The following is a 70249-nucleotide window of genomic DNA, read 5'->3' on the forward strand; positions in this document are numbered from 1 at the left end:
GCACCATGCAGTATTTGTCCTTTTGTGACTGAGATATTTCACTCAGCATAATGTCCTCCAGGATCACCCATTTTGAATAATATTGCATGAGTTCCTTGTTTTTCAATGCAGCATAGTATTCCACTGTGTGAATATACCACAGCTTCTCTATTCATTCGTTTGTTGATGGGCACTTAGGTTGTTTCCAACTCCTTGCTATTGTGAACAAAGCCGCGATAAACATGGGTGTGCATATACCTGCTTGGGTGTCAGTTATGGTCTCTTTGGGGTATATTCCCAGTAGTGGAATTGCTGGGTCGAATGGTATCTCTCTTCGCAACTTTTTGAGAAAGCGCCATACCGCCTTCCACAGTAGTTTGCACCATTTTACACTCCCACCAACAGCGAATAAGGGTTCCAGTTTCTCCACAACCTCACCAGCATTTGATATTTGCTGTTCTGTTAAATTTTGCTATTCTGACTGGGGTGAGATGATATCTCATAGTTGTTTTGATTTGCATCTCTCTTAGAGCTAGGGATTTTGAACATTTCTTCATGTGCAGTGTAATGTTTTCATCTTTCATTTATGTTGTTGAATGTATCAACACTTCATTTCTTTTTTCTGTGTGATATTCCATGAGAGGACCATATTGTATTTGCTTATTCATGTGTTGATGGACACTTGGGTTGTATCCATCTTTCAGCTCTTGTATTCACAACAGTGCTGCAATAAACTTTTGAGGTCATTCAACATATTTCTACCCCAGGGCCTTTGCTCCTGCTGTTCTTTTATCCTGAAACACCTTTCCACCATTCTTTCGTCTGGGCTTGTGCATCTCCTCTTCCAGGTCCCAGTATAGTATCTTTTTTTTTCCCTGGGAAGCCTGCCCTGATTACTCCTTATCACCTCTGGGCTGCATCAGGAACCCCCTGCCCCAAAGTTCCACTCTCACTATGTGATGAATGAATACTAGGTGCCTCCTAGGGACTTGGGGGTCACAACAAGGAAGAGGGGTCAAGTTGAGAACTGCTTTAAACCAACTGTAACTGTGGACCCTTTCACATGCTAAGTGTTCAGGACACATCTATGAAAATCATGAGGGTGCCAGAAATGCCCTCACTTCCAGACCTTTCCCCACTCAATTCCTTCTGCCCTCATCTTTTCCCTCTGCTGACCTGAATCCTCTTTTGTCTTTCTGTTACCATTGCCACCACCTCCAGGAAGTCCTCTCATCGGCCAGGAGGACAGATCTGTATTCACGCCTGTCTCCCAAAATGTCCATAAATGAAGTGCTGCCCCTTTCTGGGCATCTGTTTCCCGGTCTGTGGAGCAGAGGCAGTGAGTGCTGGAAGGCTGGACTGGAGAGGGTTAACTGAATCTCTCTGAGGTGTTTTATAGGCATACACAGTGCTGCCAGTCTGGAAGGGACTACTTCCCTGATTAGCAGTCTTTTTTATGTTTCTCACCGCCTCTTCCCGGAGCAGCTGGAGCCCAGTTTGAAAGGGATGGTGTGGCCTCCACAAGCAAGAGCCCTAAGCTGCCCTTTGGATCATCTCCATTGGAAACATTAACTTTACCCCCTTCTGATAGGGGGGACACGGGGGGGGCTGCCCATTTCACAGGGAAACTGAAGTGCAGACAAAAAGGGGGCTTCAGGTACATGGGCCACCAGACTGTTCCTCTGTTCCTCTCCTCTGGCTGGAGAACTCAGGGAGGGGGGAACCCACAGGGAAGGGTCCTGGCCTGCCACCCCAAGGAAGACCAAGACCTGTACATAGGACTGAAGGTCTCCCATGTCCACCTCCCATCACTTCCCTTCAAGCATCATCACTACCAATAATCCTCCCCCTTATACAGGGGAGGAAACTGAAGCACAGAATCATGTCATCAGCCCATTTACCTTGTTGAGAAGGGAGTGGAGAGTTGGTCTAAAAGCCGGATTCCTAAACTTGTAACCATCTACTGTGACTCTATTTCCCCAGGTGCGAACTGGGGGGAGGGGCAGGGACTGGCATTCGTTGCAGGACAAATGGCAGGCGCTCAAAAAGTATGTGGGAGCACTCAAGTGGTTTTTGATTGCCCCACTCACAGGCTCCCTGACTCAGTTTCCCCACCGGTTCCAGTTCAGCCACGAGGCTGCCTGGCTGGGCAGGCGGGTGGGACGTTGAACACAGAGGCCAGCGACGCCCCGCCTGTCTGTTTACCTTGGGCTGAGCAGCCGGTGGGCCGTCCTGCCGCCACCGCTGGATAAATAGCCCCGTGGCCTCGTGGGCGGCAGAGCGCATAGCGGACGCAGAGCCCAGCCATGGCCCGTGCCGCCGCCACCGCCGCCTGCGTTCTTTTGCTCGCGCTGGGAGCCCTTGGCCAGGGCCAGATCCCCCTCGGTAAGCCGCGCTCGCTTAGCACCCTGACGCCTGCTCCTGGGGGTTGGGGTGCCAGACCCACAGGAGACCGGGTGGGGGTGCGTCTCCAGGGGGGTGCTAGGAATGTTTGCAGGGGCGCTCGGGCAGGGGGGGCAGAGGCAGAGAAAGCAGGCAGTGGGGCAGGAGGGAAGGGGGAGGGGTGGCGAGCGGGATGCCTTGCCTGCGTTCTGGGGGGACCTGAGGAGCCGGGTGGAAAGTCCGTGCGGTGGTCGGGAGGGGTGATGGGGAGGGTACCAGGTGTCCCCGCACCCCGACGCCCCACCAGCGTCCCCTGTCGTCGCAGGTGCAGACCTGGCCCCACAGATGCTACGTGAGCTGCAGGAGACCAACGCGGCGTTGCAGGACGTTAGGGAACTGCTGCGGCAGCAGGTGTGGATGAGGGTTTCGGGGGTCAGGGTCCAGGCCCGGGACTATAAGAAAGGAGTGAGAGAAGGGAAGAACGAGGAGGGAAATAGAAAGGGGGATACGGGGTGGGGGAAGGTAAGATTTGTGCGCATGGAGGAAAGGCGGTTGGGGAGACTAGGGATGGGGGACAGTCTTTGGAAAGGAAAGAGCAGGGAGTGGAGCAAGGCAATCTATGGAGAGGGGGTCCGGGGAAGGGAATGGGGATCCCAGGAGGAGTCTTAACATCTCTCCACACCGCAGGTCAAGGAGATCACGTTCCTGAAGAACACGGTCATGGAGTGCGACGCGTGTGGTGAGCGCTGCGGGGTGGGTGGGGGGAGGGCCGGTGGAGACAGACAGACGGGAGGGAGGGGAGACGGAAATGGTGAGTTGGGAAGAGACGGTGAGAGAGAGACAGCGGCCCTCGCCAGTAGGTGGGGACGTACTGTGTGAAGGAGAAGCAGAAGATGAGGTGGCTCGAGGATGTGGCGAGGGGGACTGCCCAGCAGGACGAGCGGAGCCCTCGGCTCCCCTGTTCCCTCCCTGGGGGCTCCTCTGTCCCCCCCGGGGTCTCCCTGTCTCCCCGGAATCTCCCTGTCCTCCCCCCAGGTCTCTTTGTTCTCCCGGGGTCTCGCTGTCCGGGCGCGAGAACAGAGTTCTGACTACCCTCCCGGACCTGCGAGAGCCTGGCTACTCTGTCCACCCCCCCATCCCGGGCAGACGTGGTCCTGCCCGTCGTGCCCCGCCCCGTGTGGTCCTAACTGACCGCCCCTCTCCCGGAGTGTGGTGGTTACCGCCGGGTCCTCCCCCTACGTCTCCACCCCGGCAGGCATGCAGCCCGTGCGCACCCCTGGTGTGAGCGTGCGCCCCCTGCCCCACTGCGCGGCCGGCTTCTGCTTCCCCGGCGTGGTCTGCACCGAAACCGCGAGCGGCGCGCGCTGCGGCCCCTGCCCCGCGGGCTTCACCGGCAACGGCTCACATTGCACCGACGTCAACGAGGTACGCCCGCCCCGATCCCACCTCCCGGACGTCCCCTCCACCACGGGGGGTCGCCCACCCCCACGGCCGCCTCCACTGCCGAGGATCAGCGCTCTGACGACCCTCCCACCGTTGAGGCAGAACCCCAACGAACCCCTTCAACATCTGGGGGTGACCATCCTGAAGATACAGCCCCTGAAGTGATACCACCCCCAAGACCTCCCTCACCACCCAGGGGCGCTCTCTCCAACGACCGTCCCACCTCCGGGGGTCCTCCACCCCGACCACCCCTCAACCGCCGGGTTCGGCCTCCCCGACGACCTCTCCCTCCAGCCGCTGGGGACGCCCGCCACCAGAGTCCTAACCCCTGAGGACCTAGGCCACCATGTCCAAGAACAACCACTGCCAGGAGCACCCCCCAGCCCCAAGGAACCCAAGGCGGTTCTGATCCCCGGGAAAGCCTCCTCCGCCCCCATGTCGCCCCTGCCCATCCCCTGTACCCCTGCAAATCCAGACTAGATGACTTTCGAGTTCGAGCCTGGAAGTGCCGAGGCGCCACGCTCTGACCTTCCGCGCCCCCTTCGCCCCTAGTGTAACGCCCACCCCTGCTTCCCCCGCGTCCGCTGCATCAACACCAGCCCCGGCTTCCGCTGCGAGGCCTGTCCGCCTGGGTTCAGTGGCTCCACGCACGAGGGCGTGGGGCTGGCCTTCGCCAAAGCCAACAAGCAGGTGAGGGACACCTGGGGCGCCGGCCCAACTGTGCAGGAGGAAGGGGCCTGTTTTGCCCAATGAACGCATCCACTGACTTCAGTGACACCGGGCAGGAGGGGCCTGGGGCTCGGGCCCTGAGGGGCGGGGTGGAACGCGGAGGGGCCTGGGGTGGGGGCGGGGCTCTGAGTAGGCGGTGATCTCTGCGTCTGGTCCCCAAGGTGTGTACGGATATTAACGAGTGTGAGACTGGACAGCATAACTGCGTTCCCAACTCCGTGTGCGTCAACACGCGGGTGAGTCCGGTGGAGCTGGAGGAAGTGAGACCGGGACCGGGTGGGAGGGCTTGAGGCACGCGCTGACCGCCTGCGTTCCCGCGCAGGGCTCTTTCCAATGCGGCCCATGCCAGCCCGGCTTCGTGGGGGACCAGGCGTCCGGCTGCCGGAGGGGCACGCAGCGCTTCTGTCCCGACGGCACTCCCAGTCTGTGCCACGAGAAGGCCGACTGCGTCCTGGAGCGTGACGGCTCGAAGACGTGCGTGGTGAGTGCCGGCGGGAGGCGGGTACAGGAAGGCCTGGAGTGGGAGGGGCTGGAATGGGATCCTAGAGATCTGGAGGTAGCGAGCGTGTAACCCACACACTCTCGTCCCGTAGTGCGCCGTAGGCTGGGCGGGGAACGGACTCCTCTGTGCCCGCGACACGGACCTCGATGGCTTCCCAGATGAGAAGCTTCGCTGCTCGGAGCGTCAGTGCCGCAAGGTGAGCGGGGTGGGGACTCCGAGGTGGGCGTGGCCAGGCAATGGGACCGGCGGGCCTCTGGTGGCCACGTTTCTCATAGTCTTCCCACACTCCCAGGACAACTGTGTCACGGTGCCCAATTCAGGGCAGGAGGACGTGGACCGGGACGGCATTGGTGACGCCTGCGATCCGGATGCTGATGGGGACGGCATCCTTAATGAGCAGGTGGGAGCCCAAAGGGGACCGTGGCGAGGAGTGGGCTCGGTGAGGAGTGACTTTTGCCACATCAGTTGACTCCGCTCTCCGCTGACCATCTGCAGGACAACTGCCCACTGGTGCGAAATCCAGACCAGCGCAACACCGACGGCGACAAGTGGGGTGACGCGTGTGACAACTGTCGATCCCAGAAAAATGATGACCAGAAGGACACAGATCAGGATGGCCGAGGCGATGCGTGCGACGACGACATTGATGGCGACCGTGAGCGCTCGGGGAGGGGGTGCAGGAGTAGAGCCTGGGGAGAAGAGGGGAGCTCTCTTGGGGCGGGGGCGGGGTCCCTGGATCAAACCAGTCCTTGAGGTGGAGAACAGCTGGCTGGAGAGGTGGTCAGATCTTGGGAGAAGGGCTTTCGGAAGGGGAGGTGGTAAATGTACAGACGCTGCTGGGAGGTGTCTAGGGGTGATCCTAGGGTTTGGGGTGAGAGTCAGAGGTTTTACAAATGCAGAAATAGAGTCTTGAGGAGTACCTTCTTGACAGAGTGGGAACCCAGCTGAACTGTGCCTGTGAGTGAGGACAAACGCCCCACCCTGCACCCCTCACCTCCACTCATTCATTCATTCATTCTGCTGTGGAGTGGGAACTGACTCAGCTGACCCTCCATTGGGTTTCAGAGGCTGTAAATGGAAAGAAAGGTTACCTTTCTCTTGGAGAGCAGCTAGTGCATTCTAACGGCCTTTGCCTTAGCAGTCCAACTCCCTACCTCCAGTCAGCCTAAAGCCCTGGGAAAAGGGGGTTCTGGTGGCGTAGTCTCCAGAAAATTGTTTTTAACCCTAAATCCCCATGAGATTGGGACAAGGAAATATCCTGGGGGTAATTTTTCATCTATAGGAAGCTGGGGATAAGGGGCTCTGTTATCAACTGATTTGCTGCTTGCTCCTGCCCTGCTGAGGTCAGGTTGGCCCACCTTGATCTCCAGGACCTGACATCGCCCCTTACACTCCCCTTCCCCCAGGTATCAGAAACACAGTGGACAATTGCCCCAGAGTGCCCAATACAGACCAGAGGGATGCTGATGGTGATGGCATAGGGGATGCCTGTGACAACTGTCCCCAGAAGAGTAACCCTGACCAGGTGGGGGTGCTACATCCATGGAGTTAGAGGCTGGGTGACCCCAGGTTAGACCATTCCACTTTCCCCATATGAGCAGCCCTTGGAGGGCTCTAAGATGAAATGGATGGGGGGGGGGGATTGTATACCAATGAAGGAATTTTTCTTTTACTTTTCAAAGAGAAGAGCGAACTGGAGGGGAGGGGGTGGGCAGGGAGAAAAGTGCAACAATGAATGAATGGAAATCCAAAATCTCTGTAAATGTTCATTAAAATGAAGAAGAAGAAGAAAATGAAATGGATAGGCTTCTGAGATCCTCTGTCCTCCTCCCCAGAGAGATGTGGACCACGACTTTGTGGGAGATGCTTGTGACAGCGACCAAGACAAGTAAGAAGACCTCTTGGTGGGGAGGTGGGAGGTCAGGGGAGGGTCCGTGGTGCCTTTTTGGCCTCTGGCTCAGCTGAGTAGAGGTCTCATTACTCCTCTGTGTCCCCTAACTCTAGGGATGGAGACGGCCACCAGGACTCCAGGGATAACTGCCCCACAGTGCCCAATAGCGCCCAGCTGGACACAGACCACGATGGTCAGGGTGACGCCTGTGATGACGACGATGACAATGACGGAGTCATCGACAGTCGGGACAACTGCCGCGTGGTGCCCAACCCGGGCCAGGAGGACTCAAACAGTAGGGCAGGGGACAGTGGGGACAGGGCCTGAGTGGGCAGGGACTGCAGCTGTCCTGGGCGTGGGGGGAGCCTGAGCTGAACGAGCATGGTTTTCTAAGCTGTACGGTCATGGGTCAGTCCTTTGCTGTGTGCAGAGCCTGAGCACGAGTGGGTGGGGCTGTGCGTGGGAGTGAGGGGGGCAGTGGGCCCACAGAGGGGCATGTCCACGTCCTCCCAGGGGATGGCGTTGGGGACGCGTGCCAGGATGACTTCGATGCCGACAAGGTAGTGGACAAGATCGACGTGTGCCCGGAGAACGCAGAGGTCACCCTCACGGACTTCCGGGCTTTCCAGACAGTGGTTCTGGACCCTGAGGGCGATGCGCAGATTGACCCCAACTGGGTGGTGCTCAACCAGGTAAGGGCGGGGCTGAGGGGCTGGAGGGAAGGGCGAGGGGCGCCGCCCCCAGGGCCTGACTTTTGTCTCTAACCCACCAGGGCATGGAGATTGTGCAGACCATGAACAGCGACCCCGGCCTGGCTGTGGGTGAGACGCTGACCTCTAGCTTTGCGGGCGGGACCGGTGCTAAATGAGGGGGCGTGTCCGAGCCTAGAGGGTGGGGCGGTGGGCAGAGCCCTGGCGCGGGAGGGGCGTGATTATGCCCAGGAGGCGTGTCCACATCTGGATTGGAGAGAGTCGAGGTGCTGTCTAGGGAAGAAGACATGAGTCTCGGTTAAGTGGCCCTCGGCTATCCGAACCCTGGAAGGGCGGTGCCATGAGCAGTTCTGAGCCTCTGTAGGGTTTATTAGGGTCTCTGAAGGGACAAGTTGGCCTCTGAGAGTCCTAGCTCCTCCTCTCTACCCAGGTTACACAGCCTTCAATGGAGTGGATTTTGAGGGGACGTTCCACGTAAACACAGTCACAGATGACGACTATGCGGGCTTCATCTTCGGGTACCAGGACAGCTCCAGCTTCTACGTGGTCATGTGGAAGCAGATGGAACAGACATACTGGCAGGCAAACCCCTTCCGAGCTGTGGCAGAGCCGGGCATCCAGCTCAAGGTGGGGGCGCACTAGCGCCTGTCTCCTTGGGGCCCCCCCTAGGCACCTGAGACATACCTCTAGTCCTCTGCAGCCACTGTCCCTATAGTCTCTGCCAGCACCTTGACTCAGCTCCCCAGGGACCTCCCCTCCAGAACACTCCCACCTCCCACCCTACCCCACCCCCCAGATCTCAGAAACCTGTAGGGTCAGACTGCTAGACCCTCAGATCCTTCTGTAGACCTTTCCACTGACACTAAGCCTCCCCAGTCCTCCCATAACCCTCAAATATGATCTCTGGTCCTCTGAAACTTTTCGGGTCCTGAGCCCTCTTACAGAGCCTCCAAACCTTCCAGATATCTCCTATATGTCCTCCATAACCCATTTATCCCCGAAATCCTCCAGCAAACCTCCCCAAGTCTTCTAGAGTCCAGTTCGGGATACCCAAGACTTTCTGAGGTTACTGAATCTTCCTACAGACCCCAAATCTAGACCATGAACTTTGCAGGACAGAAATCCTTTCATAAGTGCCCAAGCCACCTTATCCTATGACCCACTCAAACCCTGTTTACACCCAAGGAGGCTCCTGGGAGTCCTTTATCTAACCGCCCTCCCTAACCCTTGACCTTCCACCCTTCCATGGCCAGCAGTTTTCTGCCTATCCCGCCAAGTAGTGTCTGGGGTTTGGTGGTGGTGGTGGGTCCTCTGGCCTGCTTGGTTTCTGAGCCACTCCTCCCTGTCCCTGGCGGGGCTGACAGGCCGTGAAATCCTCCACGGGACCCGGGGAGCAGCTGAGGAACGCGTTATGGCACACGGGGGACACAGCATCTCAGGTGCGGCTGCTGTGGAAGGACCCTCGAAATGTGGGCTGGAAGGACAAGACGTCCTACCGTTGGTTCCTGCAGCACCGGCCGCAAGTGGGCTACATCAGGTGGGGACCCCCTCCCCAAAAATGGGACGGGTCATGCCCTGCTGTTTTCTGCCTCCCTGCCGGGGTCCTCGGTCTCTTCTGTAAATGAGAACGAGCCTTCCTTTGCGCTGCCCACCAGTGCAGATGGGCAGCATCTTCCCTTTTACTTTTCCAGTGAGGAAACGTGCACTCAGGTGTGTGTGTAGGCTCCACCCACCTGACACTAACAAGCTCTTTGCCTAGAGGGAGGGGTCCTTTACCGGAGATGGGTGGGCTCGTGGGCTCGCGGTTGGCCAGACTGCGTCTCATTGAACCCACCCCGCTGCACAGAGTGCGATTCTATGAAGGCCCGGAGTTGGTGGCGGACAGCAATGTGGTATTAGACACCACCATGAGGGGCGGCCGCCTGGGGGTCTTCTGCTTCTCCCAGGAGAACATCATCTGGGCCAACCTGCGCTACCGATGTAATGGTGAGCTGGAAGTGGGGAGCCTGTCAGGGTGGGGCCCAGCGGACAATGCCCTACCATGCCCCACCTCCTCTCCCTGACCCTGTAATCACGCCTCTCCTCCACGACCTCACCCCCTCTCTTGCTCCTATAACCATTACCCCCCCATTCCCTCTCACAGACACCATCCCAGAGGACTACGAGGCCCAGCGGCTGCGGCGCGCCTAGGGGTCAGGCAGGATTCTCCATGGGACAACCACCACCCCTGCCAAGGCTGGGGTTAGTCCCTTGGTCCAGGAGGAAGGGGAGAGAGGCTGAGAGAGGAAGAAATAAAGCGTGTGTGTGTGTGTGTGTGAGAACGCTGCTGTGGTCTGTCTGCTGGAGGGCTGGGCCAGCGGTCCCATGCATCCCTGCAATCCACCCTGTGGATTATGACTTTGATTTAGGGAGGTCCCTAGGCCTGTGCCATGGCCCTCATGGGGTGTGTGATGGCCACACCAGGCCCTTCTGGATCATCTGCCCCAGTAGGAGGGAGAAGTGGGTGAAGTTTTAAGGGTCCACCTCTGGCTAGGAGCTGGGCCTGAGAATTGGTGATGGGCCCGGGAGGGGCTCTTGCATGTGGCTCTGTTCACACACGTCCATGGCTGGTCACTGGCCTCTGCAGTGTCTAGGGGGAGGGAGAGGGGAAGGGTTTAAAAAAAAGGAGGAGGCAGAGACGAAAACAATGGAGTTTTATTACATTTCATTACAAAGATGCAAAGGTACAAAGACAGAAGCATCCGCGCCAAGGGAGGAGGACGGCCGGCCAGCCCCGCCGCCAGAGTACATGCTGGGGTTGGGGGACAGGCCGCAGGTTTGCATATATCAGTGGGGCGTCCAGCCCCTGGGAGTCCTACAACGGGCCATGCTGGGAGTCACCTCAGCTTGACTTCCAGGCTGATAGGCTTGGCATCACTGCCCCAACTCCCAGACCCCCCTGGCCATCCAGACTCCAACCCCTGCTCCCCACTTGGTCTGAGCCACTGACAGGGCGCCGAGGGTATGGCCTGGCACAGGCTGGCCCTACCCCCTCCAAGCCCTTAGGAATGAAGTGGGGTCAGGTACCACAGTGCAGGCCTGGGTGTGCATGTCACCCACTTCCCTGCTCCTGGACTGTGCCAAAGGAAACAGAGACCACAGCTAGTGCTGGGACGAGGCCTGTGTCTGCCTGGGGGTGGGAGGGGAGCCTCCTTATCACTGACCTTTGCCCAGACAGGGACTCCAGGAGCTGGCAAGAAGATGCTCAGGAGACGGCCCCCTACAAACACAAGAGACCCCCCCAGCAGTGGGGTCTCAGGGAGAACTGGGGGTGTAAATCACTGTGCCACCCAAGGGAACAATGGTCTTTGACCTCAGCGCAGACCTAGAGCTCTAAGCCAGGGTTGCCTGTGTCTAATTCTGTACTGAGGACTGCCACATTCCATCCTGGCTCTTGTACCCCAGGTCTCCTTACATCCAGGACCCTGTAGAGGGTTCTTACCTCCCAACCCCTATGAGGGTCCCCCACTTATGGCCCTGGCAGAAGGTCATGTATCTTCTGTCTGTTGGGTGACGGAGGCTGCTGTTCTGATGGGGAGAACATGGATAGATCCCCTCAATACTGCAGGACATTACCCACTCTAGTCAGCCCATGGTACCATGGGGTACCAAGGCAACCTTCTCTGGGAACACAGGGACTCAGATTCTTGGATAGGGCGGGTGGGTGCATAGATTAACGTTTGGTCATGAGTGACATGGAGGACCAGGGATGGGGGATTCTCCCATGTCCTTGAAGCCTCTGAGTCCCCTGACAGGCATGCTGAAAGGCGCACTGGGCCCAAGAAATTGAACAAGGGGCAGCCTTGCACCAGCATCTGCCCCCAAGACTCCTGCCCTGCTTCAGCCAGTGCCAGACAACACAAAGGTCCATCCGCACAACAGGACAGATGGACAGACAGGCATGGACCTCTTAGCCTCTGTACGTGGGTCTCACATTATTAAGTAGCCATCCAGCCTCAAGATGATCCACCTGAAGGCATGCTCCCCTCAAAAACCTCAATCTACAAACACAGACATCAGACACACCTCTTCCCCAGCTCAGGGCTGCACGAAGGGATAAAGTACAGTGAGAGGCCCCTCCACCCTCTTGGGGTCCCTGGAGGTAGAGAGGGGTCCTTGTGGGGTAAAGGCCCCACAAATGGGCCTCCCCTTACACCCTGTGGCCTTGGTTCTAGGCAGGTCTGGGAGACCCCTGAACCTCCACAGAAGTGCCCACCTGTGCCAGTCAAGGGCCAGTTTCTGGGAGCAGCCAGCTGTAGGACTTTGTGAATTCTGCACAAATGCTGACAAACTGGCCACCCTCTGAGGGGTTTCCAGTGTCCTGAGGGGCGGCACTGGCCCTGCCCTTCTGGGAAAGGAGTGTACAAAGAGGGCTGTGCCACGTGTGCTGGCTTGTCCTCATTTGTAAGAGTGCCAGTGGGGAGTCAAGGCATCACCCTGCGGTCACCTGTTATCTGTGACACGGGAGTGGCATCTCACTGAGGGCCTGGGCCCATGCTGGCAGCCCCCCAGGGCAGGAGTAGGAGAGGAGCACAAATCCTTCTGCTAGTATCATGGGGGCGGGAGCCCTAGTCCCCGTTGGCCAGCATGCCACACAGGGAAGCAAGTCTGTCACCCCTACAGACCCAAGACTGGTGGGGAAGCTGAGGCAGGCCATGGGGATGGCGCGTGCGTGCACATGCTCTCTCTCAGCAGGCTGCCGTCCAGGGGGACAAGCAGGAGGGATGTGCATCCAGGCCTGCCCTGAGAGAAGACAAAGGCGACGGAACTATATACAAGATTCTAGGGACCCCTGCCACCCCACCCCCCACCCCACAGCATGTCAGGAACCAAGCATTTTCACACCCATTCAAAGGGCTGGTTCCTGTCTGCAGGTTCATCTTAGAAGGTCTTGGCAATTTAAGAGTATTTAATAGTGATACTAAAAAAAAAAAAATAATAATCTCCCATTATGCACCCTGGACTTTGCAGGCCTAAGAGGGCACAATCCCTTTGGCACCAGAAACCCCAGGGCATCACCTACCAGTTGGTCTCAAATTTCCTGTGCCCTGTCTGGGAAGTTTCACTTGACCTTGGTCTCCTCCACAGAAAAGCAATACCAAGATGGAGCTGAGCCATCAGTTAACACGACTCAGGGCACACAGCAGGATGCAGGTCCCCGAGATCAGCGCTCCCTACACTGGGCACCTCGGGTAGCTGTGGCTGGCCAGCTGAGGGTAGGAACCAGCGTGGAGCCAGGCGGGTACAGAACCCTTAACCTGTATTAAGGCCGTTGTTTAAAAGTTCTGCATACAAGTCTAATCATCATCAAACTCTATTTACAGGTTACATGTAGTTTCTGTTTGTTTTTTTAAAAAAGGTCCCCCATCTCTCATCCCTGGCCCCTGCCAGGACATGCCTGCCCCAAAGATGACAGCAAGGGGGCTGGGGGAGGCCAGCTCTCAGAGGGAGATGGTCATGGGAACTAACAGTGTCATAGGGAGGAGGGCAGGAGTGAAGGATGGCCAGGCCATCAAGGAGAACAGAAGTTGGATCAGTCCACTCCCCTGGACCCTGCACAGGCGGTGCCCAACACCACAGGGTCAGCTAAGCAGAAGGGACAGGCGCATCAGGCAGAGGTGGTGCGACGCAAGGGGTGGGACGGGCTCCAGTTCCGAAGCAGCTGCAGAAAACAAGGCTGCCCTGCAGTCCCGGGCGCGGTCTGCAGTGCAAAGGGTCGGAGATGGCCCAGGGCCTGGCCTTAGCTAGAGGTCCATCACCAGCCTCAGAAGGCATTTTTAGAAGCACCTTCTAGAACAGGCACCAGCTCAGCCCTAGGCTCTCAAGGAGTGGTAATCTTGTCGGCCACCTCCTCTGCCTGAGACAGGGAGTGCCACCAGGTCTTTGCGGACCCTTAACCAAAACCCGTCCTGTCCCCAGTCCCCAGAGGCGTGCTATATTGGCGGCTCCAGGTGGCTCAGACCCAACATTTTGGACAACCTGGCATGTACCCACTTCCAGTTACAGTGAAAATATACACAAGGGGGCTGGGGCCAAACATGCTAGCAGCCAAGGGTTAGCCAAAGTGCTTGTTTCTTGTCTACAATCGAAATAGAATAGAAATATGAACCAAAGAAAAAAAAACGCTACTGAGATCCCCTGGCTGCCCTGCCCCACTTCCTTAAAGAGCAAGAGGAAATTGTCACAAGACCAGCAATCGAGGACAGATAATGAGAAGACTGAAAGCTGCTGAAACCCCGGGGATCGCTCCCGCCTCCCTGAGCGGCTGCCTTGCGGTCCTCCATTCCTGGGTGGGAGTTTCATGCCGCAGCGGCGTTGACCGAGGGTGGGCCAAGCCTGCGGGGCTCAGGGAGGGTGCTCGGTCACTGCTGCCAGGGACACTCCATCCACCTTGCGCTTCCACTGGGCGGAGCCCGGCATCTTGCATGTGCTCAGAAATATAAAAGACAGCGGTCAAAATAGTGTTTATTTTGCTTTGGGTCCCGGGCCCCTCTCTGGCGCCGGCTCCCTGGGGTGGCGGCCGGGGTGGGGGGAATGGGGGGGTGGAGGAAGGCAGTGAGAGCTGGACAACAGTCGGAAGATGCACCTCGAAAAGCGCCCCCGGCCTGGTGGCCCGGCACATGCTCTTGGTATCTTACAGGGGCCTGCTCGCACCCCAGGCAGAAGGGGGCAAGAACACGCAGGGGAGGGCAACAGGCAGGGGGCTCAGCCTCCAACCCCTACACTGTCCCAAGCAGATGGCCCAGGCGAGCAGGCAGGGTCAACCAGAAGGTGGCCGTGAGCAGGGGGCTCAGATCTCTAACCCCCACCCAGCCGGGCCCTCGGCCTCACGCTGGGACAAGCGGGCGGGGTGGGGGGGGGGACAACCGGGAGGCGAAGGGCGGGCAGGTGGGGGCGCTTTGCAGCATCGCAAGCTTAGAATCACAAGCTCGGCCGGTGCATGGCGGCGCTGTGGGGACCACTGACCGCGGTGGCGGTGGTGGCAGCGGCTGCTCAGAGGCGGTCCATCCGGAAGGTGTCTTCAGTAGCTGGGTCAGCCAGGACCATGTCAGGGTCATTGAGCATGTGCAGCCCGTCCAGAGTCAGGGGGTCGATCTTGAGCTCATCTAGGGGGAACTGAGCGTCGGCGTCGAAGCTGACGTCACCAACCCCGGCCAGTGAGCTGGTCAGTTCTTTAGAGAGGCTGGGAGGGGACTCTCCGGTTACTGGGGAGAGGACGGCAAAAGGCACAGTTGAGTCCTGGATTCCTGGGGGCCAGCACCCCGCCTCTGCATCCCCACCGCTGTCAGCTTTCATATCGCTGACCCTGCCTTCTGGCACACTGCACGCTCCTTGTTATCAGACCTGGGTAAGCGTGCTGTAGGCATGGAGCGGGTGGAGGCACACCCCACAGGGTATAGGATGGTCCCCACCTAAAGGACAATCCAGCCCAGACTTCAGCAGTGCCAAAGGGAAGAAATTGTATGTTAATAATTTGGAAAACCCAAGTTTGCTCCTAATTAGTTAAATGGCATAAATGAAAATGATCCTACAACAACAATAACAGGAATAAAATCAGCTGTCACTGAGTTGACTGGAACTCATGGTTGCCCCACGTGGGTCAAAGTCGAATTGCACTCTACAGGGTTTTTAATGGCTGGTCACCAGGCCTCTCTTAATACAAAGCACTTCTGGGTGGACACAACCTTCCAATCTTTCCGCTCACAGTTGTGCACTTAGCTGTGCGTACCACCCTTGGTGCTCCTTGGAGGCCAAAATATCAAAGCCCTGTCTCACACAGTTTGGGCATGTTGCTAGGACAGGCTATTCCTTGGAGAGGGACATCATGCTTGGAAAGCTGGACGGTCCGTGAAAGACAGGAACACCCTCAACCAGACTGACACAGTGACTGCCTCAGTGGGCTCGAGTATGCCAGAGATGGTAACTGCACAGGCCAGGCCAGGCTTCAGACCTGGCTGAACATCAGATCGCTACGGGTCACCATGGCTCAGACTCAATCCAACAGCACCTACCAACCAACACCACCCCAGGGTTCCAGGAGCTCCCCTAGTTCCTGTGATGTCCCTATCAACCTAGCTAGTAAATGTAATATATGTCACATCCTAGCATGTCAGGTCAGATGATTATGAGACAGGTTTTTTTTGGTGTCAATGGAATTCCAGGGTCTAGGGGTTCAAACCTGGACCAATACTGAGCCCAGAGAACACTCAGCAATGCCTGGGGGCATCTGTGGTTGTTAAAAACTGGGGAATTCCTGGCATCAAGTGCATAGAAACCAAGGAAGCTGGTCAACACCCTACAGATGGCCCCACCTGCGAGAACGACTTGGCCCCAAACATGCGTGTTGATCTCGTGGGAGCCCTTCTCCACCCAGCCGGCCTGTGTGAACTGGCATGTGTGTCTGAGGACAACAGTGTGAGTATGCGAGAGGTGCTATGAGGAGGGGACAAGGACATCCTTGTGGAACATAAAGCATTGCATGAGCTGGCGGAAGCCCATGTTCTCAGTAGATATTTTGAACCACAAAGCCAGAGGTGCTTTACTAGAAATGAGGCTTTAGGCCTCAGTGTTCCCATCTGAGAAGTGGGCATGAAAACTATTGCCCTTCTGGTCTGTGGGGACACCCCCAGGGGCTTGATTCCAGTGTTGTCCCTGGCCACACGGGGCTGTAGCAGGAGACCCTGCAGGAATCAAGGAGGGTAGGTGGCTGTGTGTGTCTCACTTTCAACTCGAGCAGCCCCGATTTCTCAGGAAATAAATTTTTTCCCTCAACAAAGCCGAGAACACCCAGGGAATGTGGGGAGGGGGCTGTGGGAGGGTCTGAACTCTGCACTGCTCACGGCAGGTGACAGCTCTGACATGTCAGCCCATGCTACGGTTATGCATGTTCTGGGTTCTGTCTGTGCTTACTTGACCTGCAGGGCTCTGAGCCCCTGGCCTGGGGGACACCTGGCCTAGAGCACCCCCTGGTCGTCTGTCCCTGGGGTGGGTGTGTCAGGCCTCCCCAGACCCTCTCACCTGTGAGGATAATGTTGGGGATGCCGCCATGGCTCGGGTACCCCAGGGGTGCGGCGTCCTGCAGGCTGCCGTGGCTGCCCGTGAGCCCCATCATGGCAGCCTGCGAGTAGCTGAGCGTAGAGCCGGGGCTGTACAGGCTGCTTGAGCTGATGGCACCTTCCACCATGTTGAACTGCTCCAACTAAAGGTAAAGGAAGGCCGTGAGCTCGGGGACCGCGGACAGCTGAGTATACCCACACTGTGTCCCCCACTCAGATGGACGAGGAGCAAGCCACACATCAGTCCTGGGACCTCACCTACTGCCCCTCCCCAACTTCCATGAGCATGCCCTGCAGTTCCAGCCCCACGTAGTCTCCTCTCCTCCCCTTCTCCCAGCCCCCTCCCTTCCCCTGGCATCAGGCACTGGGTTTTACGACCTGTCTGGGTCCCATCCCACCATTCAGGGCTCTCCCCACTTCCCACCCCAGGTTCCTTGGCACCATGTGCCCGCCTTTATCTCTGGCTGAGGCTCACCTGGTGGGACAGCGCATTGGCCTGCCTGGCTGCCATCTGCTGTTCATAATATGAGTCCCCAAAGACACTGCCCAGTGTGGAGGAGTGCTGTGGACAGACAGACACTGCTGGGGGGGTGGAGTGTCTCTGGCAAGGGAGGGTCCCAGGGACCCCAGAGTTCACTTAGGAGTGGAGGAGACGGTGATACTTATTTACAAGGACCCATGGCTCAAGACAGTGGGAAGAGGGCACATTGTATGCTCTCAGGTGACCACATTTCCAATGGCTTGCTGTTTGTGTGTGTGTCTCTCTGAACTGTTTCTTCATCCTCAAACTTGGGGATAGAGTGACACAGGAGGAGAGCAGCAGTGACTAAGGTTGGGGCCAGAAAGAAAGAAAGAAAGGGTGTTTGGTGGCCCCCTCACTGGCCTGAGAAGACACTAGACAGGCAGGTGTACAAAGCCGACAATGTGAGCACAGATAACCCACAGGGGACAGGAGACCCTCTTGTGTTCAAGACCCTGGATCCCCCACAGCTACGTTTCTGCCATGGGAAGCCATCTGCCACCCCCACAGGAGCCACAGAGAACATGGGTCTATCATGTGTCCAGATGTCTCCACAGAGTCAAAGCCCAGACTCTCAGCCTTTGAGCTTTGTTCTTGGAAGATCCACACAGGTGTTGCTACAGAAAGCCTTGCACGTTCTGACAGATGCTCTAGAAAGACCTGTGTTCACCTGCTGATGTTTGAGAATTATCTTAATGTGACAATGGCCAGAGCCAGAATCTGGGGCCTTGGTTCACCAGAGAGAAGACACACTGAACTTGGAACTCAGCTAGCAGCTCTGGGTCGTCAGCAGAGTGACAGCAAAGGAATGCCCACCCCAGCGAGGGGGCCTGGGTGTTCCTGGGGTGTACGATTCCCTACGCCTCTCAAACGCAAAACACAGAGAGAGGAAAAACTGCAACATGGCAAAAATTCTGTTAACGGTTCACTGTGTTCCCCAAAAATACGTGTTAAAGTCAGAGAAACACAAGGTCGTAGGAGAGGCGTCCTGATCTCTGTGACTTCTGTCCTTTAGCATCCGTCTGAAAGTTTTGAAATCGGGATCAGTAAGTTGTGGCTGGGTTTCTCGGAGAGAGAAGGTGGGAGTTGGTGTCTCAACCGTCTCAGCTGTCACAGGCCTCTTCTGAACTCAGGCTGCACTTCCTGGGGGAATGGACCACTGAGCACTGGTCCCCCGCTTTACGGCTCTGTGTGTAGTAGAAAAGAAAACTGCACACACAGCTGGACAGAGAGCAACATTCTTGCTGTCTGTGTGGGGCAGCCAAGCCACTGCAGGTTTGGGCCCAAGAATTAAATGACCATTCAGGCAGCCCAACCTGGTTCCTGTTGTGCCACAGGGAAGAGGGATATGACTGGGGAACCAGTAAATGCTTTCTGCTGCCCCTGGGGGTCCTGGTCTGGTTCAAGGATACCCTGATCCCTCAACAGTTTCTCCAATACCTCTGACTATGTCACAAGACCAACGTGTTGCAGGGCCAAAGATCCTGGAAATGGTGTGCGGAGACCAAGAGTGTGTAGACTGACAGACACTGGACTACACCCTACATCAGTGTTTGATGGGATGGGGTGCTTTCCCCCATCCACAGAACCAGGAGGCAGCACAGGGCTGGGTCTGGCAGCCCACTCCAGTCCACGATGGAGGGAACAGGTGGGGGTCTCTGAGCACCCGGGGAGGGTCCTATCCCCGAAGTGCTTCCTCTATCAAGCAGAGCAACAAGACCACTCAGGGATCTGCTGAGGGTCTGGGCACTGCAATGGTTTCTGGGAGCTTCTCACTCCTGGGGTGGGCTGGGGGGGGGATCCAAAAGCCTTTCCCTCCATTAGATGAGTCTGCCAAGGCCACAATCCTGACTGGGGGGTGGGGTGCAAGCTAAAAGCTTCCATAGGGCAGTGAGGTAGGGAACTCTGGGGAGACGGGCTGGCTCAGAGATCTGGATCAGGTCCACGCTCACCAGGGCAGCCACATGGGGCAAGAGACCCTGGAGCTGGCAAGACGTGGGGCAAAGTCCTGCCTCCCAGAGCCTGGGACAGCTCTGTTTCTCTGAAATGATGCAAGGATGCCCGAGACCCCAAAGCCCTGTGAAAACAGCCCAGACTTAGCCTTTTCAGCTCTACCAGGTTCAGTCAGGATGGAGAAGTCAGAGGGGGTGGGAGTGCGGCTATGCTTAGGAGTCTCACAATGGGGTGTCTTCTGGGAATTCATTATACATAGCCTCAAGGGGTGTCCCTGGACCTCTGAGCAAGGCACTGAGGCGCGGTTAACACGGGTTCCAACAAAGGCCTTTGACTGTCACTATGTGAGCACAAAGCCTTTGCCCTGCCAATGTCCCACAGGGGGCTCAGAGGCACAAGCAGCTCTGGGGATGGCTGCTTGGCAGGGACAGTGCCTGGCCCTCCACTCTCCAAGGGGTACCTGGCCTGGGCCCCTCCTGGGTGCTTTGTTCCCATCCCCCCATCTCCTTGTTCCCACCTTCCACCCAGTACCCAATCGTATCCCTCCAGTTCTGCCTGCCCCCAACTCAAGATGCGGATGAGACAGGCGCAGACAGCAGACACGGGGTGGGGGGTGTGTGGAGGGGGGTATGTGTGGAGCAGACAGGGTGAGGAGGTGTGATGATGAGGGTGGCAGCGTCCTCACCTGTGGAGAACTCCCAGGGGAGAAGCCTTGGTTGGAGACGGGAGAGGTGGGAGACTGGTTGGCTGGGGAGCCGGCGCTTGTGCGGTACTGCTGCAGGGACGGTGCCTGTGGGAGAGGGGTGTCAGCACGGACCCACCTGGCCACAGCCACCAAAGTGTCCTCACTAGGCTCCCACGGCCTCTCTAGGGTTTCAAGAGGTGGCCTATGTGGAGGCTGGTGCGGGTGTGTATCTCTCCTGGGGTTCTGGGCAGCAGTCACCCCACCATGTAAGCCCACCAAGTTTCAGGATTCCCTTTTGGCATATGCTGTTTCCTTGAGGGTGCAGTGTGGGAACTCTGAAGGTCAGTCTATGCCCTGAGTGGGGCCCTGCTTCCCGGCTTTGGCCACATGGAGCTTCGTCCCCTACCCCTGGGGAACTGGGATGAATGTGTGGGCAGTCCAAAAGGGGATAGCAATGAACAAAACAAGTCCTGATGACGCTGAACCCTCGAGACTGTTGTCAGTCACACGTCTTAAATCCTCCTGTGTCCAGTCATGACCAGATATTTATTTCCCAGACCCTCTGGCTGCTCACCACCTCCACAGAAGCCAGACTCAAGAAGGGCTTGCAGGGCCCATATGGGATACCTGACAGCTCAATGGCGGACAGCCCGTTTGCTGTTAAGTCTGAGAGTAATAGTGCCTACCTGTGCCTCAGTTTCCTCATCTATACAGCAAAGCCACAGTTTTGGCTGAGGGAACTGAACTTCCTTCTACCTGGACCTCCTGTAACCCAACTCCCCACCTCCAAGCACCCCCGCCCCAGGCTCACCGAGGCAACATCAATCCCCAGGGGCGGCTGGCCAGGGCTCTCAGCAGGGGACGGGGGCAGCGAGGACGGCAAGGTGACCGGGAGTGGGGGCAGCTGTGGGCCACGTGGCAGGCTGGCACTGGGCATCAGGGGGCCACCTGGGGGTGTTGGGGGTGGCTGCTGCTGAGAGGTGGGCGGTGGGGGAGGTGGCGGCTGGGGCTGCGGTGGTGGCGGGGCACCCGCCTGCGTGAAGAAGGCGTAGGGCAGCTGCTGCTCCAGGGACAAGGCGTCCATGGTCATCGCCTGGGAAGGGACAGACATTCCTTATGGAGCTGCTGGTCACTGTGGGCCACCCACCCTCCTGCCCAGCAACTATGTAACAATGGGCAGGTGGAAAACCACGGGCCATGGAGGCTGAGGCCGGGCCAGCCCACACTCGGCATTCAGCAGGCCAGGGGAGCTCAAGTCCTCCCGCCCTCGCTGCAGCCACTGTCGGTGGTCCAGCCCCGCCATCCTGACGGCCAGTACACAACAAGGGTCCTGAGGGTTCCCGCCCCTACTCTGACTCTCATCCACTCTGGGTGCTGAACAAGGTGTGCTGACAAAGGCAGTCAGTGGGCGACCACTCGACCTCCTCATGTTTGAAAGGAGAAACACGGGCGGGGTGGGGAAATGGGGGTTCTAGAAAGGCAAAGAGATTAAGGATGGCACGACGTGAAACGTGCAGTGATGTCACTGAGCTGTAGACGTGGCGGATGCATTTACTGATGCTCTGTATCTTTACTACAATCAGAAAGGGAGATAAAAACCAACCCACAAAAAGCAGAGGAGAGAGCTCTGTGTGGGGTGATGTGTGGAATGTGGACATTGAGTGTGAAAGCTGCCGGCCCAGGGTGAGCAGCGACCTGATGCCCAACTGCAGCCAAAGTGGATGCTTTGATATGAATGACAGCAGTCTGGAACAAGGGACGCACTGCGGGGAGGACTGGGGGAGGGCGCAGAAAATATGCAACAATGAAAAAAATGAAAAGAAAACATTTCTTATGTTAAAAAAAAACCCTCCCCAAAACAAAACAAAGTAAATGCTTTGAGAAGCCAATGGGTGATTTGTGAACAAGAGGCCTCCAACCAGGCAGGCTGTCTTGAGGGGTGGGAGGAGGACCAGCATCACTGGGCGAGGGGCCTGGCCCAGGGGAGCCAGAGCACAGTCCTGGGGCCACCAGGCCTCCTGACCATCTGCCTGCACAAGACCTGGACCTGCTGTGCAGCGGCCAGACGGATGCATGGGGAATTCTACTTTGGGGGGATGGTGTCACGGTGCTGTGTTTAAAAATGACAATGGTCCTGTCGTGGTCGAGCAGACACTCGGCCAGGGTAACCCATGGGTGCCAGGGCACAACTTTGTTTCTCAGGGTTTGATGGCTTCTTGATCATCTAGTGTTTCTTCGAAGGTAGCTCTAGTGGCCTCGAACGCCTAACCTTTTGGTCACCCACTGAACCACCCAGTGGTCCCCAGAACCTTCAGCCTCTAAGATTTCCCTCCTTTCTCTCTTCCCACTCAGTTATGTAGTTTAAGGTGTGTGTAGCGTCCAAGGACATCAGCTGGTCAAATCATGATGGGATGCAGTCTCTTGGGGGTCAGTGGAAACCCCTAGTCCAGGGACACTCAGCAGGGGACGTTTGTGATTCCTATAGCTGAGGCACTAGGTGGACTGCTGGTCATCCCATGAGCAGCTCAACGGGTCAACTACAGCACCACCCAAGGGCTCCCCCTACTGTTAGGGACTGAAAATGCAGGAAGTAAACAAGGCAAGTTGCAAGTATGCAAAAAAGGGGCAAACACTCTGATTTTCTGAGTATGGTGATTTCAATTTGACCCTGAAAAAAAGCGGGGTCAATGACAACCCTGCAGGTCTGCCTGGCTTGGGGGCCCTGCCCTGGCCTGTATGGAGACGGTCAGCAGTGGAGTTTGCCATCACAGGAATTGCTATTCTGTGTCCCATGCATTTGACAACATCAATGGTAAGAAGAAAAAGCATCTAGGGACTTGGGGATTCTGTAACCCGCCCTCATGTCTCCCATCCAACTCTAGCCCCGTGGCCTCGCACCTGAGTGATGGGTGACAGTGGGGACAAGGTAGGTGGCACCTGCTGGGCCTGCTGCCGTCTGGTATCCGTGCTCAGGGACAGAGAACTGACACCCGGCTGGTGGTGCTGTGGTGAGGAGCCCGGTGTGGTCATTCCTGAAAGGAAGGGAGGGAGGAGAGGTGGGGACAACCTCTAACCATGGGGTTCCCACCTCCTCATGCTGATTAAGCACTCCCTGCCCCAACCAGTTCATCTTCTGTTCCACCCTGCTGGCTCTTCCGACTGCTGGCTTGAAGAGGGGGCAAGCCAACAGGCCAGGGTCATTCAGAGCTTCTCTGCCTGTGGGCTATGTGATTGGTTCAGGATGGCCATGTGACCAGGCTAATGCAATGAGAGAGTTGGGACTTATTAGGGGGGTGGTAGGAGCAGGTGGATTGGGGGTGGTAGGGGCATGTGAGTTGGGGGTGGTAGAGGTAGGTGGTTTGGGGAGGAGGCATCCCTGGCACCACAGAAAGAGCCTGCTGGAGAATAGGAGTCATGGGATAGGAAAGACAATAAGTAGTTCTGGATCCAGCCACTCCAGGCATCACCTGGTTTGGGGAGATAAGAAGGCCCTTCTTAAACCCGTGTGGTAAGCTGGGGGTTAGCCTTGCTCAACACTGGGACCTCTTAACCATTCTCATCCTTTCTCAGTGACCTTGTCCACCCATCAGCTCTTATCTGTGCTCATACCTATTCCCCCACCCCCCTTGTGTATCCTGTTGTTGGGGTGCCACCACCCTTGCCTATCAAGCTAGAAACCAGCTCTCTCCTCCTACCCTTGCTGCTCTAGTGCCTGGTACATTCACTCCTGCTGGGGCCTGCCCCTCCCTTCCCTAGTCCGCCCCACTCCTCACGCTCCAGGCAGCTAGGACCCCTGTATATGGCAGTGCAGGAACCTGCAGGTGGTCCCAGGGTGCTGGAGTCTGTGGGAACCTCAGGGACTTCCTCTGTCCCCATGTGGTCTCTTCGTCCAGGAGGTGGCAGTGATGACAATCATTATCCTGGGGTTATGTGAAGTCTTAGTGAGGCCATGAGCAAGTTCTGAAGAAGTGTGACCCACGACTAAGGCCTGTGAAGCTGCCCGAGTCATCTGGCGTTCTGGAGGGGAGATTCAACCCTGGTCCATAAGGGACATGGAGATTGTATGGAGGGGAGCTAAGGTTTGTTCCCACAACCTGGGGATTCTGCTAGAGAGACCCGAGCAGAGGGGGTGGCATTTTCTTATCTCTTCATGTCTGCTTTTCACCCTTCTCCATCTCCTTCCTTCAATCTCTCTCCTTCTCTGTTTATGCCTCTACTTGTCTCTTTCCCTCTCATTCTGTCTGATCTTCCCTTTCTCCTCCTCTCTCTGCCTTCAGTCTCCTCACATCAGCCCAGGGCAGCTGCTCCTGGGTCAGGCTGAGTCACAGAACAGGTGAGCTCAGGCATGCCAGCACTTCCGCTCAGATACCCCGGTGGCTCCGAGCAGTGCAGCAGGGCAGGAGAACCTGGCACTGTCTGTGCTGCTGCTTTTGAGCCCGGACAGCAGGTTTCTGCAAAGATGCAGGACAGAAGCACCGAGCACAGAAACAGCAATGCTGAGGGCATCTGAAATAGCCTGGGCTGGGAAGCCTGGAAACCCCTCAGAGCATCGGACCAGGATGATGTGAGACTGTGAGCCACCGGCCCACTCCTGGGTCTTTTCTGGCTTCCCACAGAGACTCTTGTGGGTCCAGGAATCAAGTAACAACAATGTCCAGGTCAGATGTGGGTGCTGGGACTTCAGCTAGGAGCGCCAGGGGTAAGGTGGGACAAGCCTGAATGCCAAGACATATGAGGGATTGGACAAAGGCAACAGGGAGGGGTGGAACTTGCAGCTAAATGGAATTTTCCAGGTGTGTCAGGCACAGGACTGAGGCCCATGGCTGCAAAGCCTGCCAATTCTCCAAGAGGGTCCAGAGATCTCTCTAATCTGTATGCCTGCTCCTGACTGACAGCTCAGATGCTATCTCTCTCTCTTACACAAACACAATCACAACTCAGACATTGTTTTATGCGCTCATACACACACCTCAACACAAACATGTACGTGCACACAAGACACACTCATGCTCTCGCACATACATACCTAAACACACAAACAAGCTCTCACACATGCACTCAAAGACATACATTCATGTACGTGCAGACACATGCCCTTGTACATAGAAATTATCTCTTCACATACTCACAAGTACGCACACGGACATGCATACACACAGACACGCAAGCCGACTTCCAAATCCGTGGACCGATCCAGCCCTCATACTGCTGGTCGGGAACATCTGCCTTGAATGCAGGAAGTTTCCTCTTTGCTCCTGGCCTCACATGCACCGGAGGCCAGTGGGGCCAGGAGGGCGGGCGTCTCGCTTCGAATTCCTGTTGGCAGCCGGGTGCACCTCTGGGAAAAGGGACTGGAGCCAGCTGGAGAGCTGCCTAGACAGGCAGAACAGCTGCCAGGGCAGGGCTGCCGTGCCACGGGTGCTTCATGGGGGTGGGGGAACAGTGTTCTTGCTAACCTGCTACTCACTCCCACTACGGCAGCCAGGAAGCAGCTTCAGCAGGGTTACTGCCTCTGGGGCTGAAGATTTCTTCCCGACAAGGCCACGTCCTAACAGGGAGGCTGGGGAGTGGCCCCATGGGGGTTGACTGTCAGTGTGCCCAGAAAGCGCTGCCTCTGCCCAGCAGCTTCCAGAGCCACAGGTCCACAAACAGTCACATGTGTAGCACACTCTGGCCCCTGCTCTCACCTATGCTGTTCACTGAGCTTGTTTATTTGGTGTGGCCGGACACTGAGGGCTGCTGAGGGCCCTGAAGGGGAGTGGTGTGGGCGAGAGGTCACCAGGAGTCAGTGAGGCTGACATACGGGCAGTGCCCCTTCCCGATTCAGGCTCTGCCAGTGTGTGGAAGGCACTGCCTACCCTCTGCACCTCTCTGACCCCCCGAAGTTGCCTGTTTTGCTTTCTGGGCCTCCTCTGAGGGTGGAGCATGGTGTAGACAGGTACCCCTGACTGCTTGAACTCAGTGAGAACAAGAACAAAGCCCCAGTGCTGCCCTCTGAACCCTCCTCACCCCCAGCCCTCACTGCCCGGACCGCACCAGCACCCATACCCTGAAAGACTGGGTCCCTCACGCTAACCAAGAACTAGACCAGTCAACTGGAATTGGCTGGATTAAAATTTGAGCACCAGGGTCCCTCATGAGGGCTACCGTCAAGCTGCCTCTGATTCCCAGTGGTCCCACAAACAACAGGACAAAACACTGCCTCAGGCTGGGCCACTGTCGCTGTTAGCCTGAGTGCATGGTATTGGCCCGTCTTTTGAGCACCTTCCTCCCTAGTCAGTCCTCCTTCCAGCACCACACTGCACTCTGCTGAGAGCCGTGGTCTCACTGGTTGAGTTCTGAAGAAGAGCAGGTCTTCCCCCCTAGTCTATCACAGCCTAGACGCTCCATCATAACCCATAGGTGACCCGGCTGGTGCCACAGTTTCTAATATCTTAACATAAAAGCTGCTGAGGGTTCTGCACAGAGGTGGTATTACAAGCGGACAGATGGACAGTGGTGCTGATCCCTGATGATGAGTGCATCCTGGTGAGGAGGTGTCTGCCTGCTCTGAGCTCAGACAGGGCTCGAGTGCCTTCTCCAACGCCTGCGTCCCTAGGCCTTGAGCCCCTTGTCCCCAGGTTTCTCCCTGCAGCCCCATCTGACCCATCACCCTCCACCCACCCCTCAGCCCCCTGACCCCACTCTCTCCCTGCAGCCCTGTCTGGCCCATCTTTACCTCTCCCTAGAATCCAGACGCCTGTACCTCCTGGGACACAACGTCACACACTTAATAAATGCTGCGCGGGGGCCCCAGTGAGGAGTCTGTGAGGGGCCATCTCAGTGCAGGGGGAGATGAGAAGGGAAGCTAAGGGGGCAACAGCCTCCAGGGCAGAGGTCAGGGGACACAGGCTAGGGCTTAGGGGGGTACCTGGGCAGGGCAGGAGAGAGCAGGCGTGATTCCTAATGTGAGGAAGGTCTGAAGGCAGTTCAGAATGGAGGGTGGACTATGGCCTGGCTCTGGTATCCCCTTGGAGGGAGCCAAGGGACTATGGGAGGGTCCTGAAGAGAGGGGACTGTGAGCTATCTGTCTTCTGGGCAGAGCCTTGGCTGAGGTCTGGGGGGCCGTGCAGCATGAAAGGTTGAGTGTCCAAGTTGGGAAAAGAGAACCCAGAAGGCAAAGAGGATGCTGGGTGAGAGAAAACTCTTGAGAATTCTCCTTCTAGAACATTCTGGGGTTACACAAGTTGTCTGTGAAGTCTATGCCCCAAGAAGTCCCAGAATCCATCCAACCCCTAAGATCACCCCTAAAAGCTCCTAGAATCCTCTCTCTTTGGGACACTTTCCTGAGTCAGCCTGGCTGTGTTTAGTCCCCTGATGAGGCTCACTCCCCTTGGGCCCCTGCGGTCCCAAGACATGGTTCCTGCCATGTGTGTGTCCTCACCTGGGGACCCCACATTTTGCCCCACACCCGGCCTTACCCTGGGGGGTGCCACCGAGGCCCAGGTGTGTCAGGTTGGCCGCAAGGTTGCCGGTGCTGCTGGAGCTGCTCAGGGCAGGGAAAGGGGGCTCCTCAGGGTCCAGTGGAGTGGGCAGTGGCGAAGGGAAGTGGATGTTGGTCAGGTCAGGCAGTGAGCCTCCCGTGTTGTGGGTGGCAGGGATCAAAGTGGTGGTGGTTTCCTGGTCAGCGGATGGGTAGATGCTGGAGGCAAAGGCAGAGACAAGGCAGTGAGCACTTGGGGGGTGGAATGAGGGGGGCAGCAATCATTCTCTCCCAGGGCCCACAGAGGGCAGGAGGCAGCCTCTCAACCAGGGCCTCAGAAAGCCCCAGGTGAGTCTGATGGTAAAAAGGGGCATGGCCGGCGTCCTCTAGGTGTGGGGTGTGCCGGGGGCCTGGACAGGGGGCTGCTATCCTGAGCAGTGAAGGGTTCTATGGGTAGCTACCAGCAATTCAGCATCTTTCCTGCTGGGACATGCCGCCTTGAACGTGAGTGAAAAGTTCTGGATCCCTGGGCAGCCCCAGGGAGGATAGGGATGGAGGAGACTCACTTGATTCCTGGAACCTCGCAGGATTTGGGCCTAGACCCCGTCTGAAAGAGAAGACAGCACAGGCTGAGAGGACACTTGGTCAGAGGGCTGGGGTCGACTGGTCCCCGCACATGCACTGTGCTGCCTCACAGCATGGCCGTGTCCCAGAGCCCAGAGACGGCAGGCGGCAGCAAGCTGCCTGGACGTCAGAGTCACACAGATGGAGAATGGAGCAACAGCCCCCAGGGCTGAGGGGCCCACCAGATGTGACAGGGAGATCTTGTCACACGGGCCCCTCCCCACTGCAGCTCTGCATGAGTAGGTCTGCTCAGGACCCTCAGAGACCCGGCAGCCTCGGGGTTGGGGGGAAGAGTTGGGCCCCATGTTATACAGGGGGTCACTGAAGGACCAATGAGGCTAAGCAGTTCGGGCACTGCCTGTCCCAAATGTCCCTTGGTAGCACAAACAATTAAAATGCTTAACATCAGCCGGAAGACTGGTGGTTCAAAACAACCCAGAGTCACCTCGAAGAAAAGTTCCACAGCTTCGAGTCTGTTACAGAGTGCGTGCAGGCTGTCACCATGTTACAGTAACAGCAGAGTGTACCCCTCGCTGCCTGCCCTTCTCTGCTCTGGCACTCTGGAAGTGCCCACCTCAGACACTGCAAGTCCCAGCAGGAAAACTGTCACGGAGACCATGCAGAAGCAGTACTGCCCTCCATGACCGGTTTTGCTTAGTGAGCTGGGGACACTGTCGGCACACAGGGTTTGCAAGGGGAGGCCCAGGGCTCAGTGGGCACAGTCATACGCAGTAGGAAGTCCCTGGCCCCTCAGGACCACAGGAGCTGACTCCAGCTTGTGCCTCAGCACAGGCACGCCCTCCCTTTCCACAGTGGGGTCTACAAGACTTGGAATTTATCGCCAAGTGGAAGGCATGCTCCCCACGCTTCGGCGTTCTCATTCAGGCGGAGAACACGTCAACACCATCACAGCAGACACATTCCAGCGAGCTCCCTGAGAGTGGGGACCCAGCCTGGGGAGTAAGGTGTCCCCCTGTCTCCACCCTGTGGTCCCAGCTGCTCGACTGGTTGCTCTTCTGCCAACTGGAGACACATAAGGGTTAAAGAAGGTTGACGAGGCCCTGGGAGGAGACATGCGGCATTGAGAAGGCTGGAGGGACCTCAGAAGAGTTAATGGAGTAGAAGCTCCGTAGGGCTGCTGGGGGTCCTAGGAAGGCTGAAGGAGGCGGGGGACGTGTACCTCTGGGAAAGAATAGTCACTTCAGTTCAAGGACAAAAGACAGAGCCCTCTTCCGGCTGCAACAAGACAGGACAGAGTCCTGTCTGCTCTAGAGGGTCCTGGCAGTGCCCCACGTCCTGCTTCCCAGCTCCGTCTGCTGCCCCAGGCCCTGAGCAGACACTGCCAGCTGATGTGGTCTTTAAGGATTATCCCAGAAAAGGGGACCTACTGCCAGTGGCTGGGCCCACCCATCAACACCTTGTGGGGGGGCCTCGCCCAGCTGCCACAATTGGGGAGCCTGTGGGGTGGCGTGAGACCAGAGGGCCAGCACTGGAGGATAACGAGGGACAAGTCTGTGCTCAGCCGGGGCCTCCTAAAGCCCTAAGTCAACACTCGCTTCATTACGGGATTTCCACAAAGCCCAGTTACAGAGTCTCTAAAGAGCCTTTCAAAAGAATCCCACAAATACTACAGAGACAGAAAAGGGTTTCTAAACAGATTACAAACTCGCCCACGCCTGCTCATTCCAACAAATCAAACTGTGTTTACACAGGACATCATCGCAGACATGTACAGTACGGTACTGGGTCTGCCCTCCTTCCAGTCTTTTTATGTCAGGGCATTTCTGCTCCCCAGAGTCCCTAGGTGATCAAATGGTGAATCCACTCAGATGCTAACCAAAAGGTTAGAGGTTAGCACCCAGGAAGAAAGGCCTGGCTACCTGCTTTTGAAAAAAAAAAAAGTCATGGAAAATCCTGTGGAGCACAGCTCTGCTCTGATCCATGGGGTCACCGCGAGTCTTGACAGCAACTGGTCTTCCTCCCTCTTTGCTTCGTTAAGCTCTTAAACTCTACACCTAGTCTGAAAAATATCCAACCGTTCAAAAGTAGGTCATCAGACCTTTCTTCCGAGACACCTGTGGATGGAGATGAACTATCGAACTTTTGGTTAGTGGCTGATGGTGCTGATGGTGCTATACTTTGTGGGCATGGTTAAAATTTGAGTGGTGGTCATACTTCAGGGACTTTGAAGTCTCTCCCCTCAAGGGCCCAGTCTGGGATCTTTGTCTCAAAAGCTCAAGAAGAAAACCCACTGGTGAGAGCTCTGTGGCCCCTTACCTTCTTAGTGTCCCACGTTTGCTTTGAAAGGTTTTTGTCTGCCTCTGAGGAGGCCTCTTCCATTCCCGGGACCGTTAATAGTAAAACTGAAGTGGGAGCGGAAAAGGGGAGAGGAGAAGAATCAGAAATCTCTTCCCAGAGCAGCAGGGCCACCAGGAGACTCATCTCTAGCGCACAACCTGTGACAGTCACAGCCCTAACAGTGTCTGGTAAACTTTTCTGAAGCTACAAATAAGGGTTATGTAAAGATAAGAATGAATTTAAGTAAGTCACAGCATCTGTGTCTAAAACAGACATGAAAGAGAACTCTTGGGTCTGAGGCCTGCATCTATTTGCCCCTAAGACAGACTCAGCCTGGCTATCTGTCACCCTGCTCACTGGGACACATCAGCTGCAGTCCGCAGCATGAGCCGAGGCTGGGTTGACACAGCGGTGGTTGTGGGGACCCTGTGGATCAGCCAGGACACTGTCTCCAGCTCCAGGGGAGCAGAAGGGACAGGAATGAAGGGAGGACAGGGGGTCTTGGTCTTAGTTGGACCCTTTCCTCAAGCCTTTGAATTATAATGAGATGAAAATCTTGTCCCACTCTGTCCATGTGGCTGGAAGTTAGTTTCTTCACTTGTAACCAAGTCACAGTGAACCCAGCCAGGTGGCAAAGACCTCCTAATACCCAGTGTGGAGCAGCCAGGCCACTGGACCTTGTGTCTGTCCACCTCCAGAGAAAAGGACACAGCCAAGGTGTCCCACTGTAGGCTCATCACATCCACTCTGTTCCTCAGTCATGTCACCTACCCTCCCAAGCACAATGATCCTGGGGAGACCTGAAACAGGTACCTCAGATTCAGAACTGTCCATAACATCAATGCAGGAAGAGCCTGGGTATGCCGAGGCCTCCCCAGGGAAATGCTTCTTCCTGGCCAGTGGGCATGGGGCAGAAGGCATGGGACAGAAGGCATGGGAAACACTGAGGGGATGAAGATTTCTGACCAACATCCTACCGTCAGTGAAACCTCCAGAGACACTTACACGGCTACTAGAAAGGATGTTTTACTCTGAGCCTGAATGACATTGACTCCTCTGAGGTGTGCATCTTGGCATCAGCTGGGGATGGCTGCACAGCTTATACCTTCCTTATCTAGGGGATGACACCTGAGTTTTTAGGATGGCATCTCATCTCCTCAAAGGTACCACATCCTGCTCTGGGAGCAGGTGGGCTAAGGGCCTATGCCATGGGCACACACTTCAGCTGCATGGAGAAAAATGTGCATCAGCCATGGAAGGGACAGCTGGTCTGTTGCCTGTTGTAACCCCGGAAAGATCAGCCCAAGGACTGTAAATAGGGAGGAATCCAAGGATGAAACCATCTCAGAAGCTGGAGGGCCAAGAAGGATGCATCGATCTCAACATTTAAGAGCCAACCCCTGGATCAAGAGGCACCTGAAGCCATCTGGCGAGCCCTGACATCGCTTGGTTGTAAGTCAATCGATGACCCTACTGATTGGGCCTGGTGCCCTCTTCATCCAAAGGGATCTAAATGTGCACAAGAGATCATGTGCGCAGGCTAAGAATTCAAGGACAAAAACCTCCACGTGCTTGTAGGACTCGTTTCTCTACCTAGAAAACTCATATGCACCCTTCAAGACCCAAAACTCAAGTAGCACCATGTCTCTGTAAGTACTCCATCCCCTGCAAACAACTGTCTCCTTGCTCCCCTGACACGCCATCTTTGCTTGTGGACCCACCCAGCCATGAAGAGAGCGAGCTCCCATGGTAGGGACCACACATGGGTCTGCCTCCCTTGAGAAGTGAACTAACAAACGCTGCATACCTCTTTTCTGGTGCGTGTCCTGGGACCCACCCGTGAAAGAGTCCGGTGGGGTAGGTGCCATTGTGCTCTGGTGCAGGGCAGAATCGGAATTGGTCCTGGGGGTGGAAGAGAAAGAGACAGTGAGTCCTACCCCTAACAAACGAGATCATGCATGCCAGGAGTGTAGAAGCATTAACTGTGGGTTACTGTTGTATTACTGCCCCAAGTTGTTGTGTGCTGCTGAGTTTGAACTGACTCCTATCTAACCCTTCAGTGGGTTTTCAGAGGCAGTAAATCACAGGAGAGGAGGGTGCCCCTTTTCTCCCTTGGAGAAGCTAGTAGGTTCGAACCACATGCCTTTGGGATTGCAGTGCAGCTTCTTACCATTAGGGCACCACAGCTTCCTACTGCTGTACCCAAGAGAACCCCCTAAAGGGACAGTTCTCTACAGTGTTAAAGAGATGACCATGGTTCCCTCTACAAAGCCAATAATGTCCTTCAGTCCCCTCCACAGAGTCTCCAGTTTAGGCCCAGGATGGTTATGTTCTGCTGGGGCATCCCTTTCCCCAAAGAAAAAGGGTCAGGTGAGTCTTCTGAAATCTAGTCTTGGGCATCCAAGTCACCCTCCACTCATCACTGGAGTCCCTGCAACAACTCTACGCTCCAGGATGCTAAAACCACCAGGTGTGACATGTGGTGGGGAGAGGCACCAGAAGAAGGTAGTCCCTTGTGAGCCCACAGGTGGAAGAGTCTCCCAATGAACACTGGGACAGAAGTGCCCCTGACTGAAGGTGCCTTGAGAGTGGGTCCCTGAAGAGCCTTTTAGCTGCCTAGTAATATGAAGGTGTCCCTTGGGGAAGTGAACGCATGAGCAAAGGACCGGGCAGGCTGAACAGCTGGCAACTTGGGGATAGTTAAGAGTCACATGGACCCAAGGTGAGAGGACATCACAGCCACTGATGACCATGGTGCAGGGGATGTGGTCCGTGGTCCAAAGGGATAAACAAATTCTAAGGATAGGGCTTTGGTTCCTGATGGCAGGCTGAGCCTGCAGTGAGGGACCTGGGTCACCATCAAGCAGCTCTGTGTCCTTGAGCAAATGTCCTGACCTACCTAGGTTCAGCCAGCGATATAAGCAGCAGCTACTGCATGCATTAAGGCTCTTGCAGGTTTTCTCAATCAACACATCTGATGGTCAGAACCAGGCCTGGCACGTAAATGCTTGGTAGGTAAGAAAAAGACAGTCCCGTTGACTCCAAAACATGGCTACTCTCCACTTGTCATAATGGAACTGTTTTTAAAGCACTGACTGTTCTAAAAGCAGATCTCCAGGCCTTTCTTCTGAGGCACATCTGTAATAGACTCAAACTTCCAATCTTTCCATTAGAAGATGCCTGCTTAAACATTTCACCACGCCGGGATTCTATGTAGTAGCTGTTTGCTTTTATTATCTCAGTGTTATCTTAGACCTTTATAGATGGTGATCTTTTTTCTCCTCTTTTGGGTCTATTGCCATTATTAATGCTCTATAAGAAAAGTAGATTCCAACAATTACATTTTTTGATAACTAAAGACATGCAGTCTCTGGGTAGCATAAATGGTTAAGTATTCAACTACTAGCAATAAGGTGGGTAGTTCGAATCTACTCAGAGGCATCTTGGAAATCAGCCCTGCTGATCTGCTTCCGAAAGCCTATGGAGCTGTTCTACTTGGCCACAGGAGGTTGCCACAGCACAGAATCAACTCCAAGGCAGATAACAACAAGGTGTACTGAAGGAGAAAAATCGAGAAAAGTCACACAAGTGGGGAGAAACGGGAAAGCACCAAAGCCGTGAGCTCTGTTCATGGAGGGCTGGATCTCTAGAAGCTTCCGGTTGTTTCCATGTCCATTTTTTCAGCCTGCAAGTAGTAGTTGTCTCGAATAGTTTTTGCTGCCTGGGTACTCACCTTCTCCAGCTGCTGTCTGCTGGCGGCGAGAGGTACACAGTGCCGTAGGGGCAGCTGTCCACGTGGGCAGAGTTAAGGGATATCTGTGGCTTGGCTCCCAGCTTTGATGCTGCCCACTGGGAACACATGCGCAAAGACTAAGCATCAGAGATGCTTACGAAGGCCACTTTTGCCTGGCCCCGGGGAGGCCCCAGGGAGGCCCCAGGGAGGCCCCAGGGATGCTGGCGGGCCTAGCACTAAGCGCTGCTCCTGCCTTCGCAGTGGGCCCGAGTTCAGCTGACCTCTGGCTCTGAACTCTATGACAGGCTGATGGGCAGATCCCAGCATCTGGGCCCCAAATGGTCAACCTTGAGAAAAGCTATTGCTCTGTTCTTGGGGGCCAAGGGTTCAAGGAGCTCCCTAAAGGTGCTTTAACTCTAGTATTGGGTGGGAGAGGAAGGACTCAGTGACTGAGGTGAGATGAGATCTTGCTTATGAGCTGCCCAAGAGGAGACCCTTCTGAGGATTGTGCCTTCTGGGCAGGGGGCTCTGTTCAGCAAGGGGTCTGTGCTCTGTGTGGCCTCATTTGTCCCAATTTAGCTTCTCTGTTCCTCAGGCTCCCCTCTCAACTCCCAAGTCTGGTCAAAGACTCCTCAGATCATAGTGACAACTCCTCTTAAGAAGCCCTCCTGGTTGCCCTGGGGTGCCTGGAAACCTTGGTGAGCAAGGTATCCCTGTCTCTTTGTGCTCCCCCTAGGCCGGTGGTCACCCTCAGAACATGGTCCACTCGCACTAGAAAGGATATCTGCCGCCCATGCTTGTCCACTGATAGGGGCCGGCGGTGTGGGGAGCCGAGCCGGCCGCGCTCCCGGCACACTCTGTCTACCAGCCCGTGGTGCCGGGTGGTCCGGCTGGTGTCCAGGCCTGAGGACTGGAAGGGGGTCTGAGGGCAAGGGAGAAGAGGAGAGGAAAGAGAAACCAGACACCAGTTACCAGCTGCAGGAGAAGCGGAGACTCTCCCAGGCACGTGCCCGGGGTCGCCATATCCAGTATCTCCCAGGACCCAGAATTCCTGAGACATAGTCCAGTCAGCTCTCCCCACCCCTGGGGTCCCCCTACCCTTAGTGCTTCTGAAGTGGGAGTGAGTAACTGGGCAAAGTAAGAATGGAGGTGGGCGCACATTAGGGGCAAGCAACACACTCGGGGGCAAGGCTGGCACAGGATGCAGCAGGCCCCCTCCCCCATGCCAGGTGCAGGCAGCCCCCTCCGTGTCCGGCAGCTTCCTCTTCCCACGTCATCCCTGGAGGGATTGCCAAGAGGGGCCTCGGAACCCCAGGACGCCTCCAGAGTCCAGCTGGCCGTGTGCAATCCCAGGAGGCTCCAAGCCAAGCTCAGGGCCAGTCCTCATGGAGACACACCGCCCCCTGCTTCAGATTCCCGCCCCCCCCCCATCCTGCTCATCCAGCAAAGCACCAGCACCAACCAGAGTCCACCTCTACAGTGTCACTGGATGCACCGAGGGGTGTCCTGCCACCCCGGAGCTCTGTCCCCACGCATCCCTCTGCCCTCTGGCTCCAGGGGAGCCATGGCCATCTGTCCAGGTGAAGTGTGAGGCAGCTCTAGCCAGCCCTAGCTGGCTGCTTCTCCTGCCAACCATCTGGCCCCAGGCCTCTCTGCCTGCTCTGAGCAGCCAACGAGCTACTGTGACAGTTCCCCTTACAGAAAGCAGCGGTGGGCTCGTGGTTCCTTCCTCTGAGTTCCATGCTGCCACCTTCCCCACCACAGGGCATTTCCTCTGCAGCTAAGGACACTCTGTCAAAGCACTGAGGGAGAGGACACAAGGCCCAGTAGCTCCCTAGGAAACAGTATCCCCCCAGGGACATCTGGAACTGAGTATGGGTAAAGCAAGACCCCAGCTGATCAGGTTCTGTCACTGGGCCAGGTGGCAGGATAGACAAACAGACATGTATGCTTCTGGGAAGAGTCTATACAGCTGGGCTCATAGGCTCAGATGGAGATGGCCTTTTCCGTGTGAGTGAGCATGGGTGTGTGTGTGTGTGTGTGTGTGTGTGTGTGTGTGCGTGCTGATTCCAAGAAGTTTGAAAATGGGGTTCCATCCATCCACCATATGAATCTTCTAGGAGAGGGGGTGGCTCAGCGGGTGGGGAGCTCCAGTGAGGCTGTGGGGGAGCACATGGCCATGCCTGGGCATGAGTCTCATTTAGCAAAGACACAGAAGCCCTTACCAGAGCCTCTCCCCAAAATCCACCAGACTGCAAGGGCTAAGAACTGAGCCCATCAAAGACCCTGCCCCATGGCCTTCCTGCACCTGGGCTCCTGACATGCTTCTGCACAGGGCTGCATCAGAAACCAGCAGAAAGCAAACCTCCTCGAGAGGGAGCTAGGGATTTGGGGAAACTAGGCGGGAGGAAGAAACCAGAGGACAAGAAGGGTCTCTGTTGAGAGTACTGGCTCCAAGCCCTCTCCTCAGCTGCACAGAGGCCCCATGTTGGCTGTATGAGGAAACTGAGGCAGGTGGCAGGAGCTGAGTGGTCAATGGTGCCTGGGGGAATTAGGACATCCTTCAGGGGGACAGAGCTCCTATGAGGCTGCCACTACTACCCATCAGCTTGCAGTGGAGAATGAAGGTGGGTGGCCAGCAGCGGGCACTCCTACCCTGCACAGATCAGATGCCGGCTAACAGTAGCCCTAACCCTGGGACCTGCTTCATTTCATCCCCACCCCAAGCTGCACACAGGCCCCCTCGCCTGGCCTTCATGGTGAAAGCTGGGAGACTGCGTGCTCGGAGGCCGTGCTTGAGGCTACATCGTGTGGGCCCCAGCCAGGAAACGTGGCAGAGAAGTGGGGTCAGGAGCTGGGGCTCCCCCCTTGGGTCTTCAAGCTTGCAGATTAGCCAGGCTCGACTGAGCCAAACCCAGTGGGCCCCCTCCCACCGCCCGGCAGGTGGAGCGGCTGTGAACTTGGCGTACAAGTCAAGGGCTTGCTGACAGAGGGAGTGTTGGGGGGGCTGCTTCCTCTGGGCGCGGGAGGAGGTTGGCCCAGCAATCATCAGGTGACCCCGGCTGTCGGCACATCCATCAGTTGGTGCTGGGGTAGGGGGCGCACCTGGGGGGCTCACCTGGAAGGGCAGGTCCATGCTGCCACTGCCGATTTGGTTGACGTTGGGCAGGGAGCCGCCATAGTACTGGCCACGGCTTGGGCCCAGCTGCAGGTACTGTGACTTCTGGAGCTGGAGCTGTGAGAAAGAAGCCGGTAGTGGGGTGCCTGGGGGACCCTTCCCTGTATTCGCTCCGCACGGCAATCTGGGGCCAAAGAACTCCAGGACCAGTTTGTCTCTACATGAGAAAGGAATCCCCAGAAACCCAGAGGGCCCAGGCCCAAGCCTGGGGGGTGGATGGCTTCCCTCCCAGCTGACTCAGCATTTGCAAGTGAGCGTGAGAGCGAACAGGACCTGGATGGGGAGCAGGGCTCATGGCCACCAGAGATCAGACGCCCAATCATATGAGGGGCAGGAGAAGCACAATACGTTCAGTACTCAGGGCATGTAACTGCCAATGGGAACTCGAAGTCCACCTCTCAGACCTGGGCCCACTGGGCTCTTCAGTCTCCTTTGCACAGCGCCAGCCTTCCTAGGCATTCACCTTGACTGCTGGGTCATCCAGACCTACAGAAGATACCCACTGGGACATGATTGAGAACACGGGTTCAGAGCACCCTGGTGGGCTTCCTGGTCCTGAGAGAAGGACAGAGCAGGGCAGGGGCACCACCAGGATCCACACTGCTCTCGAGTTGGGCACATGGGTGACAGGGGACTGGCCAGCTGTGGTGGCTGTGTGCCCAGCAGCCGAGCAAGTTGCTAGGTGCGACAGTGTGTACGTCAACAAGGCCGTCTGCCTTGCTCACAAGCAGCTTCTGGCAATCCCGAGCTGGCCACAGGGCCAGCCCCCCCCAAGGCCATTCTCTGCTGCCTGGGGGGCCTTGGGGACAAGGGAAAGTGAAACTGGAACTGGCTGCCCGCCCGGGCAAGCACCTCACACAGGTAAACAGCTGTTTCCTGAGGCTGCGCCGGCTAAGCCAGAGAGAACTTGGTTCTGTTCCCTCTGGCTCAGTGAGATTTCTCACAGAGTGGCCTGGGGGAGGTCGGGGGAGTCTTGCCCATTAAGACACCTACTGTGACCATCCTCTGGGTCTCACCCATCCTGTAAGGCCAGTGCCCCTGGACTGACCTGGGTCCAGGGTGGCCCCCCATGATCCCCGTTTGTATCTCAATCTGGCCTTGCTCTTTCTAGAGCAGAGCAAACACTCAGCGAGTGTACACAGAACATGCCAGCCCTGTGCTAACCCTCATTACCACCCAGATGCCCGCTCCCAGCTCCCAGACCTATATGGGCAAGAAGGTCTCACTGTCACCTCCTGTACATGCAAATGTCTGAGGCAGAGGGCTCTGGGCGTGCAGGTAGGCTTGACTAAAGTCTGAAACAGGAGGCTACTTCACCCTTCCACCTTCATGGAAGACCATTTCAGCTGTCCCTGTCCCACCAAGGATGATCCCCACCCCTGGCCATCTGGCTGGAGGACTCTCAGTTACTGGAGCACAGCACTGTTTTTTCCTTTTGGAGGGGCCTCTGTGGAGCTCTGAAGCTCTGGTGGCCTAGCGGCAAGAAGCTGCATTGCAATCCTGAAGGCACACGGTTCGAGTCTACCAGCTGCTCCACAGAAGAAGGATGGGCAATCTCCTCCTGTGTATTAACTGCCTCTGAAAACCCACCGGAGGATCAAGCTATGGGTCGGTTCCAACTCAAAGGTACACAATAACAACAACATGTGCAGTTCTAGGGAGCTCTGGTGGCCTAGTGGTTAGAATTTGCACTAAAATCCCAAAGGTGCAAAGTTCAAATCCACCAGCTGCTCTGTGGATAAGGATGGACAATCTCCTTTTGTGTGATTTACAGCTTCTGAAAACCCACCGGAGGGTCTGATATGAGTCGGTTCCAACTTAACAGCTCATGTCAAGCTCCTAGGAGCATTGGTGAGATCGTTGTTCAAATACGTGGTTATTAACCTAGAGGTTATAGTTTGAACCCACCTAGTGGTTCTGTAAGAGAAAAGGCCTGCCAGTCTGTTCCCATAAGGCCCCCCCAAGAAAACCTTAGAGGGCAGTTCTACTGTCACACAGGATTGCCAAGATTCAGAACCAGTTCAACAGCACCAACCACAACCACGCGGATCTGGGAAGGAAAAGGTTGTCCCTGCCCAAAGGGAGCTCTGCTCTTGACCTGCTCTGTAGAGGTGACCTGAGTCCCTGGAAGGTGCTGCTTGAAAAGTATGTTTACTCTGGAACTTCAGGGGACCCCAACAATAGGATTAATGGTGCGGCCGTGGCTACCTCAGATGGTTTGTGCCAACACTGGGATTCATGGTGGGGGTCCTGGGGCATGTGGTGTAAGTTTAACCTCTGGTCTGGAGGGGCTAGAGAGAGAAGTTGGCCAGGTGGATGAGCAGCCATGGCCATATGGCTGACCCCAGCAAGAACCCTGGATACTGGGTTCATGGGGGTGCTCCTAGTGAGCAATACCCCCCTGTGGCTATCACCCACCACTGCTGAGAAGGGCAGGCACCAGCCACACTCCATGAGAGGATTCCTGCACACCTGTAGCCCTGGCAGCCACTAACCTACTGTCTGTCCCTATATATTCACCAATTTCCAACATTTCATAGAATAGGGACCATGTACCACGCAGTCTCTAGGGTCTGGCCTCTTTCATGGTATTTTCATACTTCATCCATATCACAGGAGGAATCAGAACTTCATTCCTTTTTACAGCTGAGTAGGGGTCCCTGGATGGGGCACATAAGTAACAGGCTCAACTGCCATCCAAAAGGCCAGCAGTTCAAATCCACCCAAGCGATGCCTTGAAAAGACAGGCTCTTCATCTACTCCCAGAAATTCCTGAAAGCCCCATGGAGCACAGTTCCACTCTGACACACACGGGGTCGCCCTGAGTCAGGCCTGAAATGATGGCGACTGGTTCATATTCCATTGCAGGAACACACCACACTGTGTTTATCCATTCATCTGTTGATGGACATTTGGGCGGTTTCCACCTTTCGGTTATTGTGAGAAACGCTGCTCCGAACCTTTGTGTACACATTTTTTTGTGCGGACATGTGTTTTCATTTCTCTTGGGTATATACCTAGGAGTTGAATTGCTGGGTCACATGGTAATTCTGTTTAACTTTTTGAGGAGCTGCCAGATTTCCTTCCCACCGCGGCCGCGCCATTCTACATTCCCACCAGCAGTGGAAGAGGCTTCCAATTTCTGCACATCCTTGCCAACTCTTGATGTTTCCCATTTTTCTGATAGTAGCCATCCTGGGGGGTGGAGGGGTGAAGTGGTATCTCAGTGTGGTTTTGATTTGCATTTCCCTGGTGGCGCGTGAGGCTGAGCATCTTCTTGTGCTCCTGCTGGCTATCTGAGCATCCTCTTTGGTGAAATACTTTGTTCGTTTCTTAATGGGATGGTTGGTTTTGCTGTTGTTATTGTTGAGCTGGAGGAGTTCTCTGTATATCCTAGATCACTGATCCTTATCAAGTATATGGGTCTGATGGATCATTTCCCAGCCTGGGAGCCGAGCTGTCACTTCACTTTCTTGATGATGTCCTTTGATGCAGAGATTTTAACTCGGATCAGGTCCAGTTTCTGTTTTTCTGACTGCTGTGCTTTTGGTGTTACATGTAGGACTTGATGGCCACATCCAAGGTCATGAAGCTTTGCCCCAATGTCTCCTTCTCAGAGTTTTATAGGTTTGGCGCTTATATTTCAGTGTCTCCTCTAATCTTCGCTGATTTTTTTGCCATCCTGTTGTTTGGCGATTGTGTTGCTATCTCTATCCTGCTCACTGTGGGCCCCAGGGTGCTTGTGAGCTCTAAGATGGGGGCCCCAGCTGATCTCTGGCCATGACCAGCACACTGGAGCCCCTCAACAGGGAGGGAGTGAATGAATGGGGGTGCTATGGGTGTCCCCGCCACACGGGCTCCAGCTGAGTCGTCTGAGATGCTGCACAGCTGCCCGGCACTGGCCTGGAGCATGTAAACACAGCACAAACACACAAACACGCCATGCGCCGGAATGCCTTTAATCAGGCCCACCGCTGCCGCTGCCAAGTTTTGGGGCTCAGGGAGCAGAGCGTCCGCGCAGAGCACGTTTTGTTCCCCTTGCTGGTGGTGGTGCTCTCAGCATACAGGCGTGCGGCAGGGACGTGCAGAAAGGGGTGTGGGGAGGACAGGGGACGAGTGGAGCCACAGCTGGCTCACAAGGGGCCCCCCTGGCCTGACAAGAATACCAGTTCCTATGGCTAATGGGCCCAGAAGGCCCAAGATGAGAGAGACACAATTCTACCCTATGTTACAGATAGGGAAACTGAGGCATGAAGGAATGAAAGCCCTGGCCAAGCTTGCCAGCAAGTAGGGTCAAGGGTACCCACCTGATTCCTGTTCTAACTGCAGAAGTCTCTGTCTTTCTTTATCTCTGCTTCTATCTCTTTCTCTGTGTGTGTGTGTGTGTGTCTGTCTTACTCTCTCTGCCTCTAATTCCATCCGCCTTTCTGGTTTTCTGTCTTTTTCTCTCTTTTAAGCTGTCTCTATTTCTGTTTATCTCTGCCCACCCTCCTGTCTCTTTTACTTTCTTTATCTCTGTCTCTTCATCTCTCTATTGTCTCTGTTGTTCTGGCTCTCTCTCCCTCTCCCCTCTCCCACTGCCTCCCTCCCTCCCTCCCTCCCTCTCTTTCTTTTTACTAAGCAAGGAACTTTATTAACCTTTGTTTAAACTTAGTTCCCAGGCTCATCAGCTCACTTGGCTGCGAAGAGAACCGTGTGGAATTCAGCGGAACCTGGAAGCAGCCGCAGCGTCCAAGTGTGTTGGCTCAGACATAGGAGATTCAGAATCAGGAGCAGAGCCGTCCCCGGCAGAACCACGTTTTGGGTGCCATCTCCTCGTGCTCTCTGCTTTAGGGGCTGACTATATTACCCTTGTTCTCAAGGGTCCCTTTGCTATGAGCCCCAGATTGTGGCATCCCCTGCAGAGTGAACAGCCCACCATGCTGTCCCCATCTGGGTCAGCACTGTTCTCCTGGCTCTATGCTAACTGCCTGCTGTGCTGACCTGGCTTGCCCCTTCTCCTCATTTCCTGGGGCTCCCCAACTTCTGAAAGGTGCACCAGCCCCCACCACAGCCAGAGCAGGTTTGTGTCCTCTGTTGGATCTCCTCCTGCCCGTTTTTACCTGTCACCCTCACTGACCATCATTCTCCGGATTCCCAGCATCCTCTCCTGAGACTTCTACCTTGGTGTCCTCATCCTCCCTGACCTCCACTCTCATGGTCCCCATTGTCCTTAAAACTCCACACTAAAAGAAAAGGGACCTATCTTTTTGGGGACCCAAATTAGCCCCCCACACCTGCCTGAGCTGCGGGGCAGCCAGGCCTAGTTTGGCGGCCATCGTTTCCTCACTCCATCTGGCCTCCACCTCCAACATGCCCAGCAGGACCTCAGCCAACCATCCTGTCCTTGGTCATTCCTACCCTGTCCCTCCTGCCTGTGCTAGGATCCCTTTGGGAAGCCAATCTGAATTGAGAGGTCAACTTGCTTTGAGACCTTCTATCCTAGAACTAGCTCCCACTCTCTCCTCCACTTCCAGATCCCTCAGGGCTGTGTGTGGGTCCTTCCTCTGATCCTAGATCACCATCTGTGCCCCTACACGCGAGCTCTGGTCCAGCTCAGACACTCGTCCAAACAGGGCTCCAATCACCCAACCCATAACAGAACCCCTCGCTCACATGTGCACTGTTGTTCAGAGTCTCTGTCTATCTGTGCCCGAGGAGGACAAGGATCTGGGCCTAGCATGCAGGATGCCCTCAGGAGATGGTTCTTTTCAAGTTGGAGAGAAGGGGTGGCTGCCTACAGCTGGAAGCCTCTAGTCCAACACCATGGACAGTGGACTCCTCCAGGAAATCATGGTGTTTCCATCATCTTTTAGGTCTAATTTTTCCCTCTCCTCTCCTAGTTGCCTAGTTGCTGATTCCCCTTCGAAACCCTGAACCTGGGCCTTTGTGTGCCTTGGTTAGCCAGGTCCTGTGTTCACCAGCACTGAGACTCCTGCCCTTGCCTCGGGCAGTGTTTGTGGGGCTGGAGCTAACTCTACCCCATGAAGATGACCCCTGAGAGGCGCAGCCACCTTTGCCATGAGTATGCCTCCCTGAAAATATTCTAGAAAGCTGAAGCTGTGTCACTGACAAGCATCTTCGGCCAGGCCCCACCCCTGCCTTCAACCAATGACACAGAGAACATCTACCTCTCTGTGCAAATCTTTGTTCTGGATGATTTTTCCAAGAGAACTTTCCAGGAGAGGAATTAACAGGTCAGAGGTCAGCTCTCAATGAAGCTGCCAAACTGGTCAGAGCCACATAGTTCTAAGACTGGGGGTTTCTGATAACAATAACCTGGGGGTCTGGTTCCTGTTACCTTAGCTAAAGGCTGGGACTTTCCCCTCGTGACAGAGAAGAATGTTGAGGCTCAGAGACAGGTGAGTGCCACATGGGGGCTTGTGAGCCTGAGGACAGTTTTCAGGGTGGGAATGAAGAGGACATGGGGTTTGGGGAGTGCAGTGGGTTGAGTGGTATGTTCCACTCATGTGGAACTTGTAAGCAGCACCTTATTTGGAAAGAAGGTCTGAGTGGCCTTGATTAAGTTAAAGGTCTCAAGAGGAAGAATTCATTCTGGATGAGGGTGGGACAGAGGAACAAAGCCTACTGTCCCCATAAGGAGAAGAAAAAGAGACCCAGAGAGACTGAGGGACAGTAGAGAGTGATGTGAAGATCCTGGCTGGGATTGGAGTGACGCGGCCACAAGCTCAGGAGCACCTGGAGCCACCAGGAGAGGCCAAGGGCCCTCCCCTCGAGCCTCCGGGGGAGAGTGCCCTTGCTGGCACCTTGCTGGCACTTCAGACTTCTGGCCTCCAGAATCTTGAGATGCTAAGTGCCCGAGGTTAAACAAACGTCAGCTTAGCCAGTGACGAATGCCTACCTTGGCATGATTGATGCTCTTTGTCTGTACAGGATCAAACTGCTAACAGCACTCCTCAGAACATCAGATAGGAAACGTGGGAGGCCAGGAGTGAACGCGAAGAGGGCAGGAAAAACCCGGAGAAGGAGGATGAGAATGTAATCAATGTCACTCAAGCGCACACAGAGAAACTGCTAGGCTGGTGTGAAAAGAAAGAAATTCTTGCTTGAAGCCTCCTGGTCTGTGGCCATTTGTTAACGGCATCCGAAGGACACTTGCACACATGCCTCCCCAACCTTGAGCCAGATGCCACCATCTGCTCCCCTAAAGGAAGTGGAAGCCTGCAAGGGGGAAGAGGCAGGAGACAGTGAAGGTGGGGGGCACTGAGACACAGGTGGCCGCTGAGACCCTGAGGGGGGCCAGCCCATAGGAGGCATCTCCTTCCCAGTGCTCCAGTTACTTCCCTCTCTCTCTTTTCACATGAAAACAAAATTGGATTCCAGAAAGCCAGGGAACAATACAACTCCCACCCACACCCAACCCACAGATGAGCACTTCTCACTCGCTCTGAGGGATAGGGAGGGCGATGCTTCGGCGCCTCAGCCCCTCCCGCCTGCACCCAGCCTGCTGGTCCCTACCTCCTGGAGCGTGTGACTGAGGAGACATGAGTGGCTTTTCACTACAATGGGCTCTGCCCCAAGTGAAAGGCTGGGTCCCCATCTGAAGTACTCACCCTCATGGGGCTCAGCACTCCCCTCTGCGGCCAGGGCTTCCCTCAGAGATAAGGCTGCCACTGACATGGGCCTGGGACACACGGCATCAGTGAGGGCACCCCATATTCTAGCCCCACCACCCCATGGGGCTTCCATGGCTGGATGCCTCCTCTTATTCACAGGCCCAGACAGACAGAGCTCGGGTGACCTAGTCCATTGGTTGTCGCACTGCTAACCCAACGGTGTTCCTCTCTAAAAGTTCGAATCCATCAACTACTCTGAGGAAGAAAGATGAGCATTCTGCTCCCACGACATTTACAGCCTCTGAAAATTCACTGGGGGCTCAGCTCTGAGTGGGTTCTGACTCTACAGCAATGCATTTCAGTCCCTCAAAAAAGCCACCGCTTCCCAGGGAGGCAGGGAAAACTGAGAGATAAGCATGTTCCTGCTTCCTTCAGAATCTTCACCAAGGGCTACCAGCACAAACTGGACCCACACAGGGGCTGCCCGCTGGGTATGCCATCTTGGGCCAGCCACCCCCCAGGAGCAGACTCAGACACTGTCCTTGATCACCAGCAAGGGCACTGTGCCGACTCAGATCCGACAGCCCATGCTGGGACCCCCAGCTGGGACCCCCAGCCCTGCCCCCATCTTGGACCACATTTCCTTAAGCGAGAGCCTTCCCTAAATACTGTGCCCGTGTGTTTGCCATGCTTCTGAGAGGGGGACGCATGAAGTACAAGGACAGAGATATCTCCCAGGGGAAAGACTGGATGGAGAAAGAGCAGATGCAAACAACTGTAAACGCCGCAGATGGCTATTTATGAGTCCAAAGGTGGACATAACCCAGTGTACATCAATAGATGAATAAACAAACAGCGTAGTCCATCTACACAATGGAATACGGTTATAGTTAGGTGTCCAGGAGTCCATTCCAATTCAAATCAACCCATGTGACCGAATGTCCACAAGGATTCCTAAGAAGACATCCAGGCCTTTTACCAAGGATGGGTTCAAACTGCCAACCTTTCAGTTGGGAGTCAAGCACTTAACTTTGAACTTAACAAGGCTCATTAATGGAGTATTATACTACTGCTGTCAAATAAATTTCAACTCACAGTGACTCAACAGGACAGAACTGCCTCATGGGGTTTACAAGGCTGTAAATCTTTACAAAAGCACACTTCCCCATCTTCTGCCCCAGGGCAGCTGGGGGGTTGAAACAGCCAACTTCTCAGAACGTCACCACTGTGCCACCAGGACCCTTTAATAGGATGTTGCTTTGTACCGTCAAGTCAGAACCGACTCAGAGCCAACCCACCAGTGAGGCTTTGGGAAGATATAAATCAAACAGAGGGAGCTCTGGTGGCCTGGTGTTAAGGAGCTGTGCTGTCGACTCCAAAGGCAGCGGTTCAAATCCACCAGCTGCTCTGCAGGAGAAAGATGGGCAGTTTCCTCCTGTGATTTACTGCCTCTGAAAACCCGCTGCAAGGTCAGCTCTGAGTTGGCTCCGACGACGGAGGGGCACGTAACAATAACCAATCGAATGGGAGACTGTCCATCCATCTCCTTCAGAGCCAAACTTCCCGGAGAAGTGCCATCTTCGGCTGAGCTGTGCAACTGCCTACTATGTTAGCTTAGTGCCCGCAGTGACAGAAGTCGGACATAAAAAACCGCATCGTGTGATTCCATTTGAGGTTTCTGTCTCTGACTTACTTACTTTTTTGTTTAATTTTTTAAACCTGTTGTTACTGAGAATATATACAGTAAAGCATACATCAACCTCCTACACACACAGTTCCACAATAATGATTACCACCTCTGAGGTGGGCATTCTTATCCTCTTTTTCTGAAAACTGCTCCTTCCCATCAACATGCAGGAATATGGTTTGAATCCACCTGTCGCTCTACGGAAGAAAGACGGGCAAGCTCCTCCCGTGTGATTTTCTGCCTCTGAAAACCTTCTGGAGGGTCAGCTATGGACTGGTTCCAACAACTATCAACCTGAGGGGCCGTGAGCACAACCACCACACATCTGTCAGCTTGCCTTGCTGTGGTGGTTTGCGTGCTGCTCTGATGCTAGAAGCTGTGACATTTCAAATACCAGCAGGGCTGTCCGCAGTGGACAGTTTTCAGCTGCGCTTCCAGACCAAGGAGCAGGACTAGCCATCATTTTCTGAAAGAACAGCCCCTCAAACACTCTATAAATAGCAGCGGAATATTGATATGGGGCCAGAAGATGAGCCCCCCGGCTGGAAGACGCTCAACATTTGACTGGGGTAGAGTAGCCTCCTCAAAGAAAAAACTGAAGCCTTTGAATTGTGGTGTTGGCAGAGAAGGAGGAATGGACACGGCCTGCCAAAAGAACAAACAGCTCCGCCTTGGAAGAAGGGGAGCTGGGATGTTCCTGAGAAACAAGGGGTGGTGAGATTCTGTCTGATGTGCTTCAGGCATGTTTTCAGGCCAATCCCTAGAAAAGAACATCTTGCTTTGAAAAGCAGATGGTCAGCACAAAAAAAAAGAAAAAAGAAAAGAGTAAGACGCTCGAGGAGAGGGACTGACACTGTGACAGCAACAACGCGCTTACACACAGCAGACTGAGGACGGCACAGATCTGGCAGGGGTCGGCTCTGCTGTACAGCAGGTCTTCCAAGGCTGTAAATCTTCAGGAAAGGAGACTGGACATTCTACTTGGGAGTCAAACCACCAACTTTAAAGTTACAAGCCCAACCTTTGAGCACACTCCCCCACCAGGGGTCCTTGTGTCTACCTTCACCTCCTTGACGCCAGCGAGCTGGAATTGACTCAGCTGACCCCTGAGTGGGTTTCCAAAGGCTTTGAATAGCACAGGACGAGGATGCCCATCTTTCTCCCAAGAAGCTGCTGGCGGATTTAAATTGCCTGCCTTTGAGCTGGCCGTGCAACTCCCTACAGACGAGGCCACCAGAGCTCCTCTTAACCCCATCTGTTGTTGTCTGTCGTTGTTAGGTGCCGTTAAGTCGATTATGACTCATAACGACCCTAAGAATAATGGATCTGAACTGTGACCTGTACCATCCTCATCATCTCTGATACGCCTGAACCCATTGTTACAGTCACTGTGTCGTTCCACCCTGTCCCCACCCTTCCAAACATGGTGTCCTTTTCCAAGGACTGGTCTCTCCTAATAACATGCCCCAAGGTTGTGAGATGAAGCCTGCACCATTTTCACCATACCCTCAGTTTCAAGCCAGCCAATGGGGCACAGCCTGGGGGCTTGTGCCACCTTTCTAGCAGTGGAGACCCCAGCCAGCAGCGGGCAAGGCCCAGGGCTGTGCATGTTACCACACCTGCAGGCTTTAGCCTGAGCCAAAGAGCCACCCCGCACCGTGGTATCTGGAAGCCTGCATGTGTTGATGGTTTGCTCTGAGGGGTACAACACTCACCTGCCAGCTTGCTGCGCTGGGGAGTGATTTGCAAGTTGCTACCAGAGTGCTCCTTGGAGGCAAGGATAACAAGAGTTCACCTCACATACTTCGGGCATGGTGCTAGGAGAGGCTATCCCTTGGACAGGGGCATCATGCTTGGAAAGGCGGAGGGTCCACAAAAGAGAGGAGGACCCTCAACCAGATGGACTGACACAACAACTGCTGCAATGGGCTTGATTATGTCAGAAACGATGAGGATGGCACAGGACAGGACAGGGCTCAGAGCTGTTGTTCACAGAGTCGCTACAAGTTGTACTCAACTTGATGGCACCTAACAAGTTAATCTGTAAATTAGGTGTATATATGCTTGTTATCCATCCTAAAGAGAGTGAAATATTACCTCATGTGGTTTTGATAGATATCTTCGTAATAGCTGATGGCTCCAGGGATCTTTTAATGTGATTGGTGCCCGTCTGAATGCCTCCTTGGTGTGATGGCTACTCAAATCCCTTGCCCATTATAACACTGGGTTGTCCTTTTTGTCATTAAGTTGTTCAAGTCTTATATCTATTTTAGTCATTAGATTCTAAGCAAACACACATCTTCCAAACATATTCTCCCCATTGATAGTCTACTTTTTACTTTTTTGATAAGGTCTTTTGACGAACAATAGGTTTTCACTTATATGCGGTTCCATTCACTTATTTTTGCTATTTGTACCTTTGTTATTATATTACAGTCCACTGTTAAACGCTAGGCCCAAGGGCAATGCCCTTGCATTTTCTTTTTTTCCCCCCAGCTCGGTAGTCTCCTTTTTATTGATGTGCTTCCTACCCTCCCCTCTCCACAATTTCAGTCCCTTCCACATAACCCCAGAGAGAAGGTAAAGAAAGGGATTGTTGGAATTCAGGCCCCTTGTGTACTCAGAAAGGGAACAGAAACCAAAACAATCACTGGATGTGAGACTGACCACCAAGGAGTCTGAAGCAGGAACGAGAAAGGAGAGATTAGGGGCCGTCTCCACCATCAACCCTCCTGCCAGGAAGGCTGGAGAAAAAGCCTCAAACATGAAGTAGTGCAGGTCTTGGGCAAGGGAAGTTGTTGAGCCTGAGAGAAGGGGTAGATCAGGAAAGGGGGTCACCTGTGTCCATGTAGAATGGGAGCCCCCCCCACCTCAAGGACATCAACTTCACAGACCGTAGACACTTCCCTCACTGCAGACAGCATACAGAAAGAAGGCTTCTTTAAAACAACAATGAGATATTATCTCACCCCAGTTAAGAATAGCAAAATTTAACAGAACAGCAAACAGCAAATGCTGGCGAGATTGTGGAGAAACTGGAACCCTTACTCATGGTTGGTGGGAGTGTAAAATGGTACAACCACTATAGAAGGCAGTATGGCGCTTTCTCAAAAAGTTGCAAATAGAAATATCATTTGACCCAGCAATTTCACTACTGGGAATTTACCCCAAAGAAACCAGAACTGCCGCCCAAACAGATATATGCACGCCCATGTTTACTACGGCTTTGTTCATAATAACAAACAGTTGGAAACAATCCAAGTGTTCATCAACAAATGAATGGATAGAAAAGCTCTGGTATATCCACACCATGGAATACTACACTGCTTTGAAAAATAAAGATCTCATGAAATATTATACAAAATGGATGACCCTGGAAGATATTATGCTGAGTGAAATATCTCAGTCACAAAAGGACAAATACTGCATAATGCCACTATTGTAAAATGGGACTGACATCGGGGTTGGGGGGAGACTGAGAAAGATGGGATAAATTATGTATACTGCATTGAAACAGATGATGGCGAGAACTGTTTAAAAGGGATATATGATTAGGTATTATTGTCATGACAGGAGTCCAGAACAAAGGCTGCATAGTGGAATGGACTTGGAGGAAGGGATTGTATAACAATGAAAGAATTTTTTCTTTTACTTTTTAAAGAGAAGAGTGAACTGGGGGGAGAAGGGGTGGGCAAGGAGAAAAATACAACAATGAAGGAATGGATATCCAAAGTATCTGTAAATTTTCATTAAAATTAATAATAATTAAAGAGTTCAGAAAAAAATTAGAAATTAAAAAAAAAAGAAAGAAGGCTTCTTCATGGTGTTCCTGGTATAGCTGACCACTGTGGCACTGGTGGGGACAAGGACATTGCTGAAGAATAAAAATAAGCCATCTTCAGCTCAGAGATGAATTTACTTTCAGATTAAGAAGTAGAATCGACTAACTGTGAAATCAGAAGGTACCAGGTGTTTCTTCTTTGTCCAGATTCTCCTGAGCTTTGGGAGCCTTCTCTACTATCACTGGGACCCAGTCAGGGTGCTTCTCTTGGATCGTCTCACCCTCACAGCAGTACTTCTCGGACAGATGCTCCTCTTTATACTCAAACTTCATCCTTCCAGGTACTGGGCTGGACTGTGCAGGTGCAAAGGAACACTTAAGGGGGGGAGGGGTACACAGCAGCGATGGAGGCAACTTATGAGAGGACTCAGTGGCGCGACCCCCAGGATTTGTGCCACCTCCCTATTCTTCTAAGAAAATTTATGGTTTGAATTTTCACATTAGGTCTGTTTTCCCAGCATCACCTCTGGTGGTTCGAATCCACCAGTGGCTAATGGGTAGAAAGACATGCACTGTCTTCACACGTGACTTACAGCCCTGGCAAGCCCTCTGGAGGGCCAGCTATGAGTCAGTTTCAACACAATGGCAATGGGTTTGAGTTTATTGTTGTATCAGGTATAACAGTTGTGACTACTGTAGTGGTATAAGCGTAAAACGCAAATGCAATGCCCTCAAATCGGAGCAGCCTCATAGCTGACACTCCAGCAGGTTCTGGAGCCTGTACATCCCGGGATGGGGGGGGAGGCGGGAAGACTCCCCCCTGTCTTCTGCTTGTAGCTATGTAGTACGTTTTAGTAAAATCAGGGAGGAGGGGTTCTCCCACTTTGGTTTTTTGTTTCAAAAGTTGTTTCACTATTTGTGGCCTCTCGCCATTCCACACAGAGATGCCAATTTTTCCATTTCTATAAATAAGGCTGTTAGCATTTTTACTGGGATGGCACTGAATCCACAGATCACTTAGGGTAGTATTTACATCTCTTTCGACCAAAGAACACAGAATACCTTTCCATTTATTTAAGGCTCTTTTAATCTCTCTCAGCAGTGTTTTGTAATTTTTTTTCTTTTTAAAAAAAATGTTAATTGTGATTTTAATAAAAGTTTACAGAAAAGCTGGAGTTTTCATTCATTCATTGTTGTACATTTTCCTCCCTAACTCCTTTCCCAGTTTGCTTTTAAAAAAATTAATAAATAAATTTATTCACTGTTGCATAATTTCCTCCCTCCCTGTGTTTTGTTATTTTCATTGTATAAAGTTCTTCACATGCATGGTTAGGCTTATTCCATGGTATTTTATTATCTTGGATGCTACTGTACATGGAATTGGTTGCCTAATTTTCCTTTCAGATTTGTCACTGCTGGTGTATAGAAATTCAACAGATGGGAGCTCTGGTGGCCTAGTGGCAAGAAACTGCACTGCAATCCCAGAGGAACACGGTTCGAATCCTCCAGACGCTCTGCCGGAGAAGGAGGCGCAATATCCTCCTGTACCAGTCAGATCTGATTTGACGGTACACGCACACAAAATAATTAAAAAAAAAAAGAAAGAAATTCAACAGAGCTTTGTTTGTTGACCTTGTACTCAATAATTTTGCTAAATTTCCCTTTTAACTCCAAAGATTTTCTTTGTGAACTCTTAATGTATATATACTGTTTCTCTCTCTCTCTCTCTTTCCCTATATATATATGTATGTATATACTCATTATATATATTCTTTATAAATATACATACATACATATACTCTTTTATATATATCAACATCATGATAAACGGAGAAAAGAAGAAAGTTTTCTATCATTTCATTCCACATGGATCCACAATTAACACCCAATGGAAGCGGCAGTCAAATCAAACAACGTATTGCACTGAGTAAACCTGAGACCTTTTTAAAGTGCTTAGAGCAAGGATATCTCTTAAAGACTAAGGTGTGCTGCCCAAAACCATGTTCTTTTCAATCATTTCACATGTGTTTTGTAAGTTGGAAAATGACTTCATTCCAGACGTCTTTATAAGCTCGACAATGACTAAGGAAAAGGGAAGAAGGAGGCCTTTTCACTGAAGTGCTCGTGAAGAGGACCGAATGGATCCTAGACTACAGAGAACAGACAATGAACTCTGTCTTGGGAGAAGGGCAGCCAGAGTGCTTCACAGAAGTAAGCATGACGAGACTTTGTCTCCCACATTTTAGGTATGTTGTCAGGAGGGATTAGTTAGCCCCCTGAACAAGGACATCATGCATGCTAAAGTAGGAGGTCCGCAAAAGAGAGGAGATGGAATGACATGATAGGTTTAAACACAGCAGACAGCTAACGGCAGCTAACAACAATCTACAGGATTATATCCTTGGGATAATTCTACTCCTTCTTTCCCAATCTGGATATCTTTCATTTCTTCTTGTCTTACTGCTCTGGACTAGGACTTCTAAGGGAGTCCACAGGAGTTGTGCTACTAATCTAGGGCCTTGCCTCTCTGGTAGTTCTATCCCTCAGTATCTCTGCAGGAGAAAGGTGGGCAATGTCCGCCTAGGCAGCCACAGTCTCAGAAAGCTAGTGGAGGGTGAGCTACGAGTCAGTTCACCGCGGCAGAAATGAGAGAGAACTTCTCCTACAATACTGAATAGAAGTGGTAAGAGGGACCTCGCTGTTTGATTCCTAATTTTGAGGGGAAGGCTCTCAATCATCCTCCATTCAGTTGGTGGGTGTTGGCTTTCCCCATACACAGAGTCATACTGAGGACTTCCCCTCCTATTACAATGCTCTTCAGTCTCTTCCTCAAGACAGTGTGCTGGATTTTAACAAACCTTTCTCTTCTGCCCTCAGAGATGATCATGTCTTTCAAGTCTATCAATGTAGTATATTACATTAACTGCTTTTCTAAAACTGAATCATCCCGTACTCCTAGAATAAATCCTTTATGACCTTGATGTATGACTCTTAGCATGCTATTGCATTGGGTTCGCTCATATTTTGTTGAGGACTTTTTCACATCTATATTCCTAAGAGATACTGGCCAGTAGTATTCCTGTGGTGTCTTTGTCTGGTTTCAGTATCAGGGTTACATGCGTTTCACAGAATGAATTAGGGAGCAGCCCTTCTCTATTTTTCGGAAGAGCTTAAACAGTCCTGGTGTCAATTCTTCTCTACATGTTCAGTAGAACGAATTCTATTTATCGGAAATATCAGAAAAAGACAAATGCACAGAGATAGACAGTAGACTGGTCGTTGCCAGAGGCTGTGAGTGGGGGATGACAAGTTATTGCTAACAGATACCTTTTTTTTTTAGAGATAAGAATGTTCTAGATCTATACAGAGGTGATGCCTGCACACTGTGAATGTGCTAAATGCCACTGAATTTTTTCCTCTCAAAAATGGTTCATTTAAAAAAATTTTTAAATGGTTCATTTCATATTATATGAGTTTCATGTCAATTACAATGAAAAACTAAACTGCAGATGAATTGACAAGATGAGAGGGAAACTAACGAGGTAGAAGGGCAGAGGTCTGCGAGGGTTGTGGCCAGGAGTGGTCAGAGTGTGAGAAGCAGCTGCTGACAAGCAGGGCCAAGAGGCCCAGGCAGCAGGAAGGACAGGTGCCAAGGTACTGTGGTCACAAGAGCTGGGAGCAGTGATGTGGCAGCATATGAGCACCTATCCCCCCTGGGCCTCAGTCTGCCCATCTATAAGCGGGCAGCATGAGGGCATAAATGAAGGATTAAACATGGCTCACTCAGCATGATGCTTGAACCACGCACCTATGTACCACTCCTCTAACTGGGTGCTGAGCCAATACCCCATGGTTCCTGTCCACAAATCGGAGGTTCCAGTCTGATCTCATGAGGACTGGAGGCTTCACCAAGGATCGGGACGGGGATGCTGGGTGTCCGGCACATGTGTGCGTGAAGGGACAGTCCAATGGTGCAGCTCTCCCTCTGCCCTGGAGCACATGTCCCTGTTTGCATCTGGGGGCAGGATTCTTTGCATTTTCATTTCAAATCTCATTACTAATTGAATAACACAAAACACAACCCTAGCATGGCTGGCGGGACTGGCTGTATCTCTGCAAGGCCGCCGGGCAGGCAGGGTGCCAGGCGCAGCACAGGGCGGCTGGCACTGGCTGCCATCTTGACAGTGTCAGGCTGGGTTCTTGACAGCAGCCCAACAAGAGATCAGCCTACCACTGCCCCCAGACCCAATGGTCCAGGAAAATACAGGAAATGCTATCCCACACTGATCTTCCCACTGCCTCACCTTAGGACTGGGGGTGGGAGGGAAGAACTCCTCTACACCCTACATTTGAGAGGCTCCCCTAAACGTCAGGGCCCTCAGAAGATGAGTGCATGAGGCGATGCCCTCGTTATATACCCAAAATAGTGTCTGTGCTCTATTTTATGTGCCCCATTTTTCAGGCACGGTGTGACTGCCAAGTTACATAATCACGTGAACGACCAGTTGTGATCTGGGAGTAGGGTCGCAGCCTGCCTGGCTCAACTTGTCCCCCTGGAGTGCCCCCAACCTGAGTCTTCCTAGGGCCACCTCTCGGGTCACAGCCAGATCCTTCAGGCTGCCTGTTATTCTCAGACCAAGCACAGTTCCCAGCACTGTGTGTCCCTCATGGGCATACAGCAGCCACATGCAGGGCTGTGGGTGCCTCGGATGTGGGGAAGAGCCAAGAGAGGGCTTGAGCAAGCTGGAAGGCATGCTGAGGGGCTAGCATCACCACTGGAGGACACACCCTTGCACACAGGGGCTGGAGAAGCAAATGCCAATGAGGCACAGGGGACAGACGGCCAGCACAATGAAGAGTGAGGGGACAAGGGAGGGTGCATACATGCATCTGCAAAAGGACCATGCAAGGGGCGCCTGCATCACTACCCACAGCCCTGGGTCGGCACTGTGTGCAAACGCAAAAAATGAAAGCAAAAGAAGGACCCTGCACCGAAGACCCTGGGGGATGCTCTAGCCCAGCAGGCCTGGCAGCTCCACAGCAGCTATTTCAAGCCGAGTCAAAGGTCCATCTACTCTGTATCATTCTCCTGACACAGAGAGGAACTTTGGGCAGGACTATGTTCCTGTGAATGGGTCTACAGTAGGCAATGCTGTTCCGTGCCTAGAGTGACCGTGGGGACCCCTGAGAATACACCAGGTGGGTGCTGTCACTCAGGTTCTGCAGACAAGGCAGTCAGGTCCCAAGAGTGCCCAGCAAGGGAGCCGGAGTCTGCTCCCAACTAGTCCCTGAGAACCTGTGGGGCCCACGAGGTGCCACACCGCCCAGGGACTGTTCCTCAATGTCATGTGTTATCCTGAACACCAATGGCACAGCAGACACTTCTACAGACTATAGGACCTCAGGGGGGCAGATTCATCCCCAGGGGGCCCTCAGAAGGTTGGGAGGTGGCACTGACAAAGGAAAAGTCATGGGGGTGCGGAGATTACAGAACATCAATAACAATTCCTGGAGACCACCCCCCACCAGGCTCGTATGGTCAGCCAAGGTCGCAGCAGCCCCCTTCCCTCCTGCTTAACACGTTGCCCCAAATGATGGCAAAATGTGTTTCTAAGCATGGTCGTCAATGTAAAAGTGTGTGGCAACGTGTTAAAGGATCGATCATATTTAGGGGCGCAAATGAAAAGGCCCTGAGCATGTTCTGGCACAACATTGTAACAGACCTGGACAGATGAATGGATAAACGCACTGCAGCCTGTCCACACAACGGCGCATTAAATCCACTGCCATCACTTCTGACTTGTGGCCACCTTCCACTGGGTTTCCGAGGCTGTACCTTTTCATGGGAGCAGCTTGTCTCATTTTTCCCTGTGGCGCGGTTGGTAAGATCTGAACCACTGATTTTTCAGTTAGCAATCCAACACATAAAACCCACAATGCTACCAGAGCTCTCTAAAGGGCTTACTATTGTTATGTGCCATTGAGTCGCCTGCAACTCATAGCAACCCTATGTACAAGAGCTCTGAACCTTGCTCTATCTGAGCAAATTGCATTGTCTCTGACACACCTACCCCCATTGCCCCGGTCACTGAGTCAAATCCATCTCATCCAATGTCTTCCTCTCTTGTGCTGTCCCTCTACCCTTCCAAGCATGATGTCCATCTCCAAGGACTGGTCCCTCCTGGAAACATGTCCAAAGTATGTGAGGCAGAGCTTTAAAATCTTTTCCACCCTGGTTTCACCCTCTCTAGAATAGACTTACTTATTTTTTAGTAGTCCATGGTATATTCAATACTCTTCTCCAGTACCACAACTAAAGGCATCAATTCTTCTTCTATCATCCTTAGTCAATGTCCAGTTCTCTGATGCATAGCAAATAATTGCAAAGACCATGGCCTAGATCAGGCACACCTTAGTCTCCAGACTGACATCGTTGCTCTTTAGTACTCTAGAGAGGTCCCTCACAGCAGATTTTCCCAGTGCAAATTCGTCTTTTGATTTCCTGGCTGCTGATCCTAAGAGTGTTGATTGTGCAGCCAAGCAAACTACTTGCCCATTAAAAAGTAATGGAGTACTGATAGGTGTCATGATGTGGGTGAACCCTGAAAACATGGAGCTCAGTGAAAGAAGCGAGACACAAAAGGTCACAGAGTGTGTGAGTCTATCTATGTTGTTGTTATGTGCCACCGAATTGCCTGCAACTCATAGTGACCCTATGTACCTGAGCTCTGAAAGCTGCCCTATTCTGCATCAATCTCACTGTCTCCAGCAGATCTAATACTGTTGCAGTCTATTACCAATGCAGCGCATTTACAGTTCACTGAAATTGGATTCATCTTTTATCTTGTGCCACCATTATGTTTTAATCATAACTCAGTGGCATTTAGTACCTTCATCGTGATCAACAATCATTACCTGGATTTCCAGATATGTTACAGTCCATAACAAATGTCTAAAGAAGGTAAGTCCAGAGACAAAAAGCAGATGAGTAGTTGCTTAGGGTTTGGAGAAAGCAAGTGATAGCCAATGGGTTTTCTTTCAAGCTGAGGAGAATGTTCTGGAAATCCAGGTAGTGGTTGTGGAACATGATGAATGTACTAAACAACACTGAATTATGATTAAAACATAATGGTGGCACAAGACAAAAAATGAAACCAAGTATCAGTGAACTGGAGATGTGCTACACTGGTAAATGTTAATTAAATATGCACATATTTCTACCACAAAAAAATGTTATTACAAAAACTTTGTTAAAATGGTCAATTTTATATTTTGTTTATTTTACCAGCATTTAAAAATAAACCTAGGGGAAAGAAATAAAAAACAGGAAGGAAAAGACAAAAAAGGACTCGCAGGTCCTGGAGTGTAGGTTTCATGCACAGGTCAGGAATTTTTCCTGAAGCAGGGCACCACAGCGAGTGGGTGGGACCCCTGGATATGGGAGGCATAGGTCACAGGGTGGGGGAGACTCCAAGTTTTCACTGCCTCTGGGAGGGGTAACACTAACACGCCTCAGCCCTAACTTGTCAGCCCCAAACCCACAAGCTCAAAGCCCACACTCTCTTGACATCTGTTGGTTTGAAAGAAAAGTTATCACCAGATGGGTGACCCAAACCCCACCCCTATGCCCAATGCTGCACACCTGGTACCCAACTGGCAGCCAGTATTACACACCAATGTCCACTACCCTGGCGCACACATCATCATCATCCTGGACTCTATTTTACACTGGGTCTCTGGATCCAGAATTAGGGTGGGGTCCCATGAGGAGGGTCCACCCACATGGTAGTACATAGCGGAGGTCAGGATCCCATCATATAAGGCCCCATGTGCCCCCACCACCACCTCCCACAGGCCCAGTTGCTGAGTGGGAGGTGGTGTGGCCGCCCAAGCAAGCACATGGCTGCTATTTTCAGCGAGGTTCCCCAGGATCCTCCCAGGCAGCCCCACAACCAGGAGACAGGAGGGGCCCTGGGCAAGCAGCTCACCCACCAGACACCACATGGTGGCCCCTCCACCACTGTCTGCTCACACCACCACCCACACACACACTGAGCCCTGATACCAGCTCAGCTCAGCACAGGGACAGGCTCTGCAAGGATAGTTCTGAGTTTCTGCTTTTCTGAGGATCCATGGAGGGAGCGATTGCTCACAGGCATCAGAGAGGAGCCAGAGCTCAACAAAGGACAGTCTCCAACACTTGAGTCTCTCAAACGATGAAGTATTACTTAGTCATAAAAAAGAACAAGGAGTTCTTTGGTAGTACAAATCTTTACGTGCTCAATTGCTAACGAAAAGATTAGCAGTTCAAACCTACCCAGAAGCACCTCAGAAGAAAGGCTTGGCAAATATTTCCCAAAAAAACCACTGAAAACCCTATGATGCACAGTTCTGCTAACACACATGGGGTCACCAGGAGTGGGAGGTGATGCAACTATTTTTTTTCATTCATTACAAAGGAATGAAACATTGATACATGCTACGGCACAGGTGAATCTCTAGAACATCACACTCAGTGGCAGAGACTAGACTGTAAAAATGCAAAGATACCTGACCTCGCCAGGAAGCTCCTTGCACAGCGTTCCCACTCTGGGATTCAGCTGCTACTGTTTCTCTACTGCCGCTTCTTACTGACTTCACACTGTTTCCAGTGTGACAGCTGTTTTCTGGATCTAGGAGGCTGTCAGCACAGGGACTCTGGGTTCAAAGAATGCACTCCACTCCAAGTTCTTCTTCCTCAGTGGTAATCAGGGCCCATGGCCCACTTTCCACTCACTTCCCATCTCCATGCCAGGCTCTGAGGATGGCTCACTTTTAAACGCAAAAGTATGGCAAAATCAACCAAGCCCCTCACTCGGACTCGGACACTTTTTTGGAATGGTCCCACTTTTGCAAGGTTTCAGGCATCTCCCATTAATGTGCTATAAGTACCTTTAATGCATATTCCCACCCAGTTATTTGGTGAGAATTACAAGGACCATAACAAATTATGACTAACATTGAGAAGAATGGGAATCCCAGAACAGTTAATTATGCTCATACAAAACCTATACCTAGACCAAGAAGCAGGTGTCAGAACACTGAATGGTTTAATATCAGGAAAGGTGTGCATCAGGATTGTATCCTTTTCCATGCTTATTTAATCTACACATTGAGCAAATCATTATAGAAGTTGGATTCTATGAGGAAAAATGTATCAGGATCAGAGCAAGACTCTTCAACAATCTGCATTATGCAGATGGCACAACCCTGCTTGCTCAAAGAGAGGACTTGAAACACTTGCTACAGAAGATCAAAGACTATATTCAATATGTATTGTGTCTCAACATTAAGAAGACAAAAACTCTCTCAACACTAGTCCAATAGACAACATCATGATAGAGAAAAGTATGATGTTGTCAACTATTTCATTTTACTTGGATCTACAATCAACATCCTTGGTACGAGAAGTCAGGAGATCTGGAGACTTACTGCACTGGGCAAGTCTTCTATCAGGAATCTCTCCAAATTACTGACGAGCAATGATGTCAGCTTGAAGACTAAGGTGTACCTGATTCAGGCCATAATCTTGTCAATCACTTGTTATACATCTAAACACAGAACAATGAATAAGGATGGCAGAAAATGAGTTGATGCCTTTCAGAATAGTAGTGGATATCCCATGGATTGCCAAAGAACAAATAGATAAATCTTAGAAAGAGTACAGCCAGAATGTTCCTTGGAGGCAAAGATGACAAAACTTTGTCTCACAAATGCTGGGCATGTTGCTAGGAGAGGCTATTCCTTGAACGGGGATGTTTATTTGGAAAGGTGGAGGATCAGCCAAAGAGAGAAAGACCCTCAATGAGATGGACCAGCATAGTGACTAAAGCAAGTGTGTGACTAAAGCAAGTGGGCTCAAGTGTGTCAGAGATGAAGATGACACAGGAGAGGACAGGGTTCAGATCTGTTGTTCATAGGATCACTATGAGTCATACTGACTTGACAGCACATAACAACAGCAACATGGCCAAAAGAGCATGTTAAGTGATTCACTGCAACACAGACACAAATGACTACATACTGGGTGATTCTACTTAAAAAAGCCCAGAATAGCAAAGCTAGAGATGGACAGGAGATCTGTAGTTGTCTATGACTTGCAGGTGGAAGAATGGGGAGTACCTGCCAATGGGTCCAGGATTTCCCTGGAGAGAGATGTGCGTCTGGACCTAGACAGCAGTGTGTGTGCAAATGCCACAAAACTGTGTATTTTAAGATGTAAATTTTACATCAAGTGCACCAAACCATGATAAAAAATACATGCACTAAAACAAAAGTGAGAAGCAATTCCCAAGGTTCTGGGGGGTCACTGCAGAGGCAGGAGGCAGACTGTCTGCCTTCCTATCCTCACCTGTGGTTCCACTCAGCCATGAAACATGGCAACCGGGGACTGTCACCAGAGACCACACAGGCCCAGCCAGAGAGCAGCCACAAAGACCCTGTGGGTGCAGAATCGTGCAGCAGAGCCCACCGCCCACGCACAGTCACAGAGGTAGGGCTGGGACCCTTTCACCGTCACGGCTGCCTGCTCAGCTGGGCCCAGTGGGAGCTGGGCCCAGTCGGCGTGCGTCAGAACGCAGCCTGGCGGCCACCCCATCCAACATAGCTGTGGCTCCCCAAGGTCGAGAGCCTCACAAAAAATGCAACTGGGTGGCCAACTTTCATATTTTTCCAAGTTAACTTTTACGTCAGACTTGCTGGCTTCTTGGGAAATACGTAAGTGTCAGTGACCAGAGCCAGACTCTGGCCAGCACTGACCAAGCTGAGGGGGGCCACATGGTCTTCCAACGAGGCCCTAGTTCTAACCAGCACCTCCTGCTCATCTCATGGCCTGAGGTTCCAGCTAGTTACCCTCTGCCCAGTCCCCTTGGCCACATGGCTGACTTGAGGCCTTGAAGAGAAGAGCCCCTCCAGTGGGGGGGCGTAGTGTGGGGCCAGGACGAGCATATGGTCCCAAACCCTAAACAGTCCTCCACTACAGTCCATCCATGGACATGACTAACTGTGGGTCAGGTCCAGGACACAATGTCTCATTCTAGGAGCTGGCACAGTCGTGGACAGGGCCTGCAGGAGCACAAAGGGACTGGTCTTCCAAGGGAAGCAGCACATGGCCCGGCCTGTTCCAGCCCTGCACACGGGTCTCACAACACCTGCAAGGTACACTGGGCTGAATACTCCGGGAGGGGCACTGAGCATGGCCCAGGAAGGGGTGTTGAGAAGGGGGCAGGCCACAAAAAAGAAAAGGAGGCTAACGACTCTGCAGGAGGGACCAGGGTGGTGGGAATGGCCTCGAGGTAGGAGATCAGTGGATACAAAGATCCTAAGACTGGAGGGGGGGAGGGTTCAGGAGCCACCACGAGGTTGGGCCCTTGGGCTAGGAGTGGGGAAAAAGGCTTAGGAGGGGCTCAGAGGTTATGGGATCCTGCCTGAATATGCCAAGGCAACACTGGACAGGGAAACCTGGGACTCCATGCTGGTGGCTAGGAGGTTGGACAGAAGGGCCACCAAAAGGCTAAATTGTAGCAGGGCTGGTGGTCTTTCACTCGCGCACCCAGCAACCCCACGTCTGAACAGATGGGCAGATGGTATCCCAGTAGGTCTTGGGATCGATTTCAACATGCTCAGGGATCACCCCAATTCCCAGACAGATGGAACGCCTCTTGGCCTCCACACTCCTGATTGAGGTTCTCCCCAACGTGGTGGTCCTTCCTTTTGATGTCTCCACCCCATGCTGGGCTCAGCCTGTCCCTGCTCCACTCCCACTGGCCCTGTACCAGCTGTCTGGACTTTTCTTCCCAGCACAGTGCAAGGCCCTCCTCAAAGAGGGATGTCTGATGAGGATGCACTGACAACTGCAAGGTTCCATGAGGCACCCCTGGGCCAGCAGTCTTTGGTTTCCCACCTCTTCCCAGGACACTATTGTACCTTCCAATTCAGACCACGGCAGCTGCCATGCACACGGCCAGATGCACCTCTCTCCTTGGGGAAAGGCCTCATCCAGGCCACGGTCTGGACATCTGGGCCACACTTACCATGCCCACCAGGCCCGGTTGTCTCTGAACAGCCACAGAGCCCATGCTACAAGAGCCTTATTCATGATGGTGGGCCAGAAGAGGATGGATAGGAGGTGAGCCTCCAAGCTCAGGTACCCAGATTTCTATGAAACGCAATACTGGCTGCATTCGTATCCCACAGCACTGAGGATGGAGTCAAGAGATGGGGGACAGTGTCCATTTCATCTTGACATGCTCAGTCCACACTGCTACCACTCTGGTTCCTCACAAGGGCTCACAGCCCCTCCTAGGCTCCACCCTTCCATTCCAGGGTCACTCTTCCAGGTCCTGATGGTCACACCATCAACCAACAAAGCCCGAGGCCAAGCTCAGCCCAGCTTCCAGAATGTGGCCTCCCCCATCTCCGCCCCACACCAGGCTCTTGGCATCCGCATCCTCCACCCCTACTCCAGTCCCAGGGCTCCCCTGCTGCCAGCTTTCTCCATTCCAGGAAGACTCTTGGCCTTCCCTCCACTACCTGAATCCTCAGAGTTCCCTGTGGTCACTGGCCTCAAGTCAGACCCAAATCTCCCACGGCTCCATCTCCCCATCTCCCAGATACACCTGGGACCATGTGCCTCAGGCTCAAGTCCCTGCACCACTTAGCTGCTCCTCCATCCACAGACCTCCTCAATCCCCACATCTAGCAATTCAGGGAGTCACTCCTGCTGCCTCCTCCTACAGGCAGCTCACTTAGACTCACCTCCTACCAGCTCCATAATCAGGGTATCTTCAGGGGTAAGCAGGCATAGCTGACCTCACTAAGGAGATTGCACACAAGGCACCTGGCAGAGAACAGTCCTGTCCTATAGCCAAGGTCACATTGCAGATAGGGGAAAGCAGCCACATCGAGCCCCAGTGCCCACGTCATCGTTATTCCTAGTCCACAGTCTTATGACAGGTATGTGAGGGTGTCTTCACAGCCACAGGTTACTCTCTTCACCTTGAGGGTGCATGGGTCACAAGCAGCCCCCTCCATCTCTACATCCCTCTGTCTCTACTCTCTCATTTGTCCCATGTGCTCACAGGTTGAAAAGTCCTAGGGCTTAGATGAACCAAGCATCAGCATGGATACTGATGACCCAGGAATGATCCAGAAGATGACCCACGGATAACTCATAGGTGAGCCACAGATAACCCACAGTGACCCACACGTGATGCAGTGACCCATAGCTGACTCACAATGACCCAGCGGTCTATGCATGACCCATGGAAAGCCCACAGTGGTCCACAGGTGACCCACAGTGGCCCACGAATTATCCATAAGACAATACACAGGGACCCACGGGTGACTCACAGAGATCCACAAAGAATCCACGGACACTCCCAGGTGACTCACAAAGGATCAAGGACAAGCTCTCTCCAGGACACAGAGACTCTCAGACACTCTACAGATCACCTAAGACCAGAAAATCTATAAGACCCAGGATAACCCTGAGGTTACCCACAGTTACCCAGGACAAGCCATGGATGAGCCAGGCTGACCTACAGACAACCCAAGACAATCCTTGACACAGGTCCCCTCCTGGTCATCAGGGGGCCTGAGAAGGAGCTCTGGCAGGACTCACCCAGCTAATGCCCACTGGCCATGAAAACATAGGTCACGGAGGTCCCCCTACTTGTCTGCTGAACCCCAGGGCTCTAAGGTCTCTGGTCAATTCGGCAAGGACAGAGGCCAGATGGCTAGATATCAAACTTCCCTCCTTCCCAGGAGTAGCGTGGGCTTCTAGCAAATTCTCACCTGAGACAAAAGACCGATGTGTTCTGGAAGCAAAGGCTGCTTCCACAAGTGGGATGACACACATTCCCTCCTAGGAAATAAGTATGGTCCCAAAGTTTATAAAGCCAAAACAACTGAGCCTGAGGCAGAGCTGCAGAAACCACTTGAAGATGCCCCCCAAAATATGCAGGAAACAGCTTGATCCTTGGAGTAACTGACTCGGCAAAGATGTAGCACAGTGGGCTCTCACAGCAACCATGAGCACAGCAGGGGACTAAGCCAGGCACAGACACAGATGCACGTCGGAGCGAGCACGAGCTACTCAGAGACCCTCAACCACCTGCAGCCCCTACTGACTGACTCCTCAACGAACAGGTGGTCCTCCAAACTCCTTGATTTTGCATATGCTGTTCCTTCTGCCCTCAACACACTTCCCACACATCCTCACACAAGGTCACTCCAAGCTCTCTGAGAAACCCGATTACATGTGCTCCCCCAATGGCAAGCCACAACCTGCCAGGTGTGCCCTAAGTATCCCACTAGGAACTCCACTCTCTGCTCTGTGTGGCTGCCAACTGATGAATGTGATTCTAGGAAGTGATTTAAGGTGGGTGATTATCTAATTAAAACACTGTTCACAATTTCCAGAGAGTGGAAACAACCAAGTGTCCACTAATGGCTGAATGGATAAACACAATGTGGTCTAATCACACAACGGAATACTACTCAGCCATAAAGAGAATGAAGTCCTGCTAGAACACAGACGACCCTGAATACATAATGTTGAGGGAGAGAAGTCAGCCACTAAAGGGCAAATACTGTATGATGACACCTGTATGAAACATCTAGAACAGACAATCGCAGAGAGAGAGTTTATACTAGCATTCCTGAGGGGGTGGAGAATGGGAGTTCTTGCTTATGGGGCAGTGAGTTTAAATTGACGGTGGTAGAATGATTTGTCTTGGAGCAAGTGCAACCAGGGAGCTCCTTAGACGCCAAGACGGTGACATTTCATCTTATATACCTTGGGCATGTTGTAAAGAGGAGCCAGTCCTTGGAAAAAGACGTCATGCCTGGAAAAGGAGAGGGTCAGGGAAAGAAATAAAGGTCCTCACTGAGATGGGCTGACACAGTGACTGCAACAGTGGGCTTGAACATGGTAGAAATCGCAAGGACAGCCCAGGACAGGGCAAGGTTCCATCTGTTGTTTATAGGGTTGTTGCTTATAGGACTTGATGGCACTTAACAAAAGGGAGCTCTGGTGGCCAAGTGACAAGAAGCTGCGCTGCAATCATGAAGGCGCATGGTTCGAATCCACCAGATGCTCCACTGGAGAAGGAGGGGCAATCTCCTGGGCAATCTCCTCCTGTGCCTGTCAGATTCCATGAGACAGTACACAACAAGAAGGGGGGGGGAGGACAACAGAACAAGTCAGTAAAGGACATCAAGTACGGCTGTGTAGCCTGAAGACTCTAAGGCACATCACTGAATTATATAGGTAGCAATAGTCAAGATGCGTGGGATTTATATGCATTTTTAGAAAAAACCTTTGCCAAACCCCCATCACCCAAGGGCCAAGCCCTCACCAGAGCCCAAGGGACTTAAACCAAGCTCATTTAGGGTGGCCTGACTGACATTTAACCAAGGTATTGCCCCTATGGAAAGCCTCACACATCAAGATGGGTTCATGAGACAAAGATAATGATTGTTCTTCTAGTGAGAGTCTGGGAGTTCTGACTGAAGCACTAGGTACGTGGGGATGGGTTTTTGTCTATTTCCTCACAAGAGGAAAGAGAAGGCTTCCTTGACTAGTGGACCGGAGTTACCAAGTGGGTGAAGATGGCCGTGAAGATGTGTGTAAAGCATTCATGTGGAAATCGTAATGGGCACAGTTGACTTGCCATTTGGCCTTTGAGAAACAAGTGTGGAGTTGATTAAAGAGTGCTAGAAAGGAAGGATATCCCTTTGAGGATACGGGTGCACCTGACCCCAAGTCATGGCATTTTCCATTAACTCACATACATGTGAAAGTTGGACAATAAGGAAGACTTAGGAAGAATGGATGCCTTTGGTTTGTGGCGCTGGCAAAGAACACTGAATACACCCTGGACTGCCAAAAGAACAAATACATCTGTCTTGGAAGAAATATGAGCATGTTTCTTGGAGGCGAGGACAGTGAAACTTCATCTCACATACTCTGGGCATGTTATCAGGAAGGACCAGCGCCTGGAGAAAGACATCAGGCTTGGCAAAGCATATAATCAGCAGAAAACAGTTAAGATCCTCAGCAGGATGGACTGATGCAGCAGCTGCAGCCACGACCTCAAACACAGCAGCAGCGACTGGGTGGGTGGCAGCGTCCTGAGCAGTGCATGTCTGGGCTATACATAGGGCTGCCGTGGTCCCGGGCAGTGCATGTCTGGGCTGTACACAGAGCAGCATGGTCCTGAGCAGTGTGTGGCTTGGGATATATACAGAATGGTGTGGTCCTGGTGTATGGCTGGGTGTAGAGGGGGCTGTGCGGTCCTGGGTAGTGTGTGGCTGGGATGTAGACAGAGTGGCGTGGTCCCGGGCAGTGCGTGGCTGGGCTGTACATGGGGCTGTGTGGTCCTGGGCAGTGTGTGGCTGGGCTCTACATGAGGTGGCGTGGTTCTGGGTAGTGCGTGGCTTAGCTGTACATGGGACAGCGTGGTTCTGGGCAGCACGTGGCTGGGATATACACAGGGCTGTGTGGTCCTGGGTAGTGCGTGGCTGGGATGTACACAGGGCTGTGTAGTTCTGGGCAGTGCGTGCCTGCGATGTATACAGGACGGCGAGGTCCTGGGCAGCACGTGGCTGGGATGTACACAGGGCTGTGTGGTCCTGGACAGTGTGTGGCTGGGATATACACAGGGCTGTGTGGTCCTGGACAGTGTGTGGCTGGGCTGTACATGGGGCTGTGTGGTTCTGGACAGCACGTGGCTGGGCTGTACACGGGAAGGCGTGGTCCTGAGCAGTGCATGTCTGGGCTGTACAGGAGGATGCGACAAGCTAGAACCTCCTCAAGGGCACCTCATGACAATAACAGAAAACAGGCTATTGTTGCTCATGGCCAGTATCAGATGTCTGCTGGCTGGCTTTCTGCGTGTTTCCTGTGGGCGGGCATCCAAAGCATCCAGACAACGGACTAAAGGAAGGAAGGGGTCCAGGGTAAACCCTTACTACAGCAGCCCAGGGAGGGGAGGCAGGACTTGGCCCCTCCTCAGGCAGCATCAGTGCCTGTTACGTTTCCCCTGGACAATTTAAAAGTGGCAACATCCCTCTGTCCAAGCATCTGAGGGTCTGCTCTCTGCTCCTGCAAAACCATGCACGGTGACCAAAGACTTGGGGTATCTCCATAAAACGTTTCACAAAATTGAGGCTCCTTGGGGGATCCATACTGCTGCCTAGGTCTCAGGACCCTCAGCAACTACTATAGGCACCATGTAGAGAGCCGGAGTCCAGGCCACACTTGCACTACCCAGTAGGTGCCCGACTGTGAAGGGGGATACATCAGTCTTTTCTAGGACACTGTACAGAGCAGGTTGTTTTCAGCACCTGCCCAACACCTGACACAGCCTGGCGAGCACCCACTGTGTCCCTGCTGAATGCTTGTGAAGAACCTGCTAACACCTGCCGAGTGTCTGCTGGGTGCCTCTGAACATCCAGTGGGTGCCCGCTGGGTGCCCACTGAGCACCTGGTGAGTGCCTGGTGTGCGCTGGCTGAGCACCTGCTACGTGCCAGCTGTCCGTCCTCCACGTGTACATCCACAGAACCAGAACACACACTGGGTTCTGCCTATGTGCAGGCCCCGTTCTGGAAGCACCACACATGCTAACTCATCTGAGTCTCACCACAACCTGTTGAGATGGAGACCACTGTGACCCCCATTTTGCTGAACAGGGGACAAAGCGAGAAGGGGCGCCCTGGTGAAGAACACCTCCCAGGGGAATCAGGGAAGTGCCTGAGCCGAGCAGCACCACCCTCTCCAAGGCGTGGAGTGCCACAGAAGCCCCCCACTTTTCCTCCACGGCCACCAGAGAACCCTGAAGAGGAAACCTGGCTGCGCTTCGTTTCCATTTGGCAAATAATAAATATTGACTTTCTCCTCGTCCACAGGCAGTGACTTCCTTATTTGTGCACCTGGACCTCCCCTCCCCCCAGCAGTCAAGCTGGCCAGCACAGGGAACCCTCCTCCCCCAGCCCCCTCCTGGGTCTGGGTTGGAGTAAAGACAAGAGGAAAGGGTAAAGCCAGAGATACTCCAACCAGAAAAGGGAGCGCTTTCCACCCCAGACTCTGAGGGAGGAGGAGCCACCTGAGGCCACCTTCTGCTTTGGTTCTTGTATCACAGGCTAGGAGACCCCTCACCCCACGCTACCCACCTGCCCACCACTCATTAAACCCTTGTCATGAACCTATGGCCACTGAGTCAGCCCCTCATGGAGACACCATGGGTGCAGAGCAGAACTGCTTCATGGCCATGACCTCTCAGGGGACTGCCAGATCTTTCTTCCACAGTGCTGGGGGTTGGGGGAGGGCACACTGAGCAGCTAACCGTCTGCAGCACCCAAGGGGCTATGGATTGAGCTGTATCCCCCAGAGTGTGTGCTGAAGTACTAACCACTATAAGCACAGATACAATCCCAACTGCTATAGGGTTTTCTTTGCTGTATTAATGACGCCATATCCATGAAGGGCTCGTCTTAACCCAACCATTGTGAGGGATTAAAAGAGATCAGACAACGAGAAGGAAGCACAGAGAGGGGAGGACAGAGAGCACTGGGGGCCTTCCCCTTCAGCCATGGACAGTCTTTCCCTAGGGATGGTTCCCTGAATTCAGACTTCCAGTTTCTGAACTGTGAGAATATGAATTTGTTCTCTAATGACAATCATATGTGATATTTCTGTCATCGCAGCTCTAACAACTGAGATACAGGAGGTGACAATGCTGTCATTTTGTTGGTCGTGTTAGATGCCATCAAGAAAATTCTGATTCAGAGCATCCTACAGGGCAGCTAGAATGCACCACGGGGTTTCCAGTGCTGTTATCATTAGAGGAACAGACTGTTCTGCAGAGCAGCTCTGCTGGCCTAGTGGTAAGGAGCTGGGCTGTCAATTCGAAGGCACGCAGTTCAAACCTACGAGCTGCTCTGCAGCAGAAAGATGGTCAGTCTCCTCCCACGCAATTTACTGCCTCTAAAAACCTAGAAGGTCAGCTATGGATTGGTTCTGACTCAACAGAACTCAACAACTACTGCCTGCAGGCAAGGCCTGGCCCCGACCCGTCTACCACCTGTCCCACACCTTTAACACTCTCTCCTCACAATCAACACCTCATGAGCCATCTTTTCCTACTGCCTGGAAACCTTGCTCCTGACATAGAGTAAACTGTGTTCCCCCCAAAAATAAGTACTGGAATCTTAACCCCACACAGCTGTAGAGGGAGAAGCCCTAGTGGCTCAGTAATCAGCACTGTTATTAATAACAAATGTTGCTGTTAGGTGACCTCAAGTCAATTCCTACTCCTGGCAGCCCCATGTACAAAGAAGGAGATCCTGCCTCATCCTGCACCACCCCAACAAGCCCGATTATGCTCGAGCCCCTGCTGCAGGTATGGTGTCGGCCCACCGGCTGAGTGTCGTTGTCTTCTCCAGGACTGGGCCCTCCTGATAACGTGTCCAAAGAACGTGAGAACAAGTTTCACCCTCGTTGCTTCTAAGGAGTATTCGGGCTGCATTTTTTCCAAAACATATTTGTTCTTTTAGCAGTCAATGGCTCTTCGTCAACACTGAAATCCAAAAGGTGGTGGTGGTATGTGTTGTCGAGACACCTGGGACTCACAGTGACACTATGTGCGACAGCTCTGAACCCTGTCCTATGCCGAGCCACTCTCACTGTCTCGGACACACCTGCCCCTATTACTCCAGTCTCTGGGTCAATCCATCTCATCCAGGGTCTTCCTCTCCTGCACTGTCCCTACACCCTTCCAAGCATGATGTCCTTCTCCAAGGTGGTGCTGTTATGTGCCATCAAGTCACTGGCAACTCAGAGCGACTCTATGCACATTAGCTCTGAAACCTGCCCTATCCTGACACATCTCACCATCTCCTACAGACCTAAGCATTTCATTCAAATCCACCGGCAGGAGA

General features: G+C 53.3%; 2 protein-coding genes across 2 annotated transcripts; one reads left to right on the top strand and one right to left on the bottom strand.

Moving 5' to 3' along the window:
* The first annotated feature begins 2285 nt into the window (after window positions 1–2285).
* Window positions 2286–9826, top strand: COMP (cartilage oligomeric matrix protein). Its single transcript, XM_006885972.1, has 19 exons — window positions 2286–2364; window positions 2687–2772; window positions 3049–3100; window positions 3617–3786; window positions 4357–4494; window positions 4695–4769; window positions 4856–5014; window positions 5127–5231; window positions 5328–5435; window positions 5531–5690; window positions 6442–6560; window positions 6871–6923; window positions 7040–7221; window positions 7440–7618; window positions 7699–7747; window positions 8067–8263; window positions 9001–9173; window positions 9483–9622; window positions 9780–9826. The coding sequence occupies exons 1-19, from the start codon at window positions 2286–2288 to the stop codon at window positions 9824–9826; spliced, it is 2271 nt and encodes a 756-aa protein (XP_006886034.1).
* Window positions 9827–14668: 4842 nt separating this feature from the next.
* Window positions 14669–50601, bottom strand: CRTC1 (CREB regulated transcription coactivator 1). Its single transcript, XM_006885973.1, has 15 exons — window positions 50454–50601; window positions 37771–37862; window positions 37125–37241; window positions 34791–34928; window positions 34007–34068; window positions 32081–32175; window positions 30253–30338; window positions 27918–27958; window positions 27350–27570; window positions 22788–22921; window positions 20701–20982; window positions 19890–19994; window positions 17207–17293; window positions 16694–16874; window positions 14669–14880 (listed from the first exon to the last, which is right to left on the bottom strand). Exons 1-15 carry the CDS (start codon window positions 50599–50601, stop codon window positions 14669–14671), a joined length of 2001 nt encoding a protein of 666 aa, XP_006886035.1.
* Between the last annotated feature and the right edge of the window lie 19648 nt (window positions 50602–70249).

The sequence above is a fragment of the Elephantulus edwardii genome, unplaced genomic scaffold (genome assembly GCF_000299155.1).
Source record: "Elephantulus edwardii isolate Elephantulus edwardi_28Jun2011 unplaced genomic scaffold, EleEdw1.0 scaffold00045, whole genome shotgun sequence".
NCBI lineage: Eukaryota > Metazoa > Chordata > Mammalia > Macroscelidea > Macroscelididae > Elephantulus > Elephantulus edwardii.

What these genes read in the sequence shown, in the direction of transcription:
- COMP (XM_006885972.1), top strand. Translation starts at nt 2,286, where the DNA reads ATGGCCCGTGCCGCCGCCACCGCCGCCTGCGTTCTTTTGCTCGCGCTG. An exon ending in TCGCCAAAGCCAACAAGCAG is followed by an intron (nt 4,495 to 4,694) that starts GTGAGGGACACC and finishes CTGGTCCCCAAG; the next exon opens with GTGTGTACGGATATTAACGA. An exon ending in AGCCGGGCATCCAGCTCAAG is followed by an intron (nt 8,264 to 9,000) that starts GTGGGGGCGCAC and finishes CGGGGCTGACAG; the next exon opens with GCCGTGAAATCCTCCACGGG.
- CRTC1 (XM_006885973.1), bottom strand. Translation starts at nt 50,601, where the DNA reads ATGAAGTTTGAGTATAAAGAGGAGCATCTGTCCGAGAAGTACTGCTGT. An exon ending in GCAGACAGCAGCTGGAGAAG is followed by an intron (nt 32,176 to 34,006) that starts GTGAGTACCCAG and finishes TTCCACCCCCAG; the next exon opens with GACCAATTCCGATTCTGCCC. An exon ending in CACTGTCACCCATCACTCAG is followed by an intron (nt 20,983 to 22,787) that starts GTGCGAGGCCAC and finishes GTCCCTTCCCAG; the next exon opens with GCGATGACCATGGACGCCTT.